This window comes from Quercus lobata, chromosome 2 (assembly GCF_001633185.2).
Source record: "Quercus lobata isolate SW786 chromosome 2, ValleyOak3.0 Primary Assembly, whole genome shotgun sequence".
Taxonomy (NCBI): domain Eukaryota; kingdom Viridiplantae; phylum Streptophyta; class Magnoliopsida; order Fagales; family Fagaceae; genus Quercus; species Quercus lobata.
This window is the reverse complement of record NC_044905.1, coordinates 6,690,185-6,762,273: the sequence shown is the minus strand read 5'-3', so window position 1 is coordinate 6,762,273 and position 72,089 is coordinate 6,690,185. Positions and strand designations below refer to the sequence as shown.

At 38.9% G+C, this 72,089-nt stretch overlaps 2 protein-coding genes and 1 pseudogene across 2 annotated transcripts; 2 read left to right on the top strand and 1 right to left on the bottom strand.

The window, feature by feature from the left end:
* Positions 1-37,851: 37,851 nt before the first annotated feature.
* On the bottom strand, positions 37,852-39,617 carry LOC115958203 (annotated as a pseudogene).
* A 17,478-nt stretch (positions 39,618-57,095) lies between these two features.
* Positions 57,096-60,741, top strand: LOC115978338. The gene is made up of 4 exons (XM_031100361.1): positions 57,096-57,459; positions 57,557-57,814; positions 59,315-59,447; positions 60,705-60,741. Exons 1-3 carry the CDS (start codon positions 57,152-57,154, stop codon positions 59,319-59,321), a joined length of 573 nt encoding a protein of 190 aa, XP_030956221.1. The 5' UTR covers positions 57,096-57,151; the 3' UTR covers positions 59,322-59,447; positions 60,705-60,741.
* Positions 60,742-62,000: 1,259 nt separating this feature from the next.
* LOC115978142 lies at positions 62,001-64,940 on the top strand. Its single transcript, XM_031100167.1, has 4 exons — positions 62,001-62,032; positions 62,133-62,234; positions 63,708-64,082; positions 64,621-64,940. The coding sequence occupies exons 1-4, from the start codon at positions 62,015-62,017 to the stop codon at positions 64,693-64,695; spliced, it is 570 nt and encodes a 189-aa protein (XP_030956027.1). The 5' UTR covers positions 62,001-62,014; the 3' UTR covers positions 64,696-64,940.
* The last annotated feature ends 7,149 nt before the right edge of the window (positions 64,941-72,089 follow it).

Here is a 72,089-nt window from a genome sequence, read left to right as displayed (position 1 = left end):
TACTCTTGTGGTTTTGTCACAGATTGCCAAAGGGGGAGATTAAGTTTTTCAAGAGTTTGTGTTAAGATAGATTTTATTGTATTCAACAAGTGAGTATGAGTTGAGTGATTTATGACTTCTCTCATATGTTCATTTGTTTGTTGTGGTTTTGTCACGGATTGCCAAAAGGGGAGATTGTTAGGATATATGTGATTCACTTGTTAGGAAGATATGTCACTATTTTATGTAATTGGCTTATCCTTTAACAAAATGCACTTTACTTGTATTTGGGTAGATCTAGGATGTGTTTAATACTTCAAGAAACCTTGTTTCAAGTTCAAGTGTTAAAGCCATACAAGTCTATCCATGAATCAAGTGAGAAAGTGCTGAATTTTAAAGCACGATAGCTGCTCGACACTTGCTCGACACCTGGCTATCTGTCGAGCTTCCAAGCTTTTTCTTATCGTAATCTCGACACCTCCTTGACACCTAGTCGATCAATCGAGCAAATTTCTGTCCCCTCGACACCTGTTATCTACCGAGGTTTAAGAAAGAAACATAAATTCTGATATGTTTTCTTGGAATTTGTGAATGTGTCTTTAGGACTTATTTTCTCCCAACCCTAGACATATATAAGGCTTATTTTAGAGGCTGTCACATAAGAGAATACAAGGGAGAATATATGCAAAAGGTGACCGATGCCTTATTCTCTCTGAAAGAAGCTACTGCATCTTTTGCGCCTTAGGATTTTGTAACCAAGTGCTTCTTGATCTTCATTGTTGATGAAGTGAAGAACTTTGCAACCAACATCTTCTTCAAGTTGGTTTGTTAGTCACGTACTAGGAGCCGTGCATCATTGGTTAGTCACGTACTGGGATTCGTGCATTAAAGGGTGGCATTCATATATTCAAGAGTTCAGAGGTTCTAAAGCGGTAGAAGGTTTCTGCTGTGAGTTCATCTATGGGGATTGTAGAGTCTATGAACAAAAGTTTTGTACTAGATCTGAAACTTCTCTTTACTATAGTGAATTGCTTTTCGGGAAGGTTTCCCCCCGGGTTTTTTATTGTGAAACTAGTTTGTTTTATTGGTTTTCCTAGGTCATCATATCATCTCTTATTTATTATTTTGCTGCATGATTTTGACATGATATTGATGTTTGTTTGTTTTAACAAGTTTTATTCGTAATAAATCTAATTAACAACTTGGGTTTAAAACTTGTTAATTCTATCAACTGGGATCTAAATTTCCCAACATCCTTAACACAAATAATGTTGGATTTTACGATTTGATCCTATGATTTACGATCCCACCTACCTCCCATAATCTTACATAGGATCCCGATTTTAACAACCTTGAGCATAAAAATACGAGCCTTTTGATTCTTGATTAGAATAGTCGTACAACGAAAGCTTTTTGGCAGTCCAGGATTTTATTCTTTCTATGATTTTTTCAATAAGAGGCAAACAGTTTGCTATCAAAAGTTTACCGATGATCAGAGGCATCCCCAAATACTTAACTGAAAGAGAACCAGCATTGAAATGTAGTGAGGATAGTATTTGTTGTTGCAATACAGGCTTAACAATAGTCGAGCAAAATATTTCACTTTTGCTGTGATTTACTAAAAGGCCTTACAACATTTTAAATTTTTCCTAAGCTTCTTGAAATAGTATCAAGGATGGAATTTCTGGTGCTGCAAAAAGCAATAAGTCATCTGCAAAGCATAAATGAGTGATTTGGAGACTTTCGCATCCTTGATGAGAGGAAAATTATTGAATACACTGAGAGTACCATAAATGTGTACTCCCTTTCTCACATGAATTGTGAATCCTATCGTAAATGAGATGGGGGAGTACGCATTTATGGTATTGCGGGAGTACCCAATAATTACCCTTAATGAAATTTAAACTTTCTTTCGGCACTAATTTTCTCATTAACTATCTTATTAAATCATTCCATTGCCAAGACAAAAAAACTATATTAATTCTAATTAATTGCATTAGTATTGCTTACTTTGAAATTATTTTTCCTTTGATTAAAATAATTCCTTCATATGACTCAATTAAGAAAATAAAATAAAATAAAACCTCAAATTTCCTAAGTTTTGAGGTACAAATTTCCGGGCCTTAATTTCATTAGTCCACTCACAAAAATACCCACACAAGCCCATAAATTATTTTGAGCCCACATAAATATTCCCCATATATATTACCCAAATATTCTCCATGTTATTGGGCTTTCACAAATATTCCATATATAAGTCCCATAAATTGCTTTGGGCCCTCTCACAAATATTACCCATTATATCTCACATATTATCCAACTTGGGATTTCATAAAAATACTCACCATATTGCTACCAAAATTGGGCCACAAAATTATGCTATCTCCAGAAGAAAGTCCAAAAACATTTACCTTGTGGTAAAATCCAAAAAGCCCAACAAAACCCCCTTTAAAGCCATTACGATATGGCACTCTAAAGCTCGTTACGATACGGCATCTCTAAAGCCCGTTACAATACCGCATCTCTAAAGTCCATTATGATTCGGCAGCTCTAAAGCCCGTTACGATATGACATCTCTAAAGCCCGTTATGATATAGCACTTTAAAGCCCGTTACTGATAGGCCAAAAACGAATTAACCCTTTGTGATGAATTAATTGATTAATTAGCCAAGTTTATTAATTAATCAAATTAACTTGCAAATATGTGGTAGCACAAACAAATCACCAATAAAATAAATCCTAAAAAAATATGTTAACTAGAAACAAATTACTAGCTCTCTGAAAGTTCAAAAACGTGTATAAACACCCTTGAACGTTTAGACCCCCAAATTACAACTTAACCAATTCAAGCAATATGTCAAACAACAAGTGTGCGGAAACTTAACATAAGCTATAATATGGAATTGGTTAAAAACTATCTAAGCCAAAGCAAAATACAATCCACAGCAGATAATAAAAAGGCAAAGATAGAGAGGAAGGAAGATGCAAACACAAAGACAACACGCGATGTGTTATCGAAGAGGAAACCGAAGCCCTCGGCGTAAAACCTCTCCGCCGCCCTCCAAGCGGTAAACAATCCACTAGAAAATACAGTTGGGATACATGAACAGCAATAGACCCTCCAAGCCTAATCTTGAAAGTTCAAAAATGTGTATAAACACCCTTGAACGTTTAGACCCCCAAATACAAAATAACCAATTCAAGCTTTATGACAAACAACTAGTGTGCGGAAAATGAACATAAGCTATAAACAGAATTGGAAATCAATCTAAGCCAATTATAAATTACATCCACAGCAGAAAATAAAAGGCCAAGATAAAGGGAAGAGAGATGCAAACACAAGGACAACACACGATGTGTTATCGAAAAGGAAACCGAAGCCCTCGGCGTAAAACCTCTCCGCCGCCCTCCAAGCGGTCAATAATCCACTAGAAAATGTAGTTGGGATACATGAACAGCAATAGACCCTCCAAGCCTAATCTACCCGATGTACCTAAGCCCTCCAAACTTCTTGCTCCAACGAGGTTGCGCCGAACCTTTTTCTTTTCTAGCTTACCGGATTCCGCTACTAGACCGTAGCATCCGCCATCCTTGGCATCCTCCAATGCTTCCCAAAGCTCCAAAGACACTCAACACTCTAAATTGGTGTGGGTAGTGTTTGGATAGAAATCTCCTCTCAATAGGTATGACAATGAGAGATGGAATGAGAAGAGACTACAAAGGTTTCTCTCTAAGAATGAGTAGCTCTCTCTAATTGGGTGGGTGTTTTGAGGAAACCTCTCTTAGGGTTTTTCTTTCTGAATAGCCACACCTATTTTGTGGGAATGAGGGGTATTTATACTGGTGTGAGAATGGAATGCGAAGAGTCAGTTTTTCCAAAAACAGGGCTGGCTGGCGACTTGGCCTCGCGACTTTACTGAGTCACGAGTTCAAGCCGCGAGCTAACTTAATGGCCAGTCTGGATTTTTGTCGTGTAGTACTCCAGGTGGCATAACTGTTCAGCTCCCCTGCATGCTCTGCACGTGAGCAACTTTTGGCGGCTTGCAAGCCGCGAGCCACCCGCGAGTCCTAGCCGCGAATCTCTGCTTCACTGCACTGTCTTGAGCATTTCTTCACACTCTCTCACACACTACCCTTACATGATTCCCACCTAAATACAGGGTTTCTAAGTGCTGTATTACAAGCAAATATGTCACGGAATAAAGCCAACACATGGTTGATTAAATTCAACCTTACAATCTCCCCCTTTGGCTATTCCGTGACAAAACACCCTAAAACAGACTCTAGACTTAAACTTGAGTTTGGGAACAATGGCTAAACTCATTCACACCTAAATCTAGAAGCTGTGAAGCACTTGAATCATATGAACATAAGACTCCTGAAACACAACAATACACCATGATCATTGTTAAGCAGAAAATCGTGAAATGCATATGAAACAGGCAATATGAGATCAAGCAAAGATGGAGTTAAGAAACAAACCATGACTTGATCAACCAAGTGAACACCACAAGGTAGTGATCACAGTGCTCATTCACACTTGGAGTGGACACAAGGACATACAAGTTAACAAGCACAAGGTAAGACACTTGTATGTTCAACACTCAACCAATGCATAGTACACAAGGTATATGCATCTAGGAACAATCCTACAAGGGCACAAGAGTGGCAGTACTTAACCAGAAAATGCATGACCTTTGGATAGAAGTACTGATATAACAAAAACATAGAGGCTACATAAAGCATGGTACAAACCATAAAGCCTACAAGATATAAACCCTAAAAGCTTACAAAAGTAACATGGGTACAAAGCACAAAATACTGAATATAAACTTAAACAATATAAATTAAAAGTGCTTAAAATTTCTCTCCCCTTCAGAATGATGAGAAGCTGTGATGCACTTGGAACATACATACTTGTAACCTGAAACACTTGCACAAAACACATTAGACCCTCAAGGTAAAGCAAGTAATAAAATGACAAGTATAATGTAACAAGTAAATTGCGATCAAGTAAACATGATGTGAAACATGTGAGCAACTTAATCATACACCAAAACAGTCATATAGAAATGACTACAATGATCACATAGCAAAACAAATGATCATCCGAACATGCATTCAATGAAGCACAATAGCATAGGGATATATGCATGTCCAGAACAAAAACATGATGCGATGAGAACCACAAAGCATAACTCAAAGTACCATAAAGCCAACAAGAAAACAAACAGAACAAAGTTTTCTTATGAACTCAATGTCTTCTTCCCCTTGGTATATGCATCTCCCCTATAGAATAACTCTCCCCCTACAAATGTGCATGAGAAAAAGAATTTCTCCCCCTAAGGATATGCACAAGAGTCATATAGAAATGACAAAACACTCCGGTATACTCTCTAGAGTATACTCTCCCCCTTTTTGTCAGGAGTAGACAAAGGGTCAAGGAGACACGAGGACAAGAGATGAAGGTACGAACAATGCTAATGATGCATGAGGGGTGCAAGATGAATGAGAAAATGAAGCTCAAACCCATGACAAAGTAAAATGCTACAAAGCATAAGACAGACATGACATGCTAGGATGAAGAAGCAAGGTATAGACCAATGCATGACAAGGGTAGGAAAGGTGTGTGCAAGAGGTGGCTAAGTGCAATGTATGACCAATGCATGAAAAATGCACATGTGGGGCAAGGTGTGTAAAATACACAACTAATGAACCAAACATGTTCCTAATGAGGAAACATGAGAAACCCCAAAGTTTGGTACTCATCGGAGTCCAAACAAGCGAGAAAATGTCTAAGAGGCATTTTATCAAACACCTAGCATGCACACTATGAACAAAAATGTGAAACAATGCATGAACATCATGAAATCCACCCTTAATACATGTTCTTTCTGCCACAAGGGGCCAACATCCAATGCATATCAACAAAAGAAACCAATCCCATGAAGAAATTTGACAAAAATTAAGTTCTCCCAACCCCAATGATAAAAATCCCAACCAAGAGCACAAAACTCTCCAAAACATAATTCAAGGATCAAAAATAATGAAAAGAATTTATAATTACCTTAGAAATGTTAATGGAATGAAAAACCATTCAAATTGGTTGGGTTTTGATGTAAAAATATTGAAAGAGGGGTTTTAGAGAGGATGGGAGAGGTTTAAAACAAGTTTCCCACAAAAAGCCCTTTAAAAAGCTGTTTCTGGGCATTTCGGGACTGGGTGAGTCGCGAGGTTCAGTCGCGAAAATTTTCGCGAGTCGCGAGTGAGTCGCGAGCCAGCCGCGAGTCGCGAGCAAGCCGCGAGTGAGTCGCCAAAAGCTTCTGGATGAGCTTGCGATTGGGGTTTCGCGACTGGCGAGTCGCCAGCTGAGCCGGAAAAAACACTGACACCTGTTTTTCAATACAGAACATGGTAAAACAATGAAAAACAAGGTAAACACTAAACATGAACACAAAGAGTGATAAAAATCACTTCCAAAAACATATAAAATGATCAAAAATCTTTTTGGATTAATCCATATAAGATTGAGCACACACACATCACATTTAGACAAGTACAATCTAACAAATGAATAAGACATTCATTGAACATTAGGCATGTGTGTTGTGTGTGTGTATCAAATGTGGAATAGTCCTTAGTCTAGAGTGAAGCTTCAATGATCAATTCAATCAAGTCATACACAACTAGTGCTAAGTCAAGTGGTCTATCTCAATTATAGAAATGAGCATATATGACCTCCCACAAGAAAATGATTACATATGATGAAGCTTTTCATTTGGCTTCTTTACAATTCATAACATTTGATCATTTTGAATCAAAACATCTCATTTTGAGATCGATGCCAGAAATTTGTGATATTTCAATTTGATGAACAAGCCTTTGGCTTTTTGGGCATCATACAATTTCATTTAAGTCGCTTTCCCTTTTTCCTAGTCGAATACTAGTATGTGCGACGGCTTTTGCAGCTCATTATCTCTTTTCATTTTGAGATTTACATTTATTGAGCTCTTTAAGTAATAAAAATAAAAGAGTGGGAAGAGATATAAGCACAAGTCTACGCATGTATCAAAACCAACATGACTATTGACAGATCATTCATGACAAGCTTGAAGATCGATTTACAACTGTACGGTACCAAGATCCCTGGCCCATACAGGCCCTGGGCCCAGTCCCAATTGTACAGCGCCGAGATCCCAGGCCCATACAGGCCTTGGACCTAGTCCCATACTGGCCTTGGGCGCAGGCCCAGTAGAAAGGTCCGATTATCCTGCGCCCTCCTTGAAGCTTCCTTAATACACAGACAAGTGTAGGGCATTGAGTTCCAAGAGGTGATCGGTCAAAACGTTCCCGGTCAGGTATATGAATCGTTCCCGGGAAAATGTGGTATGCACGGGAGATTGAGTTACCGAACATAATCGGTCCAGATGAAATCAAGTTCCAAGATCATAAATGCAGCACCGCACTCTCACCTAAACATCCACTTAAATCAAATAATATTGGACCTTCAGTAGCACAAACGGTGGCTGTAATCATAATCTCCCCACTTACCTTGACTATAAATAAAAGAAAGTTGGGAGAAGAAGGGGTTCAGAAAATTGGAGAGAAAAAAAGTCTAGTGAGTGAATATCTACTGGGCGTTGCTTTGAGTCTCTCTGCCGAGAACGACCTATAGTAGGAAATCCTTAAGCCCACTACAAATAAATTGTGAGCCCAAGTGATCTGAGGCCCAGAAGCCTTATACCTGGTTCTTACAATTGGCGCCCACCGTGGGGCCCTCCTACAAAGCTGTGGTTCGACTGAGACTCAAACGACAAGAATGTCTGAGGAGCGTTCAGGAGAGCGTGCACCGAGCGGCTCCATGGGATCTTCTCGGGGGTCAACGTGGAGGGAGAGAAGACAGAAACGGCGGGAAGATAGGGAGCACCCAAGAGGGGAGGAAAGGTCCAGATTGGGAGAGGGGTCGGCTCAGACACACTGGACAGTTTCAGACGTCTCGGCGCATCGGCAGTATGACGAAAAGGACCGAAAGCTGGAGCGGTTACGTAGACTGGTGATGGATTTAGAGCTGGAAGCAAGGGGTCGGCGACATGAAAGGAATCGCAACCCCCAGCAAAGGAGAAACCAGGGCGAGGGCTCCAGCCGATCTAGTACGCAGCGATCCCGAGACCGATCCCGTTCCCAAGAGTCACACCGGCAACCACGGGAACCACGTCATCGGCGGAACCGTTCACGGTCGCATGGTTACGATCACCAAGGATCAGAATCGCCGGAGGAACGACTGCACCACAATGCCGCCATGGACGCCATGAGCCGAGCCCTGCGAATGGCGGCCCGGTCACCATTCTCCGATGAAATTGAACGGGCCCCAATGCCGAGCAGATTCACACGACCACCATTCAATTCGTATGAGGGGAGGACAGACCTCGTGGAGCATGTTAGCCATTACATCCACATGATGTCTTTGCATGCGCACAACGATGCATTGATGTGTAAAGTATTCCCCTCTAGTCTCGGCTCTACTGCACTGAGATGGTTCAATGGGCTACGGAAGGGTTCTATACACAGCTTCGCCGAGTTGATTCAAGAATTCGGCAGCAGGTTCGTGACATGCAGCCGAGTGCAACAGCCGGTTGACGCACTACTTTCCATGAAGATGAAGGTCGGGGAAACCCTTTGGAGTTATGCCAGCTGATACTGGGAACTCTACAACGAGATTGGGGGGGGGGGAAACTAGAAAATTGCAGCAAGCACCTTTAGGATGGGGCTCCCTGAAGATTCTGAATTACGGGAGTCACTGACGAGAAGACCCCCCGAGGATATGAGGCAACTGATGAGACGCATAGAGGAGTACAAATGCCTGGAGGATGACCAGCTGCAAAGCAGGGGGAAGGCTCCTTTAGTGGGGAGATCTCGGCAAAGCATTTTGCCGTCGAAACCGAAAAGAGACTTCAAAATACAGGAACCAGAGGTGTAGATCGATGGGGTTAACGTGGTATTTAAAGAGCCCGTGCACAAGATCTTGGAACGGATCAAAAATAAGCCATTCTTCAGGTGGCCGAACAAAATGGGGGGCGACCCATCACGGAGGAACCAAAACCTATACTGCACCTATCACAGAGACAAGGGGCACACCACCGAGCAGTGTCGGGTACTAAAAGATCATCTCGGACAGCTAGTAAGGTCCGGGTACCTGAAAGAATTTGTAGCAGATTCCATTGACCGAGAAACCGGACAGGGCGCCCAACAGAAAAGGAATCCCCTTCCACCACCCCTGGGGATAATCAAAGTCATCTATGCCGCACCAAGAAGGGCGGTAGCCGCGAAAAGGGTATTGACAGTGGCCTGCGCAGAGGGAGAATCATCCAAGAAGAAAAAAGTTGGACGGCTGTCCATCTCGTTTGGAGAAGACGATTTTGAAGGGACGGTCCAACCCCACGACGATGCTTTGGTGGTGACAGCCCGGATAGGCGGATTCCTGGTGAAGAGGGTAATGATTGATCAAGGAAGTGGGTCTGACGTCATGTACCCGGACCTCTTTGAAGGGATCGGGTTAAAGACCCAGGATTTGGCAAAGTATGAGACGCCGTTGGTCTCGTTCGACGGGAGAGTCGTAATTCCCGAGGGGCAAATCTCTCTTCCAGTGGACATGGGAGGCAAGGGAGTTGTGGTTACATTTATAGTGATCCGATCATTCGCACCATACACCGCAATCCTGGGAAGGCCATGGATTCAAGCCATGGGGGCTGTTCCGTCCACCCTTCACGTGAAAGTAAAATTTCCTACTGAGAATGGAATTGCCGAGGTAAGGGGGAACCAACAGGTGGCGAGGCAGTGCCTTGTCGCCGCGATCAGGTGGGAGAAGGAACAGCTCGGTCGAGCTGAGGAAAACGAGAAAGGCAATTCATAGCAATTACAGAAACCCCAGGGGGAAACTGGGGCGGACGTTGCCGAGGAGGTGCTGAAGGTAAGAATTCTCCCAGATACTGACAGATATTTCCAAATAGGTACAAGCATGAATGACCGGAAAATGGTAGAGATGTTGCTGTTCCTGTTGCAAAACATAGATGTTTTCGCATGGAGCCCGTATGAAGTGCTCGGCGTAGATCCCGAGTTCATTTTCCACAGACTCAACGTGGATCCATTATTCCCCCCGAAGAAGCAGAAGCCGAGAAGAGCATCAAAAGAGCACGTCGATGTAGTAAACCTGGAGGTGCAGCGGCTGAAGGAGGCCGGAGCCATAAAGGAGATATTCTTCCCGAAGTGGTTGGCAAACACTGTTGTGGTGAAGAAGAAGAACGGGAAATGGAGAGTTTGTGTGGATTTCACAGACTTGAACAAGGCATGTCCCAAGGACCCATTCCCGATGCCCAAGATTGACCAGCTAGTGGATGCAACCTACGGGCACCTGAGGATGAGCTTCCTAGATGCCTTCCAGGGCTACCACCAGATTGCCTTGGCGCCCGAAGACCGAGAAAAGACAGTGTTTATCTCCCCGAATGCAAACTATCACTACGAGGTCATGCCGTTCGGATTGAAGAACGCCGGGGCTACGTATCAGCGAATGATGACGAGAATGTTCAGAGAAAAAATTGGATGCACTGTTGAAGTTTATATCGACGACATGGTGGTAAAAAGCAGAGTCGAGTCACAGCATACCGAAGACCTCTGGGGAGTGTTCGAGATACTACGTCGGCACAAATTGCGCCTGAATGCCGAGAAGTGCACTTTCGGAGTGGGGGCTGGAAAGTTCCTAGGATATCTGATCTCTACTCGGGGAATAGAGGCTAACCCCGACCAAATAGAAGCCGTGAACCGTCTCAAACCACCAAGCAATCCTAAAGAGGTGCAAGTGCTCACTGGAATGTTAGCCGCCTTGGACCGATTTATCTCCAAGTTTGCCGATCGCTGCCGGCCGTTTTATCAGCTTCTGAAAAAATGGAAGGGGTTTCGATGGGACGAGAGCTGTGATGAAGCTTTTCGAGAACTAAAGGAATATTTGGCAAAGGCGCTGAGGTTGACGGCCCCGGAGCCCGGGGAGGATCTGTTTATGTACCTTGCAGTCACCAATCATGCCGTAAGTGCTGTGTTGCTAAGGGACCGGGGAGTGCAAATGCCGGTGTATTACGTAAGCAAAACCTTGGTCGATGCCGAGACAAGGTACCTGCCTCTTGAGAAGTTAGTTTTGGCCCTGGTGCACGCCACAAGGAAGTTACCACATTACTTCCAGGCACACACAGTGTTCGTCCTCACCGAGTATCCATTGCAGACACTGTTGAAGAGGTCCGACTTCACAGGGCGGATTGCCAAATGGGGGACTCGGCTGGGATCGTTTGACATAAGATACCGACCTAGAAGCTCGGTGAAGGGACAGGTTCTCGCTGATTTCATCGCAGAATTTACACCCCAGAATGAAGGCAAAGTAATCTGTAGTGCGGAGATTCGCCCGTGGAGATTATTTGTGGACGGCGCATCAAATGCTATGGGGGTCGGGGCTGGCATTGTCATAATCACCCCTGAGGGTATACGACTGGAACACTCCTTCAGATTGGGGTTCAAAGCCTCGAACAACGAAGCCGAATATGAAGCCCTACTGGCCGGGTTGAGGGCAGTATTGCATCTGGGCGCAAAGGACGTAGAGATCTACTCGGACTCTCGGCTGGTTGTTTATCAGATCACTGGGGACTTCGAGGCTCGAGATCCCCGAATGAAAGCTTATCTAAGTACGGCAAAGCAGATTATCGGCCAGTTTGGAACTATCAAGATATCCCAGGTAGCTCGGTCACAAAACAAGCACGCTGACTCTCTTGCCACGTTAGCCTCATCGGCTACCGAGGACACACCGAGGCTTATCACGATAGAACTTGTAAGGGAGCCAAGCATTTGCGTGAAGAGTGTTCCCGACCAGGCCGGAGTAGAGGTTGCGCAGGTGGCAGTGGCTGGTCCATGTTGGATGAACCCGATCATAGACTTCCTTGCCGAAGATAAAGTTCCAGAGGATGAGGCCGAGGCCAACAAGATTCGACGAATGGCTCCCAGGTACTGGCTGTCTTCGGACCGAAAGTTGTACCGAAGGTCCTTCGCAGGCCCTTACCTCTTGTGCCTACATCCCGAAAGAGTTAAAGAGCTTCTGACCGAGCTGCATGAGGGAGTGTGCGGCGGGCATGCTGGGGGACGATCTTTAACACACAGAGCGATGACACAGGGGTTTTGGTGGCCACAGATGCAGAAGGATGCCGCCGAATACGTTCGGAGTTGTGAACAGTGTCAAAAGCACGCCCCAATGATCCATCAGCCTGCAGGACGTTTAAATCCTGTCAGCAGCCCGTGGCCATTTGCACAATGGGGGCTTGATATCCTCGGACCATTCCCCCGAGCAACGGGGAACCGCTGTTTTGTGTTGGTGGCTGTAGATTACTTCACAAAGTGGGCTGAAGCTGAAGCCTTGGCTAATATCCGGGATACTGACGTGAAAAAATTTGTATGGAAAAACATAGTCACAAGGTTTGGGGTGCCGAATTCACTAGTGACAGACAATGGGCTACAGTTCGACAGCAACGCTTTTCGAACCTTTTGCAGCAAGCTCGGCATCAAGAACAAGTATTCAACCCCGGCATACCCGCAAAGCAACGGCCAAGCTGAAGCAGTAAACAAACTATTTTGAACGGGCTCAAGAGAAGGTTGGATGGAGCGAAAGGAAGATGGGCAGAAGAGCTACCCAGTGTATTGTGGGCCTACCGCATTACCCCCAGGAGATCCACGGGGGAAACCCCGTTTTCTCTGACATACGGAGCAGAAGCAGTGATACCAACCGAGGTGAGCTTATGCAGTGCACGGGTCGCCGGGTTTGACCCAGTACAGAACGCCGACCTAATGATGGAGCATTTGGATTGGCTAGAAGAATGCAGAGAGGCCGCGACCGTACGGCTTGCCGAGTATCAGCAGAAGCTGGCCCAAAGGTACAACCGAAATGTAAAGGGCAGGGAATTCAGTGCCGGGGAACTAGTGTTAAGAAGGGTAGTGGGGAACATGTGGGACATAGCTGCAGGGAAGCTTGCTCAGAGTTGGGAGGGACCATACAGAGTCACAGCTATTGCAGGTGCAGGGGCCTACTACTTGGAAGACCTTGACGAGAGGCCGCTCCCCCGACCATGGAACGCCAACAACTTGAAGAAATTCTACGCATAATCATCAGTGTAAGCCAGAACTTGTATTCCATTGAAATTAAGAGCATGATGAACTTTTTTGTATATGCTGTTTTTGACTCCGTAACCACGTACCAAGAGAATTACAAATAAGGACAGAAACCTGACCCTCGGCTCGATCAATATCGCCGAGCAGGTGGAAACCTTACAAGTAAATCTCTAAGGAAAGAAACCTGACCCTCGGCTCAATCAATATCGCTGAGCAGGTGGAAACCTTACAAATCAATCACTAAGGATAGAAACCTGACCCTCGGCTCGATCAATATCGCCGAGCAGGTGGAAACCTTACAAATAAATCTCTAGGGACAGAAACCTGACCCTCGGCTCGATCAATATCGCCGAGCAGGTGGAAACCTTACAAATAAGTCACTAAGGACAGAAACCTGACCCTCGGCTCGATCAATATCACCGAGCAGGTGGAAACCTTACAAATAAATCTCTAAGGACAGAAACCTGACCCTCGACTCGATCAATATCGCCGAGCAGGTGGAAATCTTACAAATAAGTCACTAAGGACAGAAACCTGACCCTCGGCTCGATCAATATCGCCGAGCAGGTGGAAACCTTACAAATAAATCACTAAGGACAGAAACCTGATTCTCGGTTAAACTCAAATCTCCGAACAGGCGGAAACCTAACAAGCGAATACTCCGAGGACGAAAACACGATTCTCGGTCAAACCAAAGCCTGATGAAAATCTAGCCCTTTTACAAATACTAAATCAATTAGAGCTCTCAGATTACACAAAGCGCCGCATAACAGGTTTTCGGGGGTACCATTCTATTAAACGGCCATAGCACTGGCATGATTCAAGCAAGACACATAAATAGATATAAATTCATTCAACAAATTGAAACGGAAAAAGAAAACGGACTACTAATTAAACAAATAAAAGCAATTGTTCAGTCACCACATCCCGGTGACGTGGGCAAATAAAACCAACAAATTAAGGCAATTATTCAGTCACCACATCCCGGTGACATAGGCAAATAAAACTAACAAAGTAAAAATAAACTAGCAAATTAAAGTAAAATTAGCTGGGAGGTTAGGTCGGCGGTGTCACTTCCTGCTGGACGGCCAGGGGGAAAGGCGGATCCTCACCGAGAAGCTCCTGCACAGTCGGGATACTGGTTGCTTCCATTTCCTCGGGCTCGGCTTGGGCATCGATTTGTTCAACCAGCTCCCTCATACTGGCCGTCTCCTCCTCGTCAATAGCAACCGGGGCATCCTGGGCGGCAGGAGCAGGGCTCGGGAATGGAATTTGGCCGGGGTCTCTCAGATGCGAGTCCTCGGGAACTCCCATTGCTTGGAGAGCGGCAAACCACCCGGCCTTAAAGCCTATATTTCGAACCCGAGCCACCACCGGCTCTGCAGAATTTTCGGCATCAGCAAAACCGACGTCGTACCATTTTTGCTCCGCGGCCGCCAAGCCTGCCCTGAGGTCGGCAATCTCCTCGGCGTTGGAGGTGTTAAGGCTGATGGCTTTGGCTAGCTTGACCTCCGTCTCATTCTGCTGAGTCAGGAGCTCCGCATACCTTTTCTCGGCCAATGCCCGGTTCTTCTCCGCGGCAGCAGCCTTTTTCTCAGCAGACTCAGCAGCCTTCAGCTTTTCCTTAGCCGTTTTCACCGCTGACTCCCGCGCCTCCTTCTCGCGCTCGTTCTCCTCGGCAAGCTCCCGTGCCCGGGCAGCCACAATGTGGGCCATTTGAGCGGCCTAGCAAGCACAAAGGTTAGAAAAGAAACAAAATGAAATCTATATGAAGGAGTAGATAGACAAAAGAATTACCGCAATGGCGTGCCACTCTAACCGACGCCCCATAGACTCCTCGGATCCATCCTCAAAAGCATGCACGTCCTCGGGAAGTTGGAGGGCTTCAGCCAAAGCTTGGGCAATACGGCCGCCCTCGCCTTTATCCCACATCCGAATACAGACGGTTGAGGGCAATGGCTTACCGTCCAGAAGGAGCTTTGGCTCCCACGCTGGAGCCACTTGGGAGGAGGACACGCCCCCCGTGCCAGCTTCGGTTGGCGGCTCGCGGATAACGATTCCACCTGTTGGTCGGGGAGGAGTCTGGACAGCGGCATCTCCCGGGCCCGTGGAAGGTTGATCGGTGACTTTTTGTTTCTTTCGGGCACGTCCGGCCTGCGTGGAGGGTGAGGGCTGAGGCGCTTGTCCCCGGCCCTGGGAAGGCGGAGGCTGATTGGGTTGCCGGGCACTGGGCACGAACCGTTCTATCGTCATCACCTTCCTTGATACCATCCTTCCGCTAGGTTGGATAGCTTCAGCTAGCAGGGCAGCCGCTTTTGTCACTTGTTGTTGAGGCACGGTGGCAGGATTCTCGGGAATAGGCTGCTCTTGCGCTTGGCCTTCTTGCTGTATGGCTTTGTGGGCTATCTCTCTGAGGCGCCGGGATGCTTGTTCTGCGGATTCGTCTCGCAAAGGGGCTAGCTCGTCCGCTCAAGTAAACCGCCGACCAAATTCCCTTGCTTCCCCGGTTGTAAGCTTCGGCGGCAAAAAGTTTACGTACCGGACGTCTATGTACGATAGCAGGGGGCTGTCAACTATCAGTGCCTGCTTGAAAGGCTGCCAAGTAGAATAAACCGGCTCCACTCCGAGGATCAAGTGCGAGGCCCGGAGTTGTCCGTCCCAATGCACGTATATCTCAGAACGGAGGACGAAGTTTAAATCTTTGGCGTGGACGGCTCTGAGGTCCTGCACAAACACTTTGCCGTCTGCAAAAGAACAGGTGACACATTAGTCTCTAATAATAAAATTTTTTACTCCAATAAGAAGAAAAGGAGAGGTGGAGGAAAGCAATTATATGAAGGGGATGGTACGAACCCACTTCACGCCGTGTAAGGGGGCAAGGGATCTCCCCGGCAAACCAATTGCCGTGCACCCTAACGAACTCCCCGGCAGAGTTCCTGTTCGAATTAGGTAGGCATGATATCAGCCGTACCCGTGCATCCCTTGTCTTTAGGTAATAATTTGTGGCTTTGCTCTCATAGAGGCTATACATTTGGTTAATGTCATGGTGGTCTAACTGTAAGTTAAAGGTGTGGTTCAGCTTACTGACACAACTAACTACCCGGTAAAAATTGGGGGGAAGCTGGTCAGGGCACAGCCCATAGTAAGTGAATGTGTTTATCAAGAGAGGATCTACGGGGAACCAGACCCCACCTTCTAAAATGGACATCAAAGGAAAGAAGGCTGTACCCTGCCCTCGGTGGAGTTCAATATCACTCTCATGGCAATAAGCCACATCCACGTCATTGGGAATGTTAAATTTATTCCTAAAGGTGGCCAAAGCAGTCGGGGATTCGAGAAGGTAAGAGTAACCCATCTATAATGCCTAAAACTACAGAAGTGAATTCAAAGAAATAAAGTTGAAGGAACAGGAAGGGGAAGAAAAACTTACTTTGGGTTCTAAGGAGGAAAAGAACACTGGGCAAGCAAGCACACAAAAATGTGGTCGGTAAAGAAGTAAGCACTAAAGATCAGAGGCGAAGGAAAAATGGAATGGTGTTCAGAGGGAGACTATTTATAGAGCCAAAAAGGAATGGGGGAAGAAGAAGCACTTAATCAAGCAATAAATGGGCACAGTTTACGAGCAACCCAGCGAATGCCAAGCGTAACCGATTCGCGCGCCGCTTCGGTTCACGAACCGTCAGGCAATAATGACGACTGCGCCTGGCGCCGCGAAACGGCGCGTCTTTTGAGATGAATATTAATAAAAAGTAACAGTCATAAGTCCCAGGCTAAAGGATTCCAGAGGTCAAAAGGCCCAGGCAGCTCCTTGATTCTTCTCGGCGACCGAGTATGAATCAAGGGGGGGCTATTGTACGGCACCAAGATCCCTGGCCCATACAGGCCCTGGGCCCAGTCCCAATTGTACAGCGCCGAGAGCCCAGGCCCATACAGGCCTTGGACCTAGTCCCATACTGGCCTTGGGCGCAGGCCCAGTAGAAAGGTCCGGTTATCCTGCGCCCTCCTTGAAGCTTCCTTAATACACAGACAAGTGTAGGGCATTGAGTTCCAAGAGGTGATCGGTCAAAACGTTCCCGGTCAGGTATATGAATCGTTCCCGGGAAAATGTGGTATGCACGGGAGATTGAGTTGCTGAACATAATCGGTCCAGATGAAATCAAGTTCCAAGATCATAAATGCAGCACCGCCCTCTCACCTAAACATCCACTTAAATCAAATAATATTGGACCTTTAGTAGCACAAACGGTGGCTGTAATCATAATCTCCCTACTTACCTTGGCTATAAATAGAAGAAAGTTGGGAGAAGAAGGGGTTCAGAAAATTGGAGAGAAAAAAAGTCTAGTGAGTGAATATCTACTGGGCGTTGCTTTGAGTCTCTCTGCCGAGAACGACCCATAGTAGGAAATCCTTAAGCCCACTACAAATAAATTGTGAGCCCAAGTGGTCTGAGGCCCAGAAGCCTTATACCTGGTTCTTACAACAACAATCACACAAAGATGTCAAGATTTTTCCCACAAAGATATAAGTGTAAAAATAACAAGCTAAGCTCGTAAATGCACAAAGCCATTTGTACAAAGGTACAAGGCCAAACTCACATGTGATATGTACTCAAACATATACGATCAAACTTTTTAAATTTTTCACTTTTTATGTGGTTTTGGATTTTTTACTCACACAAAACTGAAATATAAAAGTAAGATCAAAAACAAAACAATGCATACAAAAAAAATGCAAGATGCACAACATGCATGAAAATATGACATTGAATGCATGAAGGGTCCTATAAAGATCGAAAGAATTAGATCAAGGACCAAAAAGAGCAAAAGCTCAACCATATGAACCCTTCCTCATCCAAACGGAACAATTGTTTGAAATGAGTGTCTCAAGAGAAGCGAGACGAGGGTTGAAACAATGAGAACCGGAGATGCACATAGTCAAGGAGTTAAGAGCATTAAACATTTTCTTTAACAACATGCTATTTTCACTCAAAACCGGTTTACTCTTTTTAGCACAATTTCCATGAAGCTCAAGTTTCTCTTTTCTTTTAATTCTCTTAAGAGCTTGAAACTTAGAGCAATGAGGTCTTAGATGACCAAAGGCACCACAATGATGACAAACAATGTATTTAGGTCCATTAGGCTTTTTGGGAAGGGATCTAACAACTAAGGTTTGTTCTCCTTTTAACTTGGGGCATTGGGGTCTTATGTGACCAATCACACCGCAATGGTGGCAAGTAGGAACAAACTTAGATCCACTCAATTCCCTAGATTGGGACCTAAACAGAGGCTTAGGCTTAAGAGCCTCTCTCTCCACTTTTTGATTTCTTTTGTGTGGAGGAATGTACACCGATTTGTCCTTTGAGGTAGAACACACAATAGGCACAAAATCGGGTACCACAACATGATTGCAACATATATTTTCTTCCATTTTAGCAACAGGTTCAGCAATCAAACACTTGGCATGCATCTTAAGAGATTCATTTTCAGATTTAAGATCATCAACAAGTTTGTTAGAAAAAACAAGTTTAGCATCCAAGTCCTTATTTAAACATTCAAACTCTTTCAGCTTTTCAAGAGAAATTTTAGCAAGATTCTTATATTTCTCAACCAATTTGTTGGATTCATTGAGTTTAGCAATCAAATCATCCTTTTTACAAACTAACTTGCTCAAATTCTTTTGAAACTTCTTAGCTCCTTTCTTCAAGAGTTTGTCAACAACACCCATAGATTCAAGTAACATGTCATCACAATTATGAGGATTAACACTCATAGAGGCATTTTCACAAACACATGGCATGTTACAATCAACAATATCCATAGAAGCATACAAAGCATTATCCGTGGCAAAACACACAAGGGGTCAAGGATCACACTTAGGTAATAAAACCAAAACAAGTATACCCGCTCTGATACCAATTGAAAGTTCAAAAACGTGTATAAACACTCTTGAACGTTTAGACCCCCAAATACAAAATAACCAATTCAAGCTTTATGACAAACAACTAGTGTGCGGAAAATGAACATAAGCTATAAACAGAATTGGAAATCAATCTAAGCCAATTATAAATCACATCCACAGCAGAAAATAAAAGGCAAAGATAAAGGGAAGAGAGATGCAAACACAAGGACAACACACGATGTGTTATCGAAGAGGAAACCGAAGCCCTCGGCGTAAAACCTCTCCGCCGCCCTCCAAGCGGTCAATAATCCACTAGAAAATGTAGTTGGGATACATGAATAGCAATAGACCCTCCAAGCCTAATCTACCCGATGTACCTAAGCCCTCTAAGCTTCTTGCTCCAACGAGGTTGCGCCGAACCTTTTTCTTTTCTAGCTTACCGGATTCCGCTACTAGACCGTAGCATCCGCCATCCTTGGCATCCTCCAATGCTTCCCAAAACTCCAAAGACACTCAACACTCTAAATTGGTGTGGGTAGTGTTTGGATAGAAATCTCCTCTTAATAAGTATGACAATGAGAGAGGGAATGAGAAGAGACTACAAAGGTTTCTCTCTAAGAATGAGTAGCTCTCTCTAATTGGGTGGGTGTTTTGAGGAAACCTCTCTTAGGGTTTTTCTTTCTGAATAGCCACACCTATTTTGTGGGAATGAGGGGTATTTATACTGGTGTGAGAATGGAATGCGAAGAGTCAGTTTTTCCAAAAACAGGGCTGGCTGGCGACTTGGCCTCACGACTTTACTGAGTCGCGAGTTCAAGCCGCGAGCTAACTTAATGGCCAGTCTGGATTTTTATCGTGTAGTACTCCAGGTGGCATGACTGTTCAGCTCCCCTGCATGCTCTGCACGTGAGCAACTTTTGGCGGCTTGCAAGCCGCGAGCCACCCGCGAGTCCTAGCCGCGAATCTCTGCTTCACTGCACTGTCTTGAGCATTTCTTCACACTCTCTCACACACTACCCTTACATGATTCCCACCTAAATACAGGGTTTCTAAGTGCTGTATTACAAGCAAATATGTCACGGAATAAAGCCAACACATGGTTGATTAAATTCAACCTTACAAATCTACCCAATGCACCTAAGCCCTCCAAGCTTCTTGCTCCAACGAGGTTGCGCTGTACCTTTTTCTTTTCTAGCTTCCCGGATTCCGCTACTAGACCGTAGCATCAACCAATGAAGATTGGTTCCTTCCTAACTGCTTCCCAGAAATCCAAACAGCTCTCTCACAGTAATGATAATGGTGAGAATCAGGTTTGGTATAATGCCTCTCAAGGATTTGACAATGGAGAGGAAGAGAGTTGAGGAATTTGAAGAGACTCTAATGTATAGATTGTGGGTGAATCAATCTGGTTTTTCTTTAGGATTTCTCTCTCAAAATTCTCTCTGGAAGCTCTCTTTCAATCTTGGGTAAAAGGGGTATTTATACTGGAGTGGGAGAGGAATGTGAAACGTCAGGTTTTACAAAACAGGGGTGGCTCGCGGCTTGACTAAGTCGCGAGATCCAGTCGCAAGATAACCGTATGGCCAGTTGTCCTGTTTTGTCCTGTAGTGCTCCAGCTTGCATGACTGTTCACCTTCCAGCATGCTTGGCACGTATGCTGTGTCTGGTGGCTTGCAGCCGCGAGTCACCCGCGAGGCCCAGCCACGAGTCTCTGTTTTCTTGCACACTCTTGAGCAATCTTCACTCTATCTCACTCACTACCCTTACAACAAACCCACCTAAATACAGGGTTACTAAATGCTGAATTACAAGCAAATTTGGCACGGAATAAAGCCAATTAGATGGTTGAATAAATTCAACCTTACAATCTCTCCCTTTGGCTATTCCGTGACAAAACCCTAAAACAGACTCTAGACTTAACATGTGAGTTGGGAACAGTTGAACAAAACTCACTCACACCTAACTCTAGAAGCTGTGAAGCACTTGAATCATATGAACATAATACTCCTGAAACACAACAATACACCATGATCTTTGTAAGCAGAAAATCATAAAATGCATATGAAATAGGCAATATGTGATCAAGCAAAGATGGAGTTAACAAACGAACCATGGCTTGATCAACCAAGTGAACACCACAAGATAGTGATCACAGTGCTCATTCACACTTGGAATGAACACAAGGACATACAAGTTAACAAGCATAAGGCAAGATACTTGTATGCTCAACATTCAACCAATGCATAATACACAAGGTATATGTATCTAGGAACAATCCTACAAGGGCACAAGAGTGACAGTACATAAATCAAAATGCAAGACATTTATCATTAAAGTACTGATTTCAACATAGCATAAAGACTGCAATAAGCAAGGTACATACCATAATGCCTACAAACTATGTATAAAACATTAACCCTAAAAGCTTACAAAAGCACCTGGGTACAAACACAAAACATCCTGAATAACAGTTTACAAAACACAATATTTCAACTTAAAGTGAAAACTTAAACTGAAGAAGAATGTAAAGACACTCCCCCTTAGGTAATATCCTCCCCCTTTGATCATGCCTATCACTCCCCCTTTTTGTCATGGAATAGGCTATTCATCTTCTTCCAGCTTTCTCTGAATTTTATCCAATTGAGTTTGAAGAGAAGTAAACTTCATATCCCATCGAGTGCTTTGATGGTGTAGAGAAGCTGTGAGTCCAGACATCTTTGTATTCAACTCGTGGACAGAGGATACAATGCGATTAAGTTTCTCATCTAGGGAGAGAGTGCTGAAATGAGAGCCACTGTGAGATGCAGAAGTTTCTGGTTTGGCTCTCTTCCGACTATGTCCAATGCTTGCATTGAATGTACGCATGTTGATTGGACTTGGTTTTGAGATAGGAGATTCATCTGCCATTGGATAAATTCCCTTGAGCTTCAAGATCCGTGAAATGAGACTGCAGAAAGGAACGCATATCCGAGACTCAGTTCGAAGAACCGTTTTGCGCAAAACATGAAAGATATGAGCATAGATGTCTATTTCCACATCAGAGATTAGATCATGAAGAAACAAAGCACGTCCGAGGTTTATATACCCAGTGCTTGATAAAGGGTACAAATTGTGAAACATCACAATTGTAAGCACTCTCAGTTTTGGAGAAAGAGAGGAAACACTGATGGATTTTCCATTGGGTGAGAACTCCAAGTCTTGACCGAGACTTTCTTTGAGAAGCTCCTCATCAGGACAGAGATCATCATAAACTGGTGAATGTCGGAAAATTGGTCTGTTGATGTGAAGGATTTCTGCCAGATATGCAGGAGAGACAGAAAAACTCTTTTTCCGAACCCAGCACTTAAGTTCATCTCCTTCCACAATTGCGTTAGCATAAAATTCTTTTACCAACTCTTCATACGCGTCATCCAGATCAGAGAGAAGGTAATTCCAATCCTTGTGAGCAAACCATTTCGGAATGTCAGTGTCATGAAGTAAGGACTGATCCAAAGCTCTTTCTAGTAATGGTGTGGCATGTAGAAAGTAATTCTCATAAGACTGATAGGCTGCATATGATCTGAACTTGTTGGGATCGAATCTCTTTGATGAAGAGCGAGTCCCTTTTGTTTGAGGTGGGTAATCATCAATATTAATTACGGGTTCCTTCCCTTTGGAACTACCTCCTTTCACAGACAGCTTTCTTGAATGGTGACATAGAGGGGGTCAAAATAAAACCACACAAACAGCTGAAAAAGCACCCACATTCAACAACACATCAACAGGATACCACACAAAATCATTTTGAAACAATACACCAACAGCAGATCAGGCAAGATGATTAAACCAAAAAATAGCAAACCCTAGCTAAGCACATGATGAAGTACAAAACCAACAATTTAGAAATAGCTCAAAACATAAACAAAAGCTTCCATAAGCAAAGCATGGACAAAGAGTAATAGCAGAGCTAAAAACCCATCTCAAAAACACAATCAAATGCGAATAATCCATAGGGAAAACCATAACAACAAGTAGAATAGAGTTCAAGACAGAAAAACCATACCTATTACTCGATGATTTTGAGCTGAAAAGAGGCAAAAATGGAGATCGAAAATGGAGGCACGGTGTGAATGGTTAAGAGCAGATGAGAAAGACAATGAACAGTCACAAAAAGATCGAGGGAAAAACAAAAAAGTTTAAAAACTGCCTCTGTATTTCCAAAACACGCGATTTTCGCGACTGAAACGAGTCGCCAAAAAGTCGCCAGATCAAGCCGCCAAAACACTCAAGGACAAAAATTTGAAAAAAATTTTCTAAGTGTTTTTCGCGACTGGAAGGTCTACCCGCGAGTGAGTCGCGAGCTGACCGCGAAAATCTCTGAGTAAACCCCGCGACTGGACCTTCCACTCGCGAACAAGTCGCCAAAACTGACCCACGAAGACGCGACTGAGGCACGCGACTTGACATACCCGCGACTGAGCCGCCAAAACAGGGCAAAAACTGGATTTTTGAAATTTTCAGATTTTTCAAACAAAACACTTTCCAAAAACACCTAAAACATTCAAAAATCTTTTTGTGCTTGAATTAATAAAGATTGAGCATGTGAAAACACATTTCATCAAGTACAATCACACAAATGAATATGGCATTTATTGAACATAAACTTGTGTGTTGTGTGTGGATATCAACAATGAGATAGTCCTTCGTCTAATGTGAAGCTTCAATGATCAATTCAACCAAGGCATACACAATTAGCACTAGATCATGTGACCCATCTCAATTATAGAAATATGTATATATGACCTCCCACACAACTTGATAACATAACTTGGAGCTTAACATTTGACTCCACTTTCAATCATAACATTTGATCTTTTTGATCTTTTGAGGCAATCATCTCTCATTGTGAGAGTGATATATGACATTTCACTTTAAAGAACAAGCCTTTGGCTTTTTGAATAAACATTCACTTTAATATAAGGTCGCTTACCCCTTTTCCTAGTCAAATACTAGAATGTGTGACAGGCTTTTGCAGCTCAATATCTCTTTTCATTTGGAGATTTACATTTGGTGAGCTCTGATACCAATTGAAAGTTCAAAAACGTGTATAAACACCCTTGAACGTTTAGACCCCCAAATTACAACTTAACCAATTCAAGCAATATGTCAAACAACAAGTGTGCGGAAACTTAACATAAGCTATAATATGGAATTGGTTAAAACTATCTAAGCCAAAGCAAAATACAATCCACAGCAGATAATAAAAAGGCAAAGATAAAGAGGAAGGAAGATGCAAACACAAAGACAACACGCGATGTGTTATCGAAGAGGAAACCGAAACCCTAGGCGTAAAACCTCTCCGCCGCCCTCCAAGCGATAAACAATCCACTAGAAAATACAGTTGGAATACATGAACGGCAATAGACTCTCCAAGCCTAATCTACCCAGTGCACCTAAGCCCTCCAAGCTTCTTACTCCAACGAGGTTGCGCCGAACCTTTTTCTTTTCTAGCTTCCCGGATTCCTTCCTAACTACTTCCCAGAAATCCAAACAGCTCTCTCACAGTAATGATAATGGTGAGAATCAGGTTTGGTATAATGCCTCTCAAAGATTTGACAATGGAGAGGAAGAGAATTGAGGAATTTGAAGAGACTCTAATGTATAGATTGTGGGTGAATCAATCTGGTTTTTCTTTAGGGTTTCTCTCTCAAAATTCTCTCTGGAAGCTCTCTTTCAATCGTGGGTAAAAGGGGTATTTATACTAGAGTGGGAGAGGAATGTGAAACGTCAGGTTTTACAAAACAGGGGTGGCTCGTGGCTTGACCTCGCGGCTTGACTAAGTCGCGAGATCCAGTCGCGAGATAACCGTATGGCCAGTTGTCCTGTTTTGTCCTATAGTGCTCCAGCTTGCATGACTGTTCACCTTTCAGCATGCTTGGCACGTGTGCTGCGTCTGGCGGCTTGCAGCCGCGAGTCACCCGCGAGGCCCAGCCGCGAGTCTCTGTTTTCTTGCACACTCTTGAGCAATCTTCACTCTATCTCACTCACTACCCTTACAACAAACCCACCTAAATACAGGGTTATTAAATACTGAATTACAAGCAAATTTGACACGGAATAAAGCCAATTAGATGGTTGAATAAATTCAACCTTACACTCTCAAAATCAAATATTTCAACACGATCCAATCATTTTTGTTTTTTTCATTTTGAATTTTTTCTAAACCTTTGGACGCTATGCAGAGAGTCCCTACCAATTAGGCATGGTTTCAGTGAGAGTCGGGTCAAAGTAACTAATCACTATATATATATATATATATATATATATATATATATTCTGAAACAAATTATGACAGAAATTGTGGGGTCTGCACTGATCTCCAGCCCTACGAAGTCCATACTATATGTGGGCATCCATTTTTGTTTTTTCTTTCTTTTATTTAAAACAATCTCTAGTACTTTTCTGAGTCATCTTCTTGTTTTGTATAAATATTACTCCATGATATATCATTTTCTTTCTAATAGACTTTTGTGGCTTATATTTAAATGACAAAGTGTTTTTCCTCTGGTTAGATACTTGTCAATTTCTTCTCTCCCTCTTGAGTGTGTAGTGTGTGTTTGTTTTTTTCATTTTGAATTTTTTCTAAACCTTTGGATGCTGTGCAAAGAGTCCCTACCAATCAGGCATGGTTTCAGTGAAAGTCGGGTCAAAGTAACTAATCACTATAAATATATATATTCTAAAACAAATGATGATAGAAATTGTGGGGTCTACACTGATCGCCGGCCCCACGAAGTCCATACCATATGTGGGCATCCATTTTTGTTTTTTCTTTCTTTTGTTTGAAAGGATCTCTAGTACTTTTCTGAGTCATCTTGTTCTGTATAAATATTATTCCATGACATATCATTTTCTTTCTTATAGACATTTGTGGCTTATATTTAAATGACAAAGTGTTTTACCTCTGGTTAGATACTTGTCAATTTCTTCTCTCCCTCTTGAGTATGTAGTGTGTATTTGTTTTTTCGTTTTGAATTTTTTCTAAACCTTTGGATGCTGCACAGAGAGTCCCTACCAATCAGGCATGGTTTTAGTGAGAGTCGGGTCATAGTAACTAATCACTATATATATATATATATATATATATATATATATATATTCTGAAACAAATGATGATAGAAATTGTGGGGTCTACACTGATTGTTGGCCCTACGAAGTCCATACTATATGTGGGCGTCCATTTTTGTTTTTTCTTTCGTTTGTTTGAAACAATCTCTAATACTTTTCTGAGTCATCTTGTTCTGTATAAATATTATTCCATGACATATCATTTTCTTTCTAATAAACTTTTGTGGCCTATATTTAAATGACAGTGTTTTGCCTTTAGTTAGATACCTGTCATTTTCTTCTCTCCCTCTTGAGTGTGTAGTGTGTGTTTGTTTCTAAAAAAAGATATATGTCAAATGATTATCAAAAAAAAAAAAAAAAAAGTTATATGTCAAATTTTTTTTCTTTCCCTTTTTAATGAAAGGAAACAAAAGCAACAATAAATTACCGTAAAACAGCAAAGGAGGGCCCTACAAAGAGTAGGAGAGCACAAACTTTTCAAGTATAGTTTTGAGTGCAAGTTCTGAGGGGTAGATATCACGTATATATGGATTCATCACTTATATCATTTTTAATTTCATTATTTAAAACCTGTTATTTTAGTAAGTTATAGAAAAAATTGTGCCTCGAAATTTAATCTTTTGACAAAAGTGGGAGGGCTATGCGCTAAATCAAAAGAACATGTGATTTATGTGAATGCAATGAATATATATCTCACTTGTAAAAAAAAAGTTATATTATATGTTGATATTTTGTGATTGGCAAATTCCATGAAATTATAATTTGAATCAAATATGTAATGTGATAAGTTCAAATTGAAATGTTTAAGACGCAACTTAAAGAAGACAATTATTAAGGAATTTGACTGCCCTACAATTAACTAATGAATCCAAAACGTGCATAAAAAATGGAATTTAAAACAAAGGAGAGATAGGGAGAAATACTTCTGAGGTCCGACTCATAAGATACTTTGTTAGAAGTATGTGTTTAAACGATTAAATTTACAATATTTCAATAATTTAAGCTTTCAGGACAATCAGTAATTTAACATACTTTCTCCTATCAATGAGGTAAAACTTGCAACACAAGCATGTAGTTTAGAAGGGAATGAGCTTCTTTGAGGATGATCGAGTTTAGGAGGCAATTATTCCTATGACCCCCTGCTCTGCTATGCCCTTGATTTCAAAAAACCCTTTATCTTCTTAGTTTGTGTTATATTATGATAAAACATATTGTATGGTAGTGTTAACTTAATTTAATTTAAGAACAACACAATCGCATTTAATGATTATTTTTGCGCATAAAATGTGAAGCCCAAGTTTCGACATTTTATGGTATATAGAAATTTCGGTTTCTTATGATAAAATTTCCCTTTGGAGGATGAGATTGACAAAATTGAAATCTATTTATGTCTAAATAACCCAACATAATGAAGTTGGAGAAATAACCATTTTCCCCCAATTTTTAGGCATTGTTATTTCCATTTCACAATAGCAAACTCATAGTGTGCTACAAAATGGCATGACCACTAACAAAGTACAGACAAATTATGGTAAATTTTGATCAATTCACAATTCTTAGACCTGCACATGAATTATATATTAGACAGTCTTTAATCCATAAAGCTTGGAAGGTGTAGGCAAGGTTTGACGAGAACTTCAAGTGGGGTGGCTTGTTTTTTGTGAGACCAACTGTCTTAGTCATATCAACCTTTGCATTCGAGGGAATTGAGATATCATACATGTTTAGAAAACTAGCCAATGCTAACTGTACCATTTGATATTCCAGGACATGCTCTTCTAACACTTCCAAATTAGAGCAATTCGAAAATTTGACCCCTAACATCAACATTCTTGTGGGTCTGATCATATGCGTGGATCTGTTTGGATTTTTCATAGGTTTGTGATTAATCAAGTGCCTTTTGAAACATGGTAACCACCTATAATACAATTTTCAGTGAATTCACGTGGTGCTGCTAATCAACCTGCTAGATTCAAACGTAATGTCTCTTTAACTATGGCTTGGAGTTAGTCTAGCTTATTGATATCTGATTCGTTTACAATTCTTTCCCTGCCCACTTGGACATCAAGCTCATCTTGGGCCTTCTTCAACACATGGCAGTTGTTTAACAATAACGTTTTTGTCCAAGTTAGAGTAACTGTGTTAGTGTCACTGCCTCCAGCAATTAATCATACTCTGCAAAGTGCATACCTTTTGTTAGAATGCAACTCTTAAGCAAAAAATGCCATATGTTATGAAGCTTTAGCCTATAAGGAAAAGCAAAGAAGCATAATTATATACACGAGGCAATACAGAATACTGTAACACGGCAAATTGTTACATTGAAGTAAGACATTACATGGTCGGATTTTACAATTAATATATATATATATATATATATATATATATGCAATACACTTCTTTATTTTTTAAAGTGCAAGGCCTAAAAAAAAAAAAACTATTCGAGCCTATTTGGGATCGCTTATTTTACTAAAATTAAAAACTTTTTACTAAAAGTACTGTAAATAAAGGTAAATGTTAGTTGAAATAGTACAGTGGGATCCATAAATAGTATTAAAAAGTGTAGTGGAACCCATGAATAGTAACAAAAATAAACTAAATAGTAAAATAAGTTGGCAAAAAATAAATTAGCCAAATAGACATTTTATTTACTATTTAAGGAAATACCATATATTAACCTACATTATAGAAGTGAAGGTTTTTCAACGAAACAAACCAAACGTAAATGACATATCATTTGTAAGGATGGGTAAAGGATTGGGCTGCCTAGCACCCTTGGCTTGAATATGATTTATGAGATTTAGTGTGTGTTTGGCATTAGCTTAAAAAGTCATTTTTTTTACGATTCATGAAAGTTCAAAAACGTGTACAAAAACACCTTTGAACGTTTAGACCCCCAAATAACAACTTAATCAATTCAAGCAATATGTCAAACATCTAGTGTGCGGAAACTTAACATATGCTATCAAACGAAATTGATTAAATACTATCTAAGCCATAACAGATAAATATCCACAGCAGATAAATATAAAGGCAAAGATAGAGAGGAAGGAAGATGCAAACACAAAGACAACACGCGATGTGTTATCGAAGAGGAAACCGAAGCCCTCGGCGAAAAACCTCTCCGTTGCCCTCCAAGCGGTAATCAATCCACTAGAAAATATAGTTGGGATACAAGGACAGCAATAGACCCTCCAAGCCTAATCTACCCAGTGCACCTAAGCCCTCCAAGCTTCTTGCTCCAACGAGGTTACGCCGAACCTTTTTCTTTTCTAGCTTCCCGGATTCCGCTACTAGACCGTAGCATCAACCAATGAAGATTGGTTCCTTCCTAACTGCTTCCCAGAAATCCAAACAGCAGTCTCACAATGATGATGATGGTGAGAACCTGGTTTGGTATAAAGCCTCTCAAGGATTTGACAATGGAGAGGAAGAGAGTTGAGGAATTTGAAGAGATTCTAAGGTAGAGATTGTGGGTGAAACAATATGGTTTTTCTTTAGGGTTTCTTTCTCAAAATTCTCTCTGAAAGCTCTCTTTCAATCGTGGGTAATAGGGGTATTTATACTGGAGTGGAGAGGAATGTGAAACGTCAGAATTCTACAAAACAGGGGTGGCTCGCGGCTTGACCTCGCGGCTTGACTAAGTCGCGAGATCCAGTCGCGAGATAACCGTATGGCCAGTTGTCCTGTTTTGTCCTGTAGTGCTCCAGCTAGCAGACTGTTCACCTTCCAGCATGCTTGGCACGTGAGGTTGCTTCTGGCGGCTTGAAACCGCGAGTCACCCGCGAGACCCAGCCGCGACACTCTGTTTTCTTGCACACTCTTGAGCAAACTTCACTCTATCTCACTCACTACTCTTACATCAAACCCACCTAAATACAGGGTTACTAAATGCTGAATTACAAGCAAATTTGGCACGGAATAAAGCCAATAAGATGGTTGAATAAATTCAACCTTACAATCTCCCCCTTTGGCTATTCCGTGACAAAACCCTAAAACAGACTCTAGACTTAACATGTGAGTTGGGAACAGTTGAACAAAACTCACTCACACCTAACTCTAGAAGCTGTGACGCACTTGAATCATATGAACATAATACTCCTGAAACACAACAATACACCATGATCATTGTAAGTAGAAAATTATAAAATGCATATGAAACAGGCAATAAGTGATCAAGCAAAGATGGAGTTATGAAACAACCATGGCTTGATCAACCAAGTGAACACCACAAGGTAGTGATCACAGTGCTCATTCACACTTGGAATGAACACAAGAACATACAAGTTAACAAGCACAAGGCAAGACACTTGTATGCACAACACTCAACCAATGCATATCACACAGGGCATATGCATCTAGGAACAATCCTACAAGGGCACAAGAGTGATAGTACATAAACCAAAATGCATAACATTTATATTAAAGTACTGATTTCAACATAGTATAAAGGCTGCACTAGGCAAGGTACAAACCATAAAGCCTACAAACTATGCAAAAGACAAAAACCCTAAAAGCTTACATAAGCACAAGGGTACAAAAACACAAAACATCCTGAATAACATCATCAAAATATATTAAACTTTAAACCAAGAGTATAAGTTAAGAGTTAGAAACAATACACCGAAAAAAAAATATAGTGTATCAAACCCATAAACCACTAAAAGTACTTAAAACATGACTCCCCCTCAACACATTACTCCCCCTTAAGGGCTGCTCTTCTACTTCTCAGTCCATCCTCAATAGAAACATCTCCCCCTTTTTGTCAGGAATGGCCAAATGGTCAGTGTTCAGGCTGAGTGGTGAAGCTGTCAAGTTTTGCAGACAAAACATCAATCTGATCCTGCATAGCTTTCATCCTCTCAGAGTGCTCAGTCTGGACTTCTCTGATCCCATCAAGTCTTTCCAGAATGATTTGGAAAGCATCTGGAGGAGTATCTGAAGAAGTTGATGCTCTGGGTCTTTTGCCACTCCTCCTGGGTGTTGAGGTTGATGGATGCCCGGCTGCCTCTGCTTCAGTCTCCATTGGGACACCTTCTCCTTCATCACCTTCATCTTCTTCTCCTGGAAGTCTAACACTTATCCTTTTGCAGGTAAGCCTGTTAATTGCAGAAGGTGTGGACATAGGACTGATGTCTTGTGGGATAGGAACACCCTTCCTTCTAAAAATCCTCATAAGCAAACTGGGAAAGATCAGTTTTGGCCTAGAGGTTGTTCTTGTCTCATCCACAATGATGTCATATATGTGGGAACTTATGTCTATGAAGTTCTTTTCTTTGAGATCCATCAGAAAGATTGCTCTAGCACAATTGATGGTAGTCAACTTCTTAATGGGATAGAGGTTAAACATCATGATAATTGTTAGGCACCTCATGTCCACTGGAAAGGCAGTGGTATTCAAACATTTTCCTTCTCTCTGCCCACCTATCCTTTGTTGAACTGTTTCAATGGATACACTCCTATCCTTGTAGTTGATAAACTCCTCATCATTTAATCCTTCAAGTCCTAGTGCCTCATCTATGACATGAGCATCTACAATGAATTCTTTCCCTCTAACCCAACAGCTTAACTCATTCTCCTTTATCACAGCATTTGAGTAAAATTCCCTAATCAGGGGTTCACAAACTACAGGGAAATCACTCAGAAGTTTTTCCCATCCTCTACCTTCAAAACAACTGGGGATAAAGGTTTGTCTTAAATCCTCCAAATCAACAAATCTCTCTTGAATAATTCCTGCACTCAAGAAGTTATCCCTGTATCTCTCAAAGTGATGAACTGACCTAAAAAGCTTAGAATCCATTTTCAACCTTTTGTCAGCCTTCTTCGCAGTAGTTTTCTTCTTAGGAGGTGAGGGAGCCATCTGTGATCAATCAGAAGAGGCCACAACAATACAGAGCAATATACGTGTAAAACAAGTTAGTCTCATGTAATTATCAAAGAGATATCATCCATACAACTGAACTTGAAGCATTTAAACACAGGCTATTTAGATCAATCACATGGAAAAGCAAGCCTAAGATAGGAAATACACATAACAGCATCAGATATAGAAACTAACTTAAAGGCAGTTATATGTCAATGAGACAAAAACTGAAAATGATATGACACATAAACAGTATTGTGAAGCACACATATGCTCCCAAAAGATTAACACAAAAGAGCAGGCATATTTAGCACATTAAACTCACAACCCCAAAAAAATTGAAACAACTCAACAGCTCAAAGATCAGTGAAAATCAAAGAATCACATAGCTAAGCACAGAATGAAGAGTAACAGTGAAACAACTAAGAACAAATCATATTCTAGCAGCAGCATTCGCAATCTAAGCGTGAACAAGGAGCAAATTCCGAAACACAAACCCATTTCTAAAAACACAAATATATGCGAAAGATCAAAGGGAAAAACACAAAATCAAGTAGAAAAGAGTGGCAGAACAGAAACCCCATACCTGTGACTTGAAGATTTTGAGCTACAAGTATGCAACAATGGAGATTGGAAATGGGAGGACGGAGTGTTTGGGAGGGAGAAGATGAACAGTCACAAATATTCGAGGGAAAACTGAAACAAGTTTTAAAACTGCCCTTATTTCTGCAAAACACGCGTTTTTTGCGACTTGATTAAGTCGCCACACAGTCGCCAGCTCAAGCCGCCAAAGTACACAAGAACAAAAATTTGAAAAATTTTCTAAGTGTTTTTCACGACTGGAAGGTCTACCCGCGAGTAAGTCGCGAGCTGAGCCGCGAAAATCTCTGAGTGAACCTCGCGACTGGACCTTCTACCCGCGAGCAAGTCGCCAAAAATGACCAGCGAAGGTGCGACTGAGGCTCGCGACTTGACATACCCGCGACTGAGCCGCCAAAACAGGGCAAAACTGGATTTTTGAAATTTTCAGATTTTTCAAGCAAAATACTTTCCAAAAACACCTAAAACACTCAAAAATCTTTTTGTGCTTGAATTAACAAAGATTGAGCATGTGAAAACACATTTCATCAAGTACAATCACACAAATGAATATGGCATTTATTGAACATAAACTTGTGTGTTGTGTGTGGAAATCAACAATGAGATAGTCCTTCGTCTAATGTGAAGATTCAATGATCAATTCAACCAAGGCATACACAATTAGCACTAGATCATGTGACCCATCTCAATTATAGAAATATGTATATATGACCTCCCACATAAACTTAATAACATGATTTGGAGCTTTACATTTGACTCCACTTTCAATCATAACAATTGATCTTTTTGATCTTTTTGAGACAATCACCTCTCATTGTGAGAGTGATATATGATATTTCACTTTAAGGAATAAGCCTTTGGCTTTTTGAATAAACATTCATTTCAATATAAGGTCGCTTACCCTTTTTCCTAGTCAAATACTAGAATGTGCGACAGGCTTTTGCAGCTCAATATCTCTTTTCATTTGGAGATTTACATTTGGTGAGCTCTTTTTAACAAAACAAAAATAAAGAGTGGGAAGATATATAGACACAAGTCTATGCAAGTCTCAAGATCAACAAAACCATTCACTAATCATTCATGACAAGTTTGAAGATCTATTTACAACAATCACAAAGATTTCAAGATTTTTCCCACAGAGATATATGTGCATGAAAACAAGTAATGTTCGAAAATGCACAAAGCCATTAGCACAAAGGTACAAGGCAAAACAAGTTTTGAGACAAAAGCTCAACAAAGTCAATCAAGCTCTTTGATTTTCTAATTTTTATGTGGTTTTTGGATTTTTGACACAATAAACAAAAAGATTGATATGACAAAATTAAACAAATTCACAAGTAGACAAGCAAACAATCAAAACAGCAAAAATAGCAAGCAAAACAAACAAACATAGTCACAAAGCATAGGAAGTATTAATGCATGGACATGTTGTAATGCTTATGCATGAGTACCCTTATTCACCCTCACGTCACTTGCGTTTGGGGTGATTTCCTTATAGGATTGGGTACGGGAGTTAGGGCTTTCAAACCTTCGTGAGAAGCTCTCCAAGCAGTTGGTGAATGCACCAATCATCTTCATCACGTTCATCATTCCGGGATCACCATTCTGATCTCTAGATTGATCTCCAGCCCAAATTCTCCTATCATTTCTAGGTCCTCCTGACCTTTGAGGAGTTGCACTATTCTTTGCTCTCAACTTTTGGCAATTTGGTCGAGTATGCCCTTGAAGTCCGCAATAGTGGCACACATAGGTTCCTCTAGGACCTCTTTGTGGTCGAGGACGTGACTTGGCACGAGATTCAGATCTGTCTGCAAACTGATTGCGAGGATTTAACATCCGTTGGTTCACCAAATTCTTCTTCTCCTCCACCTCGAGCTTCTCACCAGTAAGGTTAGCTACAACTGGAGCTTCAGCCTTTACAAACTTCACTCCTTTACTAACATTTCCAGACGAACTACCTCCTCCGGTATATCCCAATCCGGATTTGTCTGAGAAGCTCTTTTGAGATGATATAACATCATCTAGCTTCTTGGTGGTAACCCTCTCTACTTTAGCATTAGCTTGCACAACCTCACTCTCAAGAAACCTTACTTTTGTGTAAGCTTCGGACAACTCTCCATTCAGAGTTTCTATCTCACACTTGGCCTCCCTATATCGGATTAGGAGACTTTTGTAGTCCTCCTCAGCCTTCTTCATTTTTCTCACAGCAGCCTTGGCCACCCTTGTGTATTCCCCGGACTTCTCCAAAAGTAAGTTATAATTCTCCTGAAGATTCGCGTTGCTTCCATCTACTTCAGCATCCGATTCTTCAACAATTCCTAGTGATTCATCATCACTATGTTCTCCAAGGTCTTGCACAAGCAGATTCAGTTCATCTGACGACTCAACATGAGCAATAGTCATAAAAGCTGAATAGTTCCCCTCTCCATCACAGCTCTCTTCAGACTCTGAGTCAGACGAATCCGAGTCACTCAAGGTCGTGGCATACACTTTACCTTTCGATTTCAAATAATTCGGACATTCCTTTTTGAAGTGTCCATGCCCGTTACATTCGAAACAAGTGACACCTTGTGTAGGTTGGGATTCTTTTCCATCTTTCCTTTTGAATTCCCTTTTCTCCCTTCCAGAACTTTGGAATTTTCTTTTATCATCAAATTTGCCATTATTTTTGAATTTCAAAAACTTTTTGAAATTTTTGACAAGGTATGCAACATCTTTGTCAACCACATCTTCTCCCGATGAGTCTTGATCTTCCACCTTCTCATTAATGGTCTTTAGAGCAAGAGATTTACTCTTCCGTTGATTGGGCAGCGACATCTCATAAGTCTGCAGAGAACCCACCAGCTCTTGCACTTTGATGTCATCGAGGTCCTTGCTCTCTTCTATTGCTGTCACTTTAGCTCGAAAACTTTCCGGCAATGATCGAAGGATCTTTCTTACAATCTTCGAGTCTTCCGTTTTCTCCCCCAAGTTGAACTTGCTGACAACCACTTCATTTAACTTCCCATAGAAAGAGTCAAAAGACTCATCCTCACTCATTTTGAGCTCCTCAAACCGAGTGGTCAGCATTTGTAACTTGGTGTCTTTTACTTTCTTCGTGCCTTCATAGGTAATTTCCAAAATCTCCCATGCTTCTTTGGCCACGGTAATATGAGAGATCCTGTGAAATTCATCTGGAGACACACCACAGAAAATAGCATTGAGTGCTTTACTGTTAGCATTAGATGCAGCAAGTGCTGCCTTATCCCATGTGGATTTTGCTGCCTCTGGTTTGGTCCAACCAATCTCAATAGCATCCCAAACGGATTCATCAATAGAACACAGAAAAGCTCTCATTCGAACCTTCCAAAAAGCATAATTACTACCATCAAAATATGGAGGTGCATTTAGGAATTGAGACCTATCCATCTCAAAAGGGAGTCAAGGATCACACAATGGTAATGAAACCAATATCAGTGTACCCGCTCTGATACCAATTGAAAGTTCAAAAACGTGTACAAAAACACCTTTGAACGTTTAGATCCCCAAATAACAACTTAATCAATTCAAGCAATATGTCAAACATCTAGTGTGCGGAAACTTAACATATGCTATCAAACGAAATTGATTAAATACTATCTAAGCCATAACAGATAAATATCCACAGCAGATAAATATAAAGGCAAAGATAGAGAGGAAGGAAGATGCAAACACAAAGACAACACGCGATGTGTTATCAAAGAGGAAACCGAAGCCCTCGGCGAAAAACCTCTCCGCCGCCCTCCAAGCGGTAATCAATCCACTAGAAAATATAGTTGGGATACAAGGACAGCAATAGACCCTCCAAGCCTAATCTACCCAGTGCACCTAAGCCCTCCAAGCTTCTTGCTCCAACGAGGTTACGCCAAACCTTTTTCTTTTCTAGCTTCCCGGATTCCGCTACTAGACCGTAGCATCAACCAATGAAGATTGGTTCCTTCCTAACTGCTTCCCAGAAATCCAAACAGCAGTCTCACAATGATGATGATGGTGAGAACCTGGTTTGGTATAAAGCCTCTCAAGGATTTGACAATGGAAAGGAAGAGAGTTGAGGAATTTGAAGAGATTCTAAGGTAGAGATTGTGGGTGAAACAATCTGGTTTTTCTTTAGGGTTTCTCTCTCAAAATTCTCTCTGGAAGCTCTCTTTCAATCGTGGGTAATAGGGGTATTTATACTGGAGTGGAGAGGAATGTGAAACGTCAGAATTCTACAAAACAGGGGTGGCTCGCGGCTTGACTAAGTCGCGAGATCCAGTCGCGAGATAACCGTATGGCCAGTTGTCCTGTTTTGTCCTGTAGTGCTCCAGCTAGCAGACTGTTCACCTTCCAGCATGCTTGGCACGTGAGGTTGCTTCTGGCGGCTTGAAACCGCGAGTCACCCGCGAGACCCAGCCGCGACACTCTGTTTTCTTGCACACTCTTGAGCAAACTTCACTCTATCTCACTCACTACCCTTACATCAAACCCACCTAAATACAGGGTTACTAAATGCTGAATTACAAGCAAATTTGGCACGGAATAAAGCCAATAAGATAGTTGAATAAATTCAACCTTACAATTCAGCTTATTTTTGCTACTATTCATGGGTCCCGTTGCACTTTTTGGTACTATTCATGAATTCCATTGTACTATTTTAGCTACCTTTTAGCTTTATCTACAGTATTTTTAGCAAAAAGTTTTCAATTTCAGCTAAATAAAATGTTTTAGACACTTAAGGGTTAGTTTGGATACCGCTTATTGCTGAAAACTGAAAACACTGTAGCAAAATAATTTTTAAATGTATGAATAGTGTCATGAGACCCAGTTTTAAAATTAAATTTGCATTTTCTGTATTTGTGGGTCTCATGAACAGTGCCCATGTACCCACTAAAAAAAACATAGTCACACTGAAACGAGCAAAATGCGTTATCCAAACTCACACTAAGGCTGGGTTTGGATAGTGGTAGACAACGCGTCTACGTTTTTTTGGCTGGGTCCTATGCACTGTTCACAGGACTCACAAATATGGAAAAATGCAAATCTAACTTTAAAACTAGGTTCCACAGCACTATTCACACATTTAAAAATTATTTCGCTACAGTGTTTTTAGTTTTCAACAGTAAGCGATATCCAAACGGACCCTAAGTGCACGTTTGGATAACGTTGAAAATTGAAAGTTTTCAGCATTCAGCATTTTTAGTGGGTTTCGTGCACTATTCATGGGACCTACAAGTACTTTTTTCAGCAAAAATAACTTTCAAACTGGGTTCCACGACACTATTCACATATTTAAAAATTATTTTACTACAGTATTTTCAATTTTCAGTTTTCAGCAATAAGCGGTATCCAAATAGACCTAAGTCTTAAAAAGTCAGTTTTGAGATGATTATTTTTGGTATGCCCTGCATTTGAGAGCCACCTTGCTTGGAACATGTTCAAGCAAGGCCCTTTGAGCAAAACTCCATGAAGAAGTGAAAAGAGAAAACATACCAAACATGTGGATTTGTTGATGGTATCAACATCGTAACCTTCAAGCTCGGCATCATCAAGGACAGAGAGCATTATGTCCATGAAATCTTCCTCCCCTTTATTCTCAAATGAAGCTCTCTTTCACTTATGCTCTTCCAACCATTCCCCAAGAATTCCATCCAATTCCCTTGCAGTTTTCTTCATGGCCTTTTCATGTCCACCCAAATCTAACTACCCAAGAAAATGAATAGCATCGGACACCACAAACAACCCCAAAAGATGAAAGAAGTCCCCCAAGGCCTTTTGGCAACACCGAGCCTCTTTCCAGCAATCATCCTAAGAATCACGTTGAGGTTCATATCCCCAAACCACTGCTTCAACTCCACCAAAATCAAGCCTGACCCGTTCTTTTTCTTGATCCAAAGTTTGTATAAATCTTTTATATCGTTCTCAACTTGGGAGACTCTGATGTGGGAAAGCTTCTTAAGCTGGCAATTAGATAGTAGCTCTAAAGTGGTTACTAATTTTACGCAATTCACGCCAATAGGGACCATGGGGTGCAAAGCCAAACATAGCGTAGTTATAGCACAAGTGTTTTTTGGCTACTAGTTTGGGCCGCGAGGACACGGCCAAGTTATTGGTAGTGAAGCACTCCTTAGCCATCTCCCAACTGCTCAACACCAAAGCAGGGTGCAATCCAAGCTTGATTGTAAAAAGTGGTCCGTAGTTGTCAGCCATGGCTCCCAAAGTTATGTGGGGGGTCTGAGTTGCTCCCAATAGAGGAAGGTGACCAATTACAAGCCATGCACCAGTAGGAATTGGTGTTGTTTTGGCTAGTGGCGACGCCACATTTAGTCCACGATGTTCCCAGGAACACCTTGACTTGGAAAATATATATATATATATATAAATTAAAAAAAATTATTTGTTTACCCTTAAAAAAAATTAGGAACACCCTCAACCAAAATTAGGGACACCCTCAAATTATAAAAAAAAATAAATAAAAAAAAAAAATTGTAACATAGCAAGCCCACCAGGGAAAAAAAAGCCCAACATCAATCCTAAACAATAAATGGTAAAGCAAACCCAATCTAGAGGGAAAAAAAAAAAAGGATAAAGCAAACCCAATAGATTACAGATGGTAGCAAATCCACAGATTCTCCAAAAAAAAAAAAAAAAAAAAAAAAAAAAACAAACCTAAAACCCAATATACGCGTCCGTTGATTCATCGAAGGCAAAAACTGAAATCAGAAACCTAACCTAAAGAAACAAAAAACCACATTAGTCATCAACGACAACAACCAACAGACGACTCCTCCGCCTCAAGCAACAGAGCACATCGATCATCACATCGGGCCTCAAACTCGAGCTTTAGAACACATCGGGCATCAGAGATCGGAGATCGGTTCGATCGAATCAGAGATCGGTCTTCCTCACCTCGACATGCTGCCCGACGGCGCTGCCCCTCAGCCTTAGGCCTCCCTACTCCCTCAACCTCAAGGTATTTCATCATTACACTTAACTTCTCTCTCTTTTTCTCTTTTACATATACGAGTTATTGGGTTAATGGGTTTCTCTCAGTCTCAGTCTCTCTTTCTTTATCTGATTCTGAAGAATGAAAGTGAAATGAAATGAGAGTCTCTCTCTCTCTCTTTAAGACTTTATCTAGTTCTCTTTGAACTGTGATTGGCTGATTGCTTAGTTTTACTTTATAACTTTATTAATATTAGCCCCTGTTTTTGGCTTTATCCGTTGGTGTTGGTGTTGGTGAGAGACAATTAATTGTCTTTTAGTATATTGTGATTTGTGATTGTGAATTTATTTGATTGGTTCTCGTAATTGGGGGCCATGAGGCTTGTCTATTGAGTGGGGGGTGGATGGGGGCATGGAGCTGAGGTGGGATATTTAATTGGGGGAAGTAAATGCACATGGGGTGTGTGCTAGTGCAACTAATAAACAATAATTTAATCAACCAATAATTAATTGGGAGAAGCAACTAATAAACAATAATTAATAATTTAATTAACCAATACATTATAAAAAAAAAAAAAAAAAAACAAATTAAATTATGTTAGGCTAAACAAAAATTAATAATTTTATAATTAATGAAACAACAATATAAAAAATTATAGTTTATAAAAGAAAAAAAAAATTAATGAAACAACCAAACAACAATAATTAATAAATAAAGGAGAGGGTAATTTATGTTTCTTAATAAACACTTTAGGAAAAATTCCTGAAGTCATCACTAGTTTTAGCTAGGCTAACTCGGGGCCTCTTTAGAAGACAGTTGGAGAAAAGAATTATGGCTAAAAGTACAGCTATGGTGGCAGAATTCAGGGAAGATGGAAGAAAATCCATTTTAGGATAAGGTTGCAGGGACTCCTTTATATACCTTTTGTGGGAATCCTTTATGTTTACATATTCATTGTTGGGTGCATCATAGCCCCATGGATCCAGCCCACACCTTATCAAAGCTCTAAATGAGCTTGTCTTGCAAGCTTGTAGAAAAGAGACTTGACTTTAGGCGTGTGGGACACGCTGGTTTTTGGCTGAAGAAAAATTTTCGTGTTGGAGTGTGAGATACAGACCATGTTGTTATGTGGCTTTTAATTTGGTGAAAGGAACTAACCAAGTCCTAGAACTAATAGGACTATGTTTTGCTGACTTAAGCAATTCTACTAGTTTGTATTGCACCCCACGACAAAAGGCCCACATCTCTCTCTCTCTCTCTCTCTCTCTCTCTCTATATATATATATATATATATACTAGTTTATGCGGCTATCGTTTAGTGTTATGAGTGCCACAATATTAGAATAAGTTTTTCTATTCTTTGCTATTTTGTATAGAGTGCGAAGGCGTGAATTTGTTTTATAAATTTTCAGGTTTTTCTAGTCACGTGAATGAGAGTTTTTTTTTTTTTTTTTTGGGGGGGGGGGGGGGGTGGGGGGTGTATTTGAGTTTAGGTTTTGTAAGGGTATTTTGGTACCACCTCTGTAATCTCATTTTTTTTGTTTGTAAAACTTTCTCTTCGACGCCGCCCGTGGACGTAGCCCAAAAGTCGAACCACGTAAAATTTTGTGTTCCCGTGTGATTGTATATTTTGTTTTTCTATTTCTATTTTGCATAAACTCACTATTATTTGGATACACACATAACAAATAGATATTTACATTTCTGCTATTCTCAACAAATTGGTACTAAAGCTTCCGCTTTTACAACTGTGGGGTCAGAGAATTTATGACCCCGGCCCACTTTATATTAAGGCCCAAGGCCCGAGCTAAGGAGAGATATTGTCGAGGATGCACAATGAAAGTCCAAAACGGCCTAAGGATATGGTCGAAAATAATCTTGTTCTCGGCATCCCCTAATGCCCCTAAAAAAAAAGGGCGAGTACAGTACAGGAGCGGCTCAAGTAAAAAGCTGCCAAAACTGCAATAAAGAACTCTGCGCCTGATAGGACCATGCTCTTCGCCATGCCCTTCAGCTTTTATAACCACCCCCAACCACTCTAGGTACGGGCTGATAGGACAAGTATCAAACCTAGAAAGTTGAGCGTACACGTGGGCGTTAGAGAGAGGGTAAATGCTAGTATAAAAAGGAAAGAGAAGTAATTCAGAGAGGGGGGGAGGGGGGACAAGTCGTCTCCCAGACCATGGAGTCCTAAAAAAGGAGAATAATAAGAACATGAAGCTCCTCGGACGAGGTCTAGAGACCGGAGCCACTCAGGACATACCGGAAAAGAGTATTGTTAGACATGTCAAGTTCACCCTTGTGCAAATCGCTATGGAAATCATGACGAATTACCGTCCAGTGACCGAGGCCTAGCCTTTCAAGCCCACGCTCTACAAATTATATTGTTTGGGCCCTTAACATGTGAACCCAATATCATTTTGGGGTCGTTACAAATTGAGTCCTTTCAACAACAAACCAAAATATTGAGAGCAAGGCACAGAGAGTTTTAAGAGGTGTATTTTGAAAGAAACAGAGAGAAAATACAGTGAGAGCATGTGAAAGTGAAAAAGAAAATTAAGACATTTTATTTATTTATTTTGTCTCAAACTATGCTCAAGCTACATAAGGAAGATAAATTTGTGAAGTTCTCTTGGATGTTTTTGGGTGCTACAATTATAGAGAGTTGAAGAGTTCAAAGGGAAGATCTTTGCTATTGGTTTTGTGGTGAGATTGTATTTTACTCGTTGAAATTTATTTATTGTATATCCAATTTATTGTAGACTCAAGTTTGGCAGAGTTGGGATTCATATTTCATAGTAGATATTTTTCGAAGCTGCCCATGGTTTTTTCCTCTACACCGAAGAGTTTTCCACATAGAATTTGGTGTTTTACGTGATTGTGTTTCTATTGATGCTTGTTGAAATTTTTGTTCCCATATATATTGTTATTGCTTAGTAATCCTTTATTTTAATTCAAATGTAAACATAGAGCGGATTTAGGATTTTTCTTTAACATTAAGGACATTTTGTTTGTATGGTCTGTTTTTATTTTAGGTAACTTCTATGAGTAGTGATAAATGTAATACCAGTTTTTTTACATTAAGCTTATAAATTATTGTGTCATCAGTTATAAATATTAGGCAATTTGAATATTTAGTTATTAGGAGATTGAAATCTATTAATTACATTTATTATCACAACAACTTATAAATTTCATGTAGTAAAACATGTACTACTTTTAACATTCCTTAAAAATGCTTCAACATAATGCATTTTGAATGATGTATCCTCGTCATGTGTTATTCTAAAAAATTGTGTAAGCTAGGTATTATGCTGAAACTTTTATTTAAAAATGATTATGTTGAATAAGTTTGAAGAAGTGTAGATTATGTAGAATGCATTTTCTCACATTCAACCAATTTTATTAGTATGACTATATTATTAGTACGACTATAGTAACAAAAAGAATTAATTGTTTCTTATAAATATATTTTATAAATAAAAATAAAAATTCATTATAATTGACATTCATTACATAAAATGCCAAAAATAAAAAATTGTATTTATTAATATCCATTACATACATTATAATTGACATACTTTTCCTTCTATCTCTTTTTTGTTTATAATTATTTTCCCCCCACTTTATTTCCCACCATTCAATACAACCAACTTCCCTATCTATTTTTCCTCACTTTATCCCCACCACACGTTCAACCGACCATCACCCCCTTCAATTTTATCACTTTCTTTTTTTTCTTCACTATCTCTCTATCTCCCTTTCCACTCTCTTTTTCCCTTTTCACCAGTTCTCTTCAATCTCTTTCCCCTTTATTTATTTATTTTTCTTTCTTCACTAATTAACCGGATGCTTGATTGGTAAATCCCAATCACCCCATCTATATAGTTGGAAACTTGGAATAGACTGTGCAAAAATATATATACATAGTAGTAGTAGGTGCAAGTGCTTCTAGGCCGACATCTTCATTGAAAGGTGATGTTCGCCATGGAAGTCGTGAATCAGATACATAATATATAAATCCATTATTTTTATTTTTATTTATTCTCGTAATATTATGTCATATAAGTTTTTGAAACTTCACAATTTTACTCATCATTTTTCTTAGATATATTTTTAAATTGAAAGTAAAGTCTATTTCATAATTACACTCTCCATTAAAATCTTAGCCCATCATATTTAAAGAAAATGATCAATGATTGCAAATTTCTCTTATCTGGGTTTACGTTATTTTCACTCAACAACATTAAACTTATCGGTAATGCCATAGCACATGCTTTAACAAGAAAAGCTAACCCAACATAATGAAGGTGGGGAAATAACCATATTCTCCAATTAGGCATTGTTATTTCCATTTACAACAGTAAACTCATAGTGTCTTGCAATTTGGCACACCTACCAACAAAGTACAGACAAATCAGGTCAAATTTTGATCGAACCACATTTCTTACGGTCCATTTAGAATCCGCTTATTTTACTGAAATTAAAAATTTTGTTGAAATAGTACTGTGGACTCAAGAATAGTACCAAAAAGTGCAGTGGGATCCATAAATAGTAGGAAAAACAAGTTGAATAATAAAATAAGTTGGAAAATAATCTTTACCAAACAAACACTTTTTTTTTTTTTTTTTTTTTTTGAGAAACCTCCCTTCTCAGGGAGGGAAGAAAAACAACTACTGCAAATCTTTAACAACAAAGCTGAAAACATTTGGTGGCACTTCCTCCATCCAAACTCTTAAAGGAAAAGAAAACCTAGCATCCCTAGCTAGAGCATGGGCTACATGATTGCCCTGCCGCCTTACATGCATGTACAACTGCACATGAATTCTACTAGACAGTCTTTAATCCATAAAGCTTGGAAGGTGTAGGTGAGATTTGATGAGAACTTCAAGTGGGGTGGCTTTGTGGTATGTTAGTCCAATTGTCTTGGTCATATCAACCTTAGCATCCGAGGGCATTGAGATATCATATACGTGTAGAAAACTAGCTAGTGCTAAGGGAACCATTTGAAGGGCAAAAGTTATTCCGGGGCATGGTCTTTTGCCACTTCCAAATGGGAGCACTTCAAAATTTTGACTCCTAACATCAACATTCTTGTTGGTGGTGAGAAATCTTTCGGGCTTGAACTCTAATGGGTCTAGCCATATGCGTGGATCTCTTTGGATTTTCCAAAGGTTTGTGATTAATCAAGTTCCTTTTGGAACATGGTATCCACCTATAATGCAATTCTCAGAAAATACACGTGGTGTTGATAATCGATGTATAGGGTACAAACGTAATGTCTCTTTAATTATGGCTTGGAGATAGACTAGCTTACTAAGGTCTGATTCGTTTACAATTCGTTCCTTTCCTACTTGGACATCAAGCTCATCTTGTGCAATCTTCAACACATGGTGGTTGTTTAGTAGTAGCGCTATTGCCCAAGTTAGGGTAATTGTGGTAGCGTCACTGCCTCCTGCAATCATAATCTGCAAGGTACATTTTGGTTTATTTGTTAGGTTAGAATGAGAATCTAAAGCAAACAATCTTGGCATCTTGTATTTTATAGCTTAACTTGTGAGATCATGAAGCTATGAAGCAAGGATGCACACACGGACACATGAAACCAAACAATCTTGTGTTTTTTTAGCTTAACTTGTGAGATCATGATAGCTATGAAGCAAGGACCCATGCAATTAGGAAATGGATACACAATAGTACATACTAATTACTATACAACAAAACAATTTTTGAGAAATTATACTGTCACTTGTTAGTAACTCGTGAAATGCACAAGAAAAATTAATATAATACAATTTTTAAAATATATTATGAAATTTGATAAATATAATAATTATTAATAGACATTTATTAAAATTATGTTTGCGTATGCAAATATATATTTTATTATTTAAAGAACATATAATATACTATGTATGAGAATAATGACGTGTAAATTTATGAGATAAGCTTACATGACACAATATTATGAGATTAACTAAAAGTTTAATGTCATCAACTTTATATGAATATCATATACTATATAATAAAAATTGAACTTAGAAGTCGTGGTTGCGCCAAGTAGCTTCACTATAATTTTTAAGTTGATAAAATTTTAATTTGATTACAATTCAAATTCTTCATCTAATCCTTTTATTATAAATTTATCTGTAATTTCTAAGTTATTAAAATCTTAATATTACAATCAAAATTCTTTACTATTTATTTTTACTACACAAGTATACAGTTCATTAGAAAAAGAAAAAGAAAAAGAAAAAAAAAGAGTAACAGCCCAAAGTCCATTATCTATTCATAGTGATTTACCAAACTATTTTTTGGATAAAGTAAAAAAAAAAAATTGTAAGTAACATATGGTGCATCAAGTCATCAACATTTCTTTATATCTACTCAGTTTGAACTTTTTTAATTCCACTTTTTTATGGGATATCAACAAAACACATTGATTAAAAATTTTAATTTCAATAGGATTTAAATTCTATATCATATGGAACTCTACCTATATATATCTAGAACGAAGTTTACTCCCATGTGTAAATGCCTAAATCTTATGATAATTGACAATGCAAGATTGCATTCTTTCTTCATTTGTTCTCTTCTACAATAATTGGTTCAGGAGTTCATTACATACTCACACTTTCATCTTTCAAAGTGATAGAGGAAACAAACAGGTATATTCTTTGTTCTTTTTCTACATTTATATCTTAATTTATGATTTGTATAGTTTCTTAATTTTAGATTGTGAATAATTTTGATTATATTCCTAATATTAAATTTAAATTATTATTATAGGTTTTTAGTTGTGTTATATTCTTCTAAAAAAAATTGTGTTATGTTTATATGTGCATAATGTATACGTGTGTCTAGATGATGTCTCCCTAATAATTTGAAACTAGGTTCTTGAATTAACATTTTTTTTTTTTTGTATTTAATTTTCTTATTCATTGTAAGTCGTTGATTTTATTGAATGTGTTTTTTGATAAATTTTATGATTTTTTTTTTTTTTGGGAGGTTTTGATATGTTATTTCACTGTTATTATCAAAATCTGTAAGGTTGAATTTAATCAACCATCTTATTGGCTTTATTCCATACCAAATTTGCTTGTATTTCAGCATTTAGTAACCCTGTATTTAGATGGGTTTTGTTGTAAGGATAGTGAGTGAGATAGAGTGATTGAATGCTCAAAAGTGTGCAAGAAAACAGAGTCTCGCGGCTTGATCTCGCGGGTGACTCGCGGCTGCAAACTGCCAGAAGCAGTACACGTGCCAAGCATGCCAGAAGTCGAAGCGTCATGCTAGCTGGAGCACTACAGGACAAAATAGGACAACTGGTCGTTCTGTTATCGCGCGGTTGGAACTCGCGATTCAGTCAAGCCGTGAGTCCAAGCCGCGAGCCACCCCTGTTTTGAAAAACCTGACGTTTCACATTCTTTTCTCACCCCAGTATAAATACCCCTCATACCCACAAATGAAAGAGAGCTTCTAGAGAAAATTTTGAGAGAGAAACCCTAGAGTAAAACAAGATTGATTCATCTACAATCTTTACGTAAGAGTCTCTTCAAATTCCTCAACTCTCTTCCTCTCCATTGTGAAATCCTTGAGAGACTTTTTACCAAAACCTTTTTCTCACCATATCCATTACTGTGAGAGGGCTGTTTAGTGTTCTGGGAAGCAGTTAGGAAGGAACCAATTTACATTGGTTGATGCTATGGTCAAGTAGTGGAATCCGGGAAGCTAGAAAAGAAATAGGTTCAACGCAATCTCGTTGGAGCAAGAAGCTTGGAGGGCTTAGGTGCACTGGGTAGATTAGGCTTTGAGGGTCTATTGTTGTCCATGTATCCCAACTACATTTTCTAGTGGATTGTTTACCGCTTGGAGGGTGGCGGAGAGGTTTTACACCGAAGACTTCGGTTTCCTCTTCGATAACACATCGCGTGTTGTCATTGTGTTTGCATCTTCCTTCCCTTTTATCTTTGCCTTTTATTATCTGCTGTGGTTTGTGATTTTAATTTGGCTTAGATTGTTTTCCAATTCTGTTTTATAGCTTTTGTTCATTTTTCGCACACTAGTTGTTTGACATAAAGCTTGAATTGATTAATTTGTAAATTGGGGGTCTAAACATTCAAGGGTGTTTTTACACTATTTGAACTTTCAAAATCCATTTTAAGAGTTTTAATTGGTAACATATATTTTTCCATGAATATAAATTAAAGAGAAATTTGTTAGAATAAAAGAAATAGTAAAATTGAAGAACCAAGCTGGTCGACTATTTGAAACTCACCTTGAAGAAGTAACATTAGTAACTTTTTCGTTGGGTTAAGATAATTAAATATATTTTCTATTTTAAAATAACAATTTCAAAATTATATATAAGAAAAAAATATTTTATTCATGATATAAAAATATTTACCGATATATATATATATATATATATATATAACTTATTAAAAGAGCGCAATAAACATGTTTGTGTTTAGAATGCATAAGATGATTGAATTTTTTTTTCATATATTATTTTTTGCCAATATCATGAAACAAAATTTGTAAGCTTTGCTTTAAACTTACGTGGATTTGAATTTGTCATTAACTTTTTTGCAAAATTTTTCATTATTTTAAATGTTTAGTAATTTAGATTATTCTTAATGGAATTGAGGTCTCCACTTGAATTTGATTTCAATTATTGTTTTGAATGGTTTTTAATTATTAAATTTAAGGTTTTTCTATTTAAATATACGTTGGTGATTAATTGAGCCTTAAAGCTCTATATATATATGTTTTTTTTTTTTTTAGAATACTAAGTATTTTAACACACACACGGGAAGGTTTTAAAGAAACTAAATATATATCTAAAAGGGTCTAACTCTTGGATACATTGTATGAACTTTATAATACTTAAAAGTAATATGTATGCATTTTATAATACCTTAGTTTCACATAATATGCCTTCATTATATTACTTGAAAGTGAAATATTCATTTATTTCATTAGCTATTCTATTATCAAATTTTAAGTAAATTAATAAAAAAAATATATTGACATATGAATTTTGATTAAGTCGTGCATCACATGGGCATAATGCTAGTTATAGATTATAAATTATAGATATGATCAATATTTGAAATTTAATTACTATATATTTAAATCAATTATATTAATCATAATTTCTATTTATTTTAAGCTATACAAACTAATAACAACTATCGAAATCACCAAAATATAACTAAAAATAGAAATTGTAAGGTTGATCATAACTACAAGATCTCACAGATAATCACAAACACTTAAAAGTTAAGATTGTACTACCGCACACATTTAGCGTAATGGTTACTCCATAAGTATAAAGTTCTTGTGGGGTAAGGGAGCAAGGGCCGGATTTCAAGTTTCAAAAAGAAAAATTTACACATATACACTTAAGTTAGATTAGAGTAGAATTTCTATTTTGTAAAAAAAAAAAAAAAAAAAGAGTCAAGATTTTTAGTGGTAACAATTTTTTTTTTAATGAGAACTTTAACAAATACTAACATCCATAACTTACACAAAGGTAATAACCAATGTGTTTTATATAAACTAAGCACTAATCATTCAAATGAAGAGAAAAATAAAAGCTTAAAATGTTTCTAGATTCCATAGGCATGCATAATCGAAAGAGTCTAACTGGATCTTTACAAATAGCTGGCAAAAAAAAAAAAAAAATAAGCAAATCAATTTTCTTGTAGACACATTTAAGACTTGGAGTCAACACCTAAATAGAATTTTCTTCTTGACATGTTTAAGATTTGTCAATATTTGTTGCCCTTCTGGAGACTAGAGTGAGATTTTGATTTCAAGATGAGGTCTGCGACAATTATGGCTTGGTTGTTGGTATTGCAATAGAGGCCGTGGTTGAGGTTCTAGCGAAAGGGATTTAAGTTGTTTGGGAATTAGAATAAGTCTAATTTGTTAAAACTTTTTTGACAACTCAGATTGTAAGTTGGTGGTCATGTGTAATTTTTTTATAATAAAAAATATGATCTATCACTTAAAAATTAACATGTTATTGTTACTGTAGGGACACGATTTTTAACGACCCAAGAATGACGTTGGGCTCGTATGTAAAGGGCCCTAACAATATGATTTGTAGAGAGTGGGCTTGAAAGGCAAGACCTTGGGCACAGGTGAGCGGTGTAATCGGGGTTTCTATGGAAGCTTTTATATGGGCGGACTTGGCTTGACTAGCTAAGTCCTCCATTAGTGTGGGTTGTGGGATCTAAGTCCTCGGACAGCGTCCGAGGAGAATTGTACCCTTCCTTTTCTCCCTTTCCAGGATATTTCCTCCTCCTGGGGATCCCTTTCTCCTTCGCTTTCTTTCCCTTTTATACTAGTGATCATTTTCACTTTTAGTGTCCACGTGTAAGTTTTACTTTCTGGGGTGGAGACCTGTCCTGTCAATCCATACCTAGAGTGGTTGGGGGTCGTTGGAAAAGTTAAATGGCGTGGTTTGGAGCATGGGCTTATTAGATGCAGGATTTTGTATTACAATGTTGGCAGCTTTCTCCCTTGTCCTGCCCCTGTACTGAGTTTCCCTTTTTTCTTCAGGCGTTTTGGGAGGTGCTAAGCATAAGATCATCCTCGGCCATGTCCTCGTGCCCTTCTTGGGCTTTCATTATGCGTCCTCGGCAATAGCTCTCCTCAGCTTAGGCCTTGGGCCCAAACGTAGAATGGGCCTGGGCCACGAATTATCGGGCCCCACAATAGCCCCTCAAAATCCTGCTGCACGACTTTTAGTTGGGGAGGAGGGTTTTGATGATGTTAGGCCCACATCATGACTCACTCAGATTCTGTACTTTATTGATGTTTGTGCTTTTCCATTTGCATAGGAGATGCACCGAATTAAGAGGCATCCCTTTAGCTTTTAGTCACGCGGTGTCCTTTGACGTTTCAGTGCTCGAGGCGCGCCTTCACAAGGATCTTTTAATCTTATGGTTGCAGATGGCATTGGAAATCGAGCCAAAACCATCTTGTCCGTAGCGTTCCTTGGAGCTCTGCGTAAATTAAATACCACCTCCTTGTCCTCTAAATAAGTAGGATAGGAGGTTATTCCCCTTACACATAAACCGAAGTCATAATCCTTCAGCCATAATCACAATCTCCATACCCATTGTTATCCACCCTTAGTGCAATATGTTTGAGGCACGGGTAGGGGTGAAGGGACTACACCCGCCACAGAGGCACCGGACCCCTCCGAGACTCAAGGTGGTGTGGTCTGGACAGGGGAGACACCGACTTAAGTTGATCTTTCATCTTGATAAGGTGAGGATGGTATCTCTACCTCCTTCAGTCAAAATCCGAAGCAGGTACTGGTCGCATCAGATTCTTGATGCATCAGAAGTAAGGTTTTCCGCCATCAGCGTCGTCTGCTCTATCGCAGGCGTGGTTAACATGGAGGCTCATCAACTTCCGGCTCCCTGCACCTTTTCTTCAACGGTGCCAGCCTCAAGTTGGGCTCCCTGCACCTTTTCTTCAACAGTGCTAACCCCCAGTTGGGCTCTTTTGCTGCCTGAGTTATAGGCATGTAAAAGTATTGAGGAATGGTCTCCTTGGATAACATTTTGGAATGGCAGCATCCCTCTTCCCTGCATCTCTTCTTCGGCCTTTTCTTCACTCCCTTGTTTCTTTTCTTTTCGCTTATGTAGTTAGTTTTTAGTATAAGCTTATTCAAGCTCTTTCATTGTACATTGTACTATTTCTTTGTCCTAATAAAAGATGAATTTGTTTCCTTCTAAATACTTTTCTTTTCTGCGGCAATTACTTTGTGAATGGGTATGCTACATGTGTATTTTCCTTTAATGATACTTAGAGCAGGAAACCTTGAAACAGAATCCTACTAATTCGAACTTGTCGACATTATCAAGTATAATAATGCTAACTCCCAGTAGATTAAACTCATGAAACTAACCGAGATAACAGCTGAGTGCCCCGTAGTGCATGCGAGGCGACCGTCCGAGAACGATAAACTCTAAATAAACCACCCGAGAGGGTTGCCGAGCAGTGAGGGACTTTGGCCGTGTTTTTGATAACACCTGACCCTATAACAGTCGCATCAGTTCCCTTGGTATTGAGAATTCGAGGGTAGATTGGGGATTCCATTCAGTCTAGGGGTTAACCCAACTATCAAAGGGTAATTCCCCTCCGGGGTAGATTTTAAAGGCCATATAACGTCCAGGTTATGTCCAAACCCTGTAGTTGGTTTTTCTTCTAAGTAGTTGGTTTCCCCAGAGGCTTGAGTTCGAGGACCATACAAGGCCTTGGTTCTGTCCAAAACTTGTAGTTTTCTTCTAAGTAGTTGGTTTCCCCAGAGGCTTGAGTCCGAGGACCATACAAGGCCTTGGTTCTGTCCAAAACTTGTAGTTTTTCTTCTAAGTAGTTGGTTTCCCCAGAGGCCTGAGTCCGAGGACCATACAAGGCCTTGGTTCTGTCCAAAACTTGTAGTTTTTCTTCTAAGTAGTTGGTTTCCCCAGAGGCTTGAGTCCGAGGACCATACAAGGCCTTGGTTTTGTCCAAAACTTGTAGTTTTCTTCTAAGTAGTTGGTTTCCCTAGAGGCTTGAGTCCGAGGACCATACAAGGCCTTGGTTCTGTCCAAAACTTGTAGTTTTTCTTCTAAGTAGTTGGTTTCCCCAGAGGCTTGAGTCCGAGGACCATACAAGGCCTTGGTTCTGTCCAAAACTTGTAGTTTTCTTCTAAGTAGTTGGTTTCCCTAGAGGCTTGAGTCCGAGGACCATACAAGGCCTTGGTTCTGTCTAAAACTTGTAGTTTTTCTTCTAAGTAGTTGGTTTCCCCAGAGGCTTGAGTCCGAGGACCATACAAGGCCTTGGTTCTGTCCAAAACTTGTAGTTTTTCTTCTAAGTAGTTGGTTTCCCCAGAGGCCTGAGTCCGAGAACCATACAAGGCCTTGGTTCTGTCCAAAACTTGTAGTTTTTCTTCTAAGTAGTTGGTTTCCCCAGAGGCTTGAGTCCGAGGACCATACAAGGCCTTGGTTTTGTCCAAAACTTGTAGTTTTCTTCTAAGTAGTTGGTTTCCCTAGAGGCTTGAGTCCGAGGACCATACAAGGCCTTGGTTCTGTCCAAAACTTGTAGTTTTTCTTCTAAGTAGTTGGTTTCCCCAGAGGCTTGAGTCCGAGGACCATACAAGGCCTTGGTTCTGTCCAAAACTTGTAGTTTTCTTCTAAGTAGTTGGTTTCCCTAGAGGCTTGAGTCCGAGGACCATACAAAGCCTTGGTTCTGTCTAAAACTTGTAGTTTTTCTTCTAAGTAGTTGGTTTCCCCAGAGGCTTGAGTCCGAGGACCATACAAGGCGTTGGTTCTGTCCAAAACTTGTAATTTTTCTTCTAAGTAGTTGATTTCCCCAGAGGCTTGAGTCCGAGGACCATACAAGGCGTTGGTTCTGTCCAAAACTTGTAGTTTTCTTCTAAGTAGTTGGTTTCCCCAGAGGCTTGAGTCCGAGGACCATACAAGGCCTTGGTTCTGTCCAAAACTTGTATTCATTTATTTATTTATTTAGTTTTTGAACATTAGCCCTTTGACCAAGGTAGGGGGAGCTAGCTGGATGTTAGAAGCCCCTAGAATTGCCCGTGCTATTGGCACTGCGAGGCGTAGCCCCTAGCGGAAATTTATGTCGGAGCAACAACAGCATGTCGCTGGGAATGGAGGAATCTTCGCAGACCTTTGCTTAACAGAGGCTCAACTCCACCGCCACCTACGCCATCGAGCAAGCCTCCCCACAGACGGTGCCAATTGTAGGGACACGATTTTTAACGACCCAAGAATGACGTTGGGCTCGTATGTAAAGGGTCCTAACAATATGATTTGTAGAGAGTGGGCTTGAAAGGCAGGACCTTGGGCACAGGTGAGCGGTGTAATCGGGGTTTCTATGGAATCTCTTATATGGGCGGACTTGGCTTGACTAGCTAAGTCCTCCATTAGTGTGGGTTGTGGGATCTAAGTCCTCGGACAGTGTCCGTGGAGAATTGTACCCTTCCTTTTCTCCTTCGCTTTCTTTCCCTTTTATACTAGTGATCATTTTCCCTTTTAGTGTCTATGTGTAAGTTTTACTTTCTGGGGTGCAGACCTGTCCTATCAATCCATACCTAGAGTGGTTGGGGGTCGTTGGAAAAGTTAAATGGCATGGTTTGGAGCATGGGCTTATCAGATGTAGGATTCTGTATTACGATGTTGGCAGCTTTCTCCCTTGTCTTGCCCCTGTACTGAGTTTCCCCTTTTTCTTCAGGCGTTTTGGGAGGTGCTAAGCATAAGATCATCCTCGGCCATGTCCTCGTGCCCTTCTTGGACTTTCATTATGCGTCCTCGGCAATAGCTCTCCTCGGCTTAGGCCTTAGGCCCAAACGTAGAATGGGCCTGGGCCACGAATTATCGGGCCCCACAGTTACATTAGACACATAAGTAAGAAAGTTAATGGAAGTTAACAAAATGACCAATAATGTTCATTTTTTAAACTTAGTGACTAATAAAGCTCACTTGAAATTTAAAAGTCCAATTATGCTCATAAAGTAAACTTCAGACTATGTAATTTTGTCTTCTAACCACCTTAACCTCTTAAAGAAAAGGCATTGCATATCTTACACTCTAATATATACACTATGTACACATCATCAAAATCATGAGTAGAATATGATATTCTTAAAAAGGTGGATGTCAAATGTGAAATTATTGGATATTGTGTGTAAGAAATATTCCTGTACGTACAAGTGTGAAGCAACATTCATTCATCTATAAGGATGGGTAGCATTGGACTAGCCACCCTTAATTTGGTCTGAATATGATTTGATTTAAGTCTTAAAAATCTAATTGTAAAAAAGTATTTAAAATGCAATTATGAAAAACAATAATAATTCTTAAAAATCTACTTTTTCCTGATTATTTTTGGCGTGATTTGGGGTTTTTGGTAACGATGTCCAAGTATTGTTGTTTAAATAATGTAAAAATTATAGTTTAAAAAGTGTTATAAAAACATGTATTTGTACGTTTTTTTTTTTTTTTTTTTTTTTTTAAGTGATAAAGTTCTTACTTTTTCTGACAATAATAGTATTTTTAAGTTTTTTAATTTTTTGCCCACGGCCCACCCATTCCCACAGCCAGACACATTCTGACACTTCCTCTTCTTCCTATCTTCTTCTTTCTCTTTTTCCCTCGTCTTCTTCTCATCTCCTTCTTCATTTTCTTCCCATCTTCTTCTTCCTTTTCTTTCCACCCATTCCCAAAGACCTATTTTGCAAGTCATAAAACTACACCCTAGTCATTCAACCAAAACTAAGAGCCCCACAGGTTTGGTGTTTTTTTTTTTTTTTTTTTTTTTTTTTTTTTTTTTTTTTCTGGGTTGGCAGTTTTTTCCTTTTTTTTTTTTTTTTTCTTTTCTTTTTTCTACAATGATCTTGACTTTGTTCCTTTGTGAGAGTTAGAGCATCGACAGCAGTGGAGCTAAAAATTTAGCAATTTAGCTCCACTAAAAGTTACTTTTTCTATTTTACCTACACACATGCTACAGTAGTGGATCTATCTTAGCTTTCAACACAATAAAATAATATAAACATCACAATAAAATAATATATCTACTACGATAAAATATTCTATCTCACTACAATAAAAACTCCACAAACCGATCCACCACCACGGCCAACCAAGAACAGCCGCCCACAGCCACCATGAAATCCAGCCAAACCACCATCACAAAACCTAGAGATGGGACGGCAATGAAGATCGGCAATGAAGGATTGGGCAATGAAGGATCGACGATGAAGATCAGCGATGAAGGACTGGGCGATGAAGATCAACAATGAAGGATTGGCGATGAAGGACTGGGCGATGAATGATCGGCGATGAAGATCGGGGGTAAAGATCGGCGATGAAGGATCGGTGATGAAGATCGGTTATAAAGATCGGCCATGAAGATCGATTATAAAGATCGGCAATGAAAGACTGGGCGATGAAGATGAACCTAGAACAGTCGACGAAGCAAAGAGTAGATGAGGGAGAGAAAAAAAAATGAGAAGGAAAAAGGAAGAAAGAAGAGAAGCCGGAGAGAGAAACAGTGAAAAAGAAAGAAAGAGAAAATATTTTTTAAATGAAAGAGGTGAGAGAAATTTATTAAAATGTTATTATTTTTTTTTAGCTTTCATGAACAGTGCACATCAATAGATAAATGTGCATTGTAGCAAATCAGCTAAAAAAAAATAAGTATAGCTCCACTACTGGAGCTTACTTTTTGTGTTTGTGGATCTAAATTTTAACAATATAGCAATATGCCTCCACTGCTGTGAATGCTCTTAGAGGACAACGAAATGGGGAGAGAGAGAGATGAAGAGAAAACGAAAAAGAGAGACATTCAATTAATATTTGTTAAATTAGGGGGTCCCATAGTTTTTAACTTATTTACAACAACATTGTTTGCATCTTAAAAACTAGTATAAGGAGCTTTTTAAAATTAAGTATTTAAACACCATATTTTGAATAACATAATTCAAACACTCTTAAAAACAACAATTTTAAATATTTAAATACTGAAAACTATTGTTTAAAATGCAATACCAAACAGGCCTTTGCTAAACCAAATGAACCTTTTATATATTAGAGTTTTTTTTTTTTTTTTTTTTTGGGAGAAACATGTTTAACAGAGTTAATCAACACAAAAAACACATGTTTAATGAAAAGATCTTATTTCATGCTATCATTATTGATTCTTGGTCCAACCTCACCTGGGAACGATATTGATGTTTTCTTACAACCCCTAGTAGAAGAATTGAAGGAGTTATGGGATGTTGGAGTAGAAACATTTGATGTGTCTTCCAAAAAATCATTCCAAATGCATGCTGCATTATTGTGGACCATAAATGATTTTCCTGCATATGGTGATATCTCGGGTTGGAGTACTAAAGGTTCTCTTGCATGTCCCTCTTGTAACTATGATAAACAATCTCGTTGGTTAAGATATGGAAGGAAATTTAGTTACATTGGACATAGGCAATTCTTGGATAGTGATCATAGATTCCGTAAGCAAAAAAAATCATTTGATGGGAATATTGATAAGAGATCAGCTCCTATTACAACATCCGGAGGGGAAATCATGTTACAAACGGATGCTGTAGCCGTTCATGTGTTTGGGAAGAAAAAAGTTAATTTGACCGATAAAAGAAAACGAGGGGAGGAATCCTTAACTGTGTGGAAGAAGAGAAGTATATTTTTCACCTTGCCTTATTGGGAGTACCATGTGTTGCGTCACAATCTTGATGTGATGCATATTGAGAAGAATGTAGTTGATAATATAATCGGCACATTGTTGAACTTGGATGGCAAGACAAAGGATAACTTGAAGGCACGCCAAGATTTAAAAGATATGGGTATAAGAAGTGAATTTCACTTGAAAAAGGTTGGGAATGATCAGACATGTATGCCACATCTTGCTACCATATGAATGCTAGTGAAAAGGATTGTTTTCTGCAAGTTTTGAAAGATGTAAGAATGCCAGATGGATATTCTTCAAACATCTCACGTTACATTAAACTCAAAGAACGCAAGATTAGTGGGATGAAGAGCCATGATAATCATATCTTAATGCAGCAGTTTTTTCCAATAGCAATACGTGGATCTTTGCCCCCTGAAGTGAGTAGGCATTTAATTGACTTATCTTGTTTCTTTAGGGAGATATGTTCCAAAGTACTAAATGTGGAGGAACTTGGGGCTCTTGAGAAGAGAATTGCAGTGACATTGTGTGAGTTGGAAAAGATATTCTCTCCCTCTTTCTTTACAGTGATGGTACATGTAGTCATGCATTTGGCTAGCGAAACCAAAGTTGCTGGTCCAGTTCATTATCGTTGGATGTATCCCATAGAGAGGTAACACATATAGGAACTTGGTCTATTTGTTTTTTTTTATTTTTTTTATTTTTTAAACTTACCAATTTCCCGTTGTTGATCTTGGGTTTTCCAATAGGTACTTGTCAAGGCTTAAGTCTTACGTGCATAATAAAACTTATCCAAAAGGCTCCATTGCAGAAGGGTATATAACAGAGGAATGCTTAACATTCTGTTCACGCTATTTTAAATTTGTTGAAACTGTATTTAATCGGCCTGTAAGGAATGTTGAGGAATCCATGGGTGCAGTGGTGAGCATTACACTAGATTCAAATTCATGGATCCAAGCATATCGTTATGTGCTATTCAATTGTGAAGAAATCACCCCATTTCGTGAGTAAGTGATATGTCCTTGCGTATCCTTTAACGACATTCCAATGCAATACTCTAGCTTAACACTAACACGTTTGTGTACATAGTGAACATATAGTAGAGATTAAGGCTGATTTCCCTTCTCATGTGACTGATGATGTTATTCAAAAGCAGCACATAGAGAAATTCTGCAACTGGTTTAGGGAATATGTAAGTAAAGCATATATACATATATAGCACTATTGGTTGTAATACTTTAGATAACATACTTATAATAAAAGTTTTTCTCTATAATAGGTGATGTCAATGGATGCCTCTAAGAAAAAGGAAATCTCTGATAAAGTTAGATGGCTTGCTCGATATCCAAATAATGAAACAAAATGGTTCAAGCGTTATGTTATAAACGGTTTGAAGTTTTGCACCAAAGATTTTGAGGCAACTAGAAAAACTCAAAATAGTGGAGTTTGTGTTGTTACTGAAGGTGGTGCTACTTATTATGGTGTACTAATCGATATTATTGAGTTGAACTACTCTGACAAGTATCGATATGTATTATTCAAATGTCAATGGGCTAATGTTATTAGTGGGAGAGGATGCAAAAAAGATGAGTTTGGATTTCCCCTTGTCAATTTTTCAAGATTGATACACATAGGTGATCAATTGATTGATGAACCTTATGTATTAGCATCTCAAGCTTCGCAAGTGTTTTATGTGGAGGATGTAAGACATAAAGATTGGGTGGTAGTGGTCAGAACCAAACCTAAGGAAATGTTTGATGTTGGTATTCAAGCTTTAGATGATGATGATGATGATGATGATGAAGTGGATACATATATGGAGAATGTCCCTTATAATGTAACTACTGATGATGCATGTGATGATGTAAATGACAACCATGCTTGGGCTCGAGTTGATGAAGAAGGAACCATTTATGATACACCGTTGATTAGTGAGGATGAATTTCTTGAACAAGACTTTATTGATGATGAAGAGCTTAGTGATGATGTTTATGAGTCTAATGACGATGAGTCCAATGATGATGGATCCAATGATGATGAGTCTAGTGATGATGACTAGGTTGTGCCCCTTCTTGCACATTCTTTAACGAAATTCATTATTGCTTAATAGGGAAAAAAATAAAAGAAAAGAAAAAAGGTATTTTTAACACTTAACTGAGTTGTTTTGTAACAATTTACATTGAACTTCATAGAATGGATGAATGTTAAAATGACAAATACTAACTTTTTATTAAGTATATATTATTTTTGCTATTATGATGAACTTTATAGTAATTTTATTACATGTTTCTTAATTGGGGCTTGAAATTATTATTATTATTTTTTAAATTCCAAAACCTGTTATCTTGACTTAAGCCAACAACATTGTACTTGTTAAATTCTAATGTTGAATTATATGACTATATAATAATTTGTGTTGTTTTAGTGTTGAAAGTAGTTGGAGTTGTTGTATTTGCAATTACTTGTACCATTACTTGTCATTGTGCTTATATACTTGTTTATTTTAGACTTTGACAATTGAAATGGCAAAGCGAAAGGCAAATCTGCACACACGTCCCAAGAGTGTTACATTGGAAAGAGCTTCTTCACAAGATGCGGATAAAGTCGGGGACCAAGAAATGCATGAAGCTTCTACACAAGGTATGGGCTTTTTAGTCAAAAGTTTACCATCCATATAGAAGGTATGGGTAGAAGCAACTGAATATGAATATATATATGATTTGATTTGGGGAAGATCATTTGTAAAGATACCTTAACCATTAAAGGAGTTTGACGAAGATTCTATTGAGTTTTGAAGAAAGGAAGCAATGAAAACTACAATGAGTGAACAAGATATGCCCCATTATTAATTGGTCAAAATCTAAATTGATGACAACTACAGCTAACCCCCACATATGTAAATTATCAATATTTTCACAAGGTATAAAGATGAGTCAATTTGATTCATAAATGTTTAAGTCTAGATCATGAGAGAGAATAAGTTTTGAAATCTCACATTGGCTAGAAAAAAATTATAAGAATGTGCATTATTTTAAATAATTAGGAGTAGGAAGTTATTATGTTATAATCGTGATGGTAGTGTAGCTATTGTTTATGGTGTAAGTTTAATCTTGTAAGTTATCTAGTGAGAAAGTTTAGGAGACAAACTTTATTTGATGTGTTATCAGTGTAAGAACACTTTAGGTATATTGGGGATTATAACAAATTTAAATTGTGTGTGCATGTTGTGTTGCTTGCATTTATTGTTTTGCTTATTTTTCAACAATGCATTAAATTTGATTGTATCTTTCCTTTCTAGTATTTATACATCTTTTAAGCCTTATTAATGCATCATTTGCTTCAAGCTAGATCCTACTTACAGTTGCAATATTTCATGACCAAACTTGTGTGGGTCTATGTTAGGTTTACCTTTTCAAAGTAATTGTCGAATAACACCATAATATCTTGTTAATTCAATCAACATTGTAAACCAACAGGATTATATATGCAAACATAAAAAAATGGTTTTGTCAAGAAGTTATTTCAAGATCAACAAAGGTATTTTTGTTTGTAGTCTGAGTTTTTTTAAATGAAATTTTCAAGGAAATCCAACTTATCATACATAGGGCATATGAGATCATGGGTCATATTCATGATATAAAATATGGTTTGCACATGCATATTTATTTACTATTTTTTCCACATGGAGTAGAAAAAGAGAAAGTTAGGCTTACCAAGAGAGAAAAAAAATTGATTGATACCATAAATTTGATAACATTTTTTTTTTTAATATTTCCACTGCCTCATCAAGGTTTATGCAATTACTCACATGTTGCAAAAAGAATAATAACCACCCATGTTTTAAAAGGCTAGCTTTGCATGTTTTGTTGTTTGACATTGGATATTTTCTCCTTTTAGGATCAGATGTGCAACCAGCTAAACGTGTCACTCGTGGACCAAATAAGTACTTGGAAATTTGGGATCTTCCCAATGATCAAGAAATTGAGTTGCCACTAAATAGCATGCATCAACCGGTTGATGAGGGGGCGAGGACTTTCATTGGTTTCTTGGGTACGATTGCACGGAAACCTCACATGTGCCCAATTAAATACCTTGACTGGAAGGCCATGCCAGAAGAACTTAAAGAAGAGTGTTGGCATCTTGTAAAGGTATTAAAGAAGTTATAATACTTGTAATTATGACATTTTGTACTAGGTTTGACATAAGTATTTTAGCATGAAAACATTTATAATTTGATAACTCAACTATTTGATTGTAGCGAAAATACCAAGTCCCTAATAATCCTGAGGCATATGAGGGTCTGAAGAAATTTACTTTACAAAAATTGGGAAGGCTTGGAGAGATCATAAGTGTAGGTTGAAGGCCAAGTAATATATACCGCATTCAAGAAACAAAGCATGGGTGAAGAGCAACAGACCCAAGAAACGCATACCAGAAGATTGGAATATACTTGTTGATCATTGGTATTCTGATGATGCAGTGGTATGTTTGCTTTCGCTCTCTTTTCCATCATGGATCATACTAAAAGTAAAATAATTATTGAGAAATTGAGAGAATACATATTGGATTGCTTTCAGATAGGATTAGCTAGAACCTTTATGTGGGCTTTTTGTGAAACTGGTATATATGAGATCAAAGTTGTGTTTCATATTTCATATTTGTTTCATTTGGTAGAAGTCTTGGAGTAAATGTTGGTTTGTCAAGGTTTAAAAACAAAGGCAAGTGTGTGGTGTAGAGATTGTTTTAATAGGTTCTAGCTTTCTTTTAAGATTTTTTGCTTTGACCTATAATGATTTTTCTTAAAATGAGTTAGCTTTCTTAAAAGCACCTAGTTTTCATTTATCAAAAGTATTCATCATTAAATCAGTACTGTTATATCAATCATTAAGCTTCTAGTCCAAATGGAAGATATAGGCATGCCATGCTCCTGTAAATGAAATAGCGTGGGAAACTTGGGTCTCTTCACTCCATGATAAAAGATGCTCAGCCAAAACTTATTACCTTTAGCATGCAGTTTCTCTCATTCTTTTATACCAAATGATATTTTTGAGCATTTTGGCTTTATTTAGCTAAAAGTAGCTTTAGATACTTAAAACATACTGTATATAAACATGTAATTTTGTTGAATGTAGATAGAGTTAGATAAGAATAAGGACCGTCGCTCTAAATAGGATGACATACATACTAGTGGTTCGTGTGGCTATGCTATGCACGCTGCAAAAAAGGTAATAAGTATTATGACTATTTTTTAAATGATTTTGACTTCCCCTAAGTTTATGTGGAACCAATATTCATCACTACATAAATATGTTGTTCATAATGTAGGCAAAAACGGATGGACATCCTGTAGAGCGTGTAGTATTATTTCAAATTCTACATACTCGTAAAGATGGATCTGCAGTTAATCCTATAATGAAAGAAAAAATTGTAAGTAATTTCTGCATTGTAGTTGGGGGTAAACAAAATAGAAATTCAAGAAACAATATTATAGTTTTTCCCTACAAAGTTGTCTCAAAGATGAGCTTTGTTCAAATAATTCAAGTCTTAGGTCTTGCAAAATATTGTATAACCACCATATCTTTTTTTGACAAAAACCAAGCATAAGAAGAAATCCCATGTGGTTGTTTGAACACTTGTGTAACTATTTTGAATCAATGATAATAGTTATGAATGATTCTTTAAAATGATATCGTACTATATGAAACAATAATCATAATGTAACAATAATCATAATGTTATGAATGATTCTACCGTCAAAAAATTGAAAGATGACGAAATTTTAAAGTGATATCGTATTATACGAAACAATAATCATAATGTAATTTTTCTTTCTTTCTTTCTTTCTAGTGGCACCATATCATCTTGACAATTAGGCAACTTATCAATCTTATATATTGACATAAGGTGTAAAGATATTAATTAGTCACAACTTACATAAAGTGTAACCATATTAGGTTACTGCTAGTAGTGCTACAAATTAATCTTAGAGTATATATACAACTTGCTAAGATTTTTATTACAACAATTTTAGTCATTATATACACCCCGAAACTTTGGAACACATTATGTTCTTAATATATATATATATATATATATTTATATAACTTCTATTGTAAAATTTATAATTAGAATAGTCTACTACCATATGTGGGATCTACATAACAAATAGTCTCCAATTTTTAATCAAAAAAAGTAAGGTTAAAAAAAACGTTTTCAATTGTATAGAATCTTTAAACTGTATCAATCGCAGCTATTACCATTAGTGGATGTCAAAATCATGAGGGTAGTGATTAGTATATAGATCCTATGTAATAAATTATACTTGTTTTAATTTTACTATTAGTTTTAATCTTACATATATTTTGGTATTAACATATGTAATAATTAGCAATATTGTTTTTTTCTTAAGGAGATGAGTTGTGATACATTGATTTTCAAGTAGGGACAAAGCTTAAAATAGACCACATATGGGTAGTGTTTCCTCCATCGTCAGCAACAATAAAATCTAAATCCTTGAAATCTGTTTGTTTCCATTCATACGTTGACCTTATAATGCCAAAATTTTCTGGTTTCACAATCACCACATAATGGATGTATATGACTTCCTTTTTTTTTTTTTTTTTAAGAGGTTCATGTGGTGAGTTGCTTGTAGAATGTCAATTTTCTCTTAAGGGTTATTGGTTGTTGTGGCAAAGTAGCACCAACAATTTTGGCATTGGTGCAATCAGTTGTGGTGAGGGGGACACTAGCTTTGTGTGCATAATTTTTGCATCGTTCTGAGTTTTATTGGTGCTTGCTTGTCCTATCCTATATATATGTATATATATGTTATGGGGTCATTTTAACTATATTATTTCTAACTTTTTTTTTTTTTTTTTGTTTTGTTCAAACTCATATCAGGACAAAATGAAGGATTTGTTGGTTGACACTAAGAATCAATTGCAGTCATCTGACACAAGTGGTAGTATTGCATGGTCAAGAGATGATGTGTTTGCTAAAGTGATGGGTAAGGAGAACAAAGGTCGCATTCGTGGGGTAGGATTTGGTCCAACCCCAAGTGGTCAAAGTAGCAAGACTGCTCTCACGGACAGTGAAATACAATCAAGTCAAGCAAGGGACAACGAAGTTGCACAATTGAAGGCTTCCTTGGCTACTATGGAGGAGAAACTAGCAGGTTTTGACGAAATGAAGGAAAAAGTTAGTCAATTCAAAGAAATGGAGCAAAGAATGGCTCGCATGCTTCAACAAATGCAACAAACTACACAATGCAATCAGGTATAATAAATGACTTGAGTGTCAATTTATATGTAGTAGGAAAGGAACGTTAAATGAATGGTTGCTAATTAATATTTACTTGTGGTAATTAGCTGGAAAGATAATTACATATTTAGTAATTACATTAGCTGGAAAGATATTTATTGATTTAATAATTAGTATTTACTTGTGAATTGTGACGGTATGAATCTATTGATCTGTAACATTGATAAAGGGTGGTGAAGGAAAAAGATTTCTAGAAGCACCATGTTATTAATAGATATTTATGGAATTATGTGGTGACACCTTTGCATCCTTTGAATTCTATATCAAGGGACCTCCCAACACCAATCATTTTGATTTGATCCCATTAGTTGTCTTGTTATGCCTCTGCTTTGTAATTTCAGAACTAGGAAGTTGCAAAGAGAGGTCGTCTTCCCATAAAAGATCAAGAAACATGTCTTCATTTAACTTGTTCCCATTTTTTACCTTGGTAATATTTTCTTGTCATTCTATTTCATTTATACACACTTATTAAGTAATCATACTTTGTATGTAGGATGCTCCTCTGATCGAACAATCTCAATCTCTCCCCAAATCATCAGCCGCATCTCATCAACCAAGAAGCTTATAAGTTTTAACTTGGAGTTCTTGGACTTTTTTGTGTACAAAGAACTATGGAAGAACAACCGCATTTTTTGCAAGTGTTGAAAGATATTTTTAAACACTTTAGAATTTTGATTATAGTATTAGATTAATTTTAGCGGTTGTTTTATTCAAATGACCACATCTTTTTTTGTTAATTTTAAGATGGTGGTTATAGACAATGTTATGTATTTAATAATATATTTCTATGTTAATATTACGTTAGTTTCAAGACATTTGTGGTGTTGTTAATTAATTACATATGTGGTATTGTGTTAGTAGAGCTAAAACTATTACAGGTCCTTTGTAACAGGTTTGTGAACCATTTATTTACTAGCAAATAGCAATTTTAAAACCCACTGGAAAAAAAAAAAAAAAAAAAAAAAAAAAAAAAAAAAAAAAAAAAAAAACAAAACAAAACAAAACCTATAGCGGCAGTCAAAAAGCGCCGCTAAAGGTTCACATTTTACGTTTTAAATAAATACCTATAGCGGCGCTTATCGCCTGTCGCTAAAGGTTGAAACATATAGCGACGGGCATGCACCCGCCGCTAAAAGTACATTTAGCTGTTATGATCGATTGTCTATAGCGGCACTGTTTGCCCACCGCTAAAGGTAGGGACCAATAGCAGCGGGCATGACTCGCCGCTACAAGTACAATCTGCTGTTTTGAATGATTGTCTATAGTGGCGCTTTTTGCCCACCGCTAAAGGTCAATCCCATGAATTCTAAAGATGTATTGCGGCGGTTTTATGCCCGCCGCAACAAACCTTCACCCGCTGCTAAAAGGTACATCTATAGCGGCGCTTTTTGCGACCGTCGCAATCGACCTATAGCGGCACTGTAGCACCGATGGGACGGCCCGCTGCAATAGCACCCACCGCTATAGGTTGAATGTACCTTTAGCGGCGGTTTTTGGGGCTTTAGCGGCGATTCTGGACCGCCGCAATAGCCCCTTTTTCTTATAGTGAACATCTAAACATTTTATCAACAAAATAGTATACATAAGCATGTAATGGAAACATGAAAAACAAGCATTATACCATTATTCTCAACAAAACCCATATATCAATTTCATCAAAAACTACAAAAACTCATGTTCATCAACAATATTTCAATATCTTAACAAAACCAACAAATCCATGAAATAGAATGCTTTAAACTTTAAATAAAGTAAAAAGGAGTGAAAACCCATACATTTTCTTTGATATGGAGTGAAGATTGAAGAGAAAAATGGAGGTTTTTGAAGTGAAAAAGATGGTTTTAAGAGAGGGAGAGGTGAAGAAGACAAAGAGACAAGCACGTGATGTGAAGGAAACTGAAAAGTTTTGAAAAACTGTCTAATTTTTAACCATATTTTTGTAAAACATGCATTTTTCAGGACTCAACTGACTTGCGAATGAGTCGCCAAGTGAGTCACCAAAATCCCTTGAACTCAGATTTTGAAAAATTTCTCTAAGTCTTTTTTGCGATTGGGACTTTCACTCACCAATGAGTTGCGAAACCCTTGGGTTGAGCTTGCGACTCACGAATGAGTCGCCAAAATGAGTTGCCAAAAATTTTTAAACCCAGATTTTGAAAAAAATTTCTAAGTCTTTTTCGAACCAGAATTTTCACTCACCAATGAGTCACAAAACCCTTAGGTTGAGCTCGCGACTTGAGCTTGAAACTCGCGATTTGCGAGTGAGTCACCAAAATGCAAAGTTGCACCTTTTTGGATTTTTGTGAAATTTATTCAAATCAATATACTTTCCAAAAACAACTAAAATACTTAAAAATATTTTTGGGTTTGATCAACAGATGCTTAAGTATATACATCGCATTTAATCAAGTACAATCACACAAATGAATAAGGTATTCATTGAACATAGACATGTGTGATGTGGGTGAGTATCAAATATGAGATAGTCCTTAGTCTAATGCGAAGCTTCAATGATCGATTCAACCAACTCATACACGACTAGCACTAAGTAGAGTGACCTATCCCAATTGTAGAAATGAACATATATGACCATCCACATAAACTTGATTACATTGAGTTAGAAGATTTTCATTTGGCTTCTTTTCTTTTGATCATTTTGATCTTTACATCTCTTTTTGAGATCGATGCCTGAAATTTTTTATATATCAATTTAATGAGTAAGCCTTCGGCTTTTAGCACCATACATTTTAAATACATGTTGTTTTCCCTTTTTCTTAGTCAAATACTAATTTGTGCAACGAATTTTTTAGCTCATTATCTCTTTTTGAGATTTGACATTGATTGAGTTTTTAAGCAAAAAAAAAAAAAAAAGAGTAGGAAGAGATATAAGGACAAGTCTACGCATGTCTCAAGATCAACAAAACTATTGACTAATAATTCATGACAAGCTTGAAGATTTATTTACAACAATCAATGGATATCAAGATACAAATGCATAGAGAACAAGCTAAGCTCATTAATGCACAAAGCCATTAGTACGAAGGTACAAGGTTAAACATGCATGTGACAATGCATAACACCCTCGATCAATTTTTTTGGATTTTATACTTTTTATGTGTTTTTGGATTTTTGACACAAAGCAAAGAAAAGAATGATCAAAAACAAAAAACAGCCAAAGCTTTTAAACAAAAAAGAAATTTAAAAATATGCTAGAATGTAAAATAAACAAGCAAAAAACATTGTCACATTATATAGAAAGAATTAATGCATGCACATGTTATAATATTTATGCATGAGTACCCTTCTTCACCCACATGACACGTGCGTTTGGGGTGATATCCTTTGAGGATTGGGAACTTGAGCCATGATTCTCAAATCTTAAGGTAAAGTTGGCTAAACATGAGGTGATGGTGTCAATCATCTTCATCACATCACTCATAATGAATTCTCCTTCTTGCCCTTTTGGTTGCTTGGGTTTCCCATTGCCTTTTCCTTGTCTTCTTGGCTTTTGAAGATCCATGTTCTTCAATGCTTGGAGCTTGTAGCAATTTGGTCTAGTGTGCCCTAAGATTCCTCAATGAAAGCAATAGTGTTGCATTTGTGGACCTCGTTGTCTCTTAGGAAGAGACTTTCCTCTTACCTTGGGCTTAGCCACAATTTGCTTGGGAGATTTCATCCAAACCATTTGATTCACCACATTTGGCTTCTTATCAGGTTTTACACTGTCATCAAGAGGAGTTGATGCTACTTTAGCCTTGATAGACTTCGTTTCCTTTGACACTTTAGAGTTTGAGCTACTTCATCATTTAACCCTTCAATTTCACACTTGGTCTCTTTGTACCATGCGAGGATGCTTTTATAGTCCTCTTCGGCTTTCTTCATCTTTCTAATGGCTACCTTAGCCACTCTTGCATATTCACCACTCTTTTCAAAAAGTGCATTGTATGATTCTTGCAATCTATTTCTTCCTTCATAAACACACTCCTCTTCATCATCATTGGATTCATCTCCAACACTAATAGATTCCACTTTAGTATTCTCACCAAGCTCTTCCTCTAGAGTACTTAAATCTTATGAAAAATCTACGGTTGCAATGGCCATGAAAGTGGTGTAGTTTCCTTCCCTATCATAGCTTTCTTCAGAATTGGAGTTTGAGCTATCCGAATCACTAAGAGTTGTAGAAAGAGCTCTACCCTTTCCCTTTAAACAGGTAGGGCATTCTTTCTTCAAATGACTGTGCCTGTTGCACTCATAACACGTGATTCCTTGAGAAGAAGAAGAGTCTTTGGAATCCTTCCTTTTGAAGTCCTTCTTGTCTTTCTTGAAACTAGAGAATTTTCCTTTCTCAAAGGACTTCCCATCCTTTTTGAATTTCAAGAACTTGTGAAAGTTTTTTGCAAGGAATGCCACCTCTTTTTCAACATCATCCTCTTCCGAGGAATCTTGAGCTTCAATTCTCTCATTGACTGTCTTAAGAACAAGGGATTTGCTCTTCCTTTGAGATGGTAGAGTGAGCACATATGTTTGAAGAGAGCCAATAAGTTCTTGGACCTTTATCTCATCAAGATCCTTGCTTTCCTCAATGGCAGTCACCTTGGTTCGGAAGCTCTCCGGCAATGATCTAAGGATCTTTCTTACTACTTTGGAGTATTCTGTCTTCTCACCCAAATTAAATTCTTGATTACCATTTCATTCAACTTTCCATAAAATGAGTTGAATGATTCATCTTCACTCATCTTCAATTCTTTAAACCGAGTGGTAAGCATTAGAAACTTCGTATTCTTCACCTTCTTGGTGCCTTCGTAAGTAGTCTCCAAAATTTGCCATGCCCCCTTAGCAATTGACAAATGAGAAATCCTGTGAAATTCATCTGGTGAGACACCACAAAATATAGCATTAAGTGCTTTGCTATTAGCATTAGCCACTGCGAGAGCTACCTTATCCCAAGTAGATTTAGCAACCTCTAGCCTTGTCCAACCAATTTCTACAGCATCCCACACACTCTCATCAATGGAGCACAAAAATGCATGCATACGCACTTTCCAAAATGCATCATTACTCCAATCAAAGAAGGGAGATGCCTTGAGACCTATCCATCCTAGGGATCAAGGATCACACTAAGGATATAAAAATCCGACAAGGTGTACTTGCTCTAATACCAATTAAAAACTCACTAAGTATATAAAACACTTGTGAATGTTTAGACCCTCAAATACAAATTTTCCAATACAAGCTTATATTTAAACAATATATGTGCGGAATATGAAATATAAATAATACCTAAATTAGCAAACTACTCTAAGCCATTAATTAATCACAACCAGCTAAAATTAAAAGCTAAGAGTAAGGGAAGGAGAGATGCAAACACAAGATAACACCGGCACATGTTATCGAAAAGGAAACCGAAGAACTTGGCGAAAAACCTCTCCGCCGCCCTCCAAGCAGTAAATGATCCACTAGAAAATCAATTGGGATATATGAATATCAGTAAACCCTCCAACCTAATCTACCCAATGCACCTAAGCCCTCTAAGCTTCTTGCTCCAACAAGGTTATTAGGACATATGTGTTTCACATGTTAGGAACACATGTCACTATTTATGTAATTGGCTAATCCTTTGACAAGATGCACTTTATGTGCATTTGGGTAGATCTAGGATGTGTTTAATACTTCAAGAAACCTTATTTCAAGACCAAGTGTTAAAGCCATGCAAGTCTATCCAAGATTCAAGCTGAGAAAGTGTCTGTCATTAAAGCTCGACAGCTAGCATCTATCGAGCTTTAAGAGCTATTCTAACCCCGTGGCTCGACAACAGCTCGACAGATAGCTATCTGTCGAGGTTTATGAAAAACAGAGTTTCAGATCTATTTTGACTCTAACCCGTGATTGTATGTTTGGGCTTTCTTTTCTCACAACCATAGACATATAAAAGAATTATTTTAAGGGCCGTCAACGATGACACAAGTTGCACAAATGTAGAGCAAAGTTTGTTCAAGCAAATTGTGACCAAAGACAGAATTTGCCCTAGTTCATCTTTCTTATGAAGAAGTTGCTGTGTTTGTACACCGTAGAGTTTTGTGACCAAGCGATCTTCATCATGTGATGAACTGAAGAACTTTGCAGCCAACAACCTTCTCTAGTTGGTGATTGAAGTCTTGTACTGGGATCCGCGCAATTGGTTAGTCACGTATTGGGAGCCATGCATTAAAAGGAGAGATTGTCACTACAAAACAAGGCCAATTAGGTATTGGGGTAAGGGTTCAACTCTAGGTTGGTACAAGGTACTGGACTTGTAACCACTTATTTTGATAATAGTGAATTTTTGGGAGTGGTGACCTTATGATCAACCGGTGAGGTTTTTGCCATGTAGGTTTTCCCCATTCATAAACAAATCACCGTGTCAATTTATTTTTTTACTACATATTTAGTTTAATCGGTGATTTGTTTGTGCTACCATGCGCTTTGCCTGTTAATTTGATTAATTAATAAACTTGGCTAATTAATTAATTAATTAATCACAAGGGGTCAATACATTTTTGGCCTATCAAGTGGTATCAGAGCAGACACACTCTGATTAGATTTTAATATTTGTTGTGTTAATCCATTGAACCTTGTTTGTCATGGATAGAGGACAAGTCTTTAATTATACCTCCTTTATTTGATGACACTAACTATGCATACTGGAAAGTACGCATGAGAGCTTTCTTGTAGGCTTTAGATGAGAAAGTGTGGCAAGCTGTTGAGATAGGCTGGACCAAGCCAAAGGAAGTGCCGGTTGATTAGGATGATGCCAAGATCAAGGTAGCAAACTTCAGCAGCAGGGCATTGAATGCCTTATTCAGTGCGGTCACTAATGAGGAGTTCAAGAAGATATCCTCCACTAAAACTGCTGTAAGGTGGTAGGCTGTGCTAGTGGTGTTAGGCTGCTTCCTGCGACACTAAGCCCAAGTTTTCTAGATAAGGGAGTTGGGATCGGTCCAGCTGCAACTTAAGTTGGTCTGGCTTGTGCGTAAAGTAGGCCAGGTTTGCCAGGAACGTGTTTACAGCAGGCAAAACTGTTTCAGACAAGTTGTAGTAGACAGACATAATAATAATAAAATAAACAAAAATATCTGGCCACTCAGTTGGAAATGACCAAACAGCCCTTGAACTCAATCACAGCAGCAATATTAATCATTTTTACGGAAGGGAAATAACTGAACAGAAGTTAACAAATATTAATATGTATGGGTTAGTCAGAATGTTAGGAAAATCAACCAAAATTCGGTCTGTAGGAGCAGAGCCAAAGAGGAAAGAACGTTCATTCTCAACGTAATTAATCTTTTAGGAAAAAGTCCTGCTGTGGAGATTAACTACCCTGAGGGAAACAGACCTGAGTGGTTTCTCTACACAGATGCTCCTTGAGGTTTTCATAGAGAGCAGGATTTCACGAGGGAGAGAGGGAACCAATCTACCAGTGCATGCCTACCGTTCTAATTCTCACTTTGTCTTTCTTTCTGGTTGTTTTCTTTCTTTATTTTCCCACTCGTGTCTTTGCTATTTCTCTATTTCTTTTTTTAAGTTCCTATTTCTTAGTCAAAATTCCCCTCGTTTTTTTCCCCCTTCTCCCTTTTTTCTGCCCACAACAAGACCCTTTTTTTATAATTCCTACTGTGACCAGATTTTACTGTTTTAGCCCTTAACTCCCTTTGTCTGTTCTGGGTGTACTGACCGACCATCACTGTTCCGTCTGTGTGTCACCCTCCCATCACCAGACAAGGAAGAGTATTTTGTTTACTTGTCTGCCGTGGCACCCTTTCTTGCTACGGTTTGGATTTTTTCTCTCTCCCTATCCCTCATGGCATGCATCTAGTGGTTCCAATTCAGCTTGCCTCTTTTGGATAGTAAGCCATCCTAGTAAGACACCTCCCCGAAAGAGCCTGAGCCAGAGCCTTCAAAATAGATTTTTCCCCTCTTCCCACT

Excerpts from the sequence above, each read along its gene's own strand:
- LOC115978338 (XM_031100361.1), top strand. The coding sequence starts at position 57,152 with ATGAAGAGCCATGATAATCATATCTTAATGCAGCAGTTTTTTCCAATA. Across the intron at positions 57,460-57,556 it reads TGGATGTATCCCATAGAGAG|GTACTTGTCAAGGCTTAAGT; the intron begins GTAACACATATA and ends GTTTTCCAATAG.
- LOC115978142 (XM_031100167.1), top strand. Across the intron at positions 62,235-63,707 it reads CTATAATGAAAGAAAAAATT|GACAAAATGAAGGATTTGTT; the intron begins GTAAGTAATTTC and ends AACTCATATCAG. Across the intron at positions 64,083-64,620 it reads AAACTACACAATGCAATCAG|GATGCTCCTCTGATCGAACA; the intron begins GTATAATAAATG and ends CTTTGTATGTAG.